This window comes from Populus alba, chromosome 18 (genome assembly GCF_005239225.2).
Source record: "Populus alba chromosome 18, ASM523922v2, whole genome shotgun sequence".
Lineage (NCBI taxonomy): Eukaryota > Viridiplantae > Streptophyta > Magnoliopsida > Malpighiales > Salicaceae > Populus > Populus alba.
Window position 1 is genome coordinate 4,396,391 of NC_133301.1, and position 72,089 is coordinate 4,468,479.

The following is a 72,089-nucleotide window of genomic DNA, read 5'->3' on the forward strand; positions in this document are numbered from 1 at the left end:
TAACATTTCTGAGTTAACCTATCAAACCAGTAAGCCCGAGTCAAGAGATTGAGATAATCTCATGGAAAGAAAATAAAATAAAAAATAACAAAGCCTAATTTTCAACAAATTCAATGTTGAATTATGAAATAAAAAAATTAAATTAAAAGAGGAAAAAATAAACAACCCAAGTCAACCCGGGCTAAACCGTTAAACATGCGATCTAAGTCATGAGACCAAGATAACTTCATAAAATAAAAATTAAGAAATTGAAAAGCTCCTTTCATAACATATCCAATATTAAATATTGAAATCAAGAAAAAAAAAACCTAAATCCATGAGACTAGGATAACTCCACCGAAATAAAATAATAATAAAAAAAAAATCATGAAGTCCAATTTCTCAAACAACCAAATATTGAAGAGTGAAATGAAAAAAACTAAATAAAAAAAGGAAGATTGAGTTGTTGGATGTTGAAATTGAAAAAAAAATCAATTAAAGATGATAAAAAAAAATAAACTGAATCAACTCAGATTAACTTGTCAAACTCATGAATTGTGTTATGAGATTGAGATAATTCTATAGAAAACAAATAAAAAAAAGTTATAAAGACTAATTAAAAACATTCTATTAAAAAGGACCAAAACAAAATGAACAGAGTCAACCGGGTTAACACGCTAAACCTATAACCTAGGTCATGATATCTAGATAACCTTATAAATAAATAAATAACAAAGCTCAATTTTCAACCAACCCAATATTAAAGAAGAAATTGTAAAAGAAATCAATTAGAAAAAAGTAACAAAAAAACAATTCTGGTCAACCAGAGGTAACCTTTTAAATCACGATCTAAATCATAAGATTGAGATAAATTTATATAAATAAATAAATAAACAAAACATCACTTCTTATAAATCTAATATTGAAGGTTGAAGTTGAGAAAAAAAACTAAATTTATGAGACCAATATATAACCCAACAGAAAGGAAATTAAAAAAAAAAAAAAACAAAGCACAATTCTCAAAACAACCTAATATTGAAGGATGAGATTGAAAAGAAAAAAAAATAAAAAAAAATAAGATTGGGTTGGTGAATGGTGAAGTTAAAAAAAAAATATGAAACACTATAGTTGAAATACAAAACACTATTTCAATGAATAATATTTTGTGAGTGTGAAGTTACACCCTTTAGCATTTTGTTAATTTATGGAAAGATCTAATCCTCTAAAAGTTGAGTCCTTTGATGGGCTAGTGGTTCTTGGGAAACTCAATGCTATATATCATCTTCAATTCTTTATAAGAAAGTTGTTATGGATGTCGCATGTAATGTTTGTCCTTTTTTTGCTGTGATCAAGATATTATATCTCCTTTGTTGATTCACTATTAAAAGGTTTGGATTTTATATAGGGAGGGTTTTGGTGTGGACGGATCCTAATTCTATTGATGGAATTATCTAGCAATGGAGTTTCAAAGCTAATGGAAAAATTCAGAGAAGCATATGGCTTAAAAATCAAAATGAAACACACGAAATAAACCCATAATATCTTAGCTATAATTTAGGGGGGAATTTGGAATGATTCGAAATCTTGAGCGAGATTTGTTTTGTTTTTTGAAATGGTACCCTTAAATAGTTCTTAGAGTTACTCAATAAAAAATATGTTTTTTATTTCATGTTTTATAATAAATATTGTTTTCATCCACAATCTTCAAGAAGCTACAAAACAATGACATTATACTAATAATTATTATATTATATAATTATAATTATTAAACAAACCAAAATAACATGGTAAAATAATGTAGCTACAACACTTGACATATATAGTCTTTGTAATTTTAGATTTATCTATTTCAATCCTTAAACATTAATTATTTTTTTTTATCACATTAAAGTCTTCTAGTTCTAAAAAAAAAAAAGAGAGAGAAAAATTGTTAGAAAAGGAAGAGGAGACAAAAAGATCATGGTCCAAAAAGATCTTGGTCCTGCAAGTAAAGGTTTTTTTTTTTTTTTTAAATTTGGTTGATGTTCATGTTTGAGTGATCGAAAAAAGGGTTGGGTTAAAATGAGATTTTTGAGATTCCTATGATGCTTTTTAGAATATTTTCAAGAGAAAGCAAGTTAAAAGTTGAGTTTTGGGAATTAAAAAACTCGGATATCAACTTTTTAGCCATGGAAAATGATCGAAAATTGCATAGAAAACAACACATTGTTTTTTCCAGAAAGACAAAACATCATCTAAAATATTAAAATATATCTAGACTGAACAACTTATTATTCACCCATTAAAAGATAAGAGAAACTTAGGTTCCTTAGATTTTCCTTCCAATCCCATATGCAACTGGGGTTGTTTTTAAGCAAGGCACGTGGGCTCGCCCTTGCATGACTATGGAGGCCTAAACTTTTTATTAGATATCTCTTAAACTTGTTTTTAGAACAAAACTCTCTTTAAATAAATTTATTAAAATAATATTTATATAATTATCCAAATATGCTATAATTTTCAATAAGATTAAAGTGTTTTATGATAATATTAAAAACTTACTAATTTATATTCAATAAGAATAGAATATCAATATTGTTATTTTTATTGTATTTTTTATATAATTTTCTTATATTTATTAATACTAGAGCATAAAAAATAATTGATTCATGATTTTTATTTTTCTTATCTTTCATTCAATAAACCATGTTGTTAATAGAAAAAAAAACATCTTATTGTTAGGAAAAAAAAAACAATTTTCACTAAAAGAATATATTTTTCTTGTAAATTTTTAAACATTATTTTTTTTTTTACAAATATCTATTTTAAATTTCATGTAATTAAATAAAAATAGATTTTGAAAAGTGAGTGATGACTAGAGATTTTTATATCTGATTAGACATAAGCCTTTCCATATGTGGTTGATGGATTGACAAAGTGCTTAGATGCAAACCCCCAAACAAAACTTTCATTTTTAAAAATTATTTTGAAAATACTAAACTAAATATAAATAAGCTTTAAATTAGATAAAATGATTGCGGACTTCTTGGTCTAAAATTAGTAAATTAGTATAATTGGGTGGAAATTCTTAATAGAAGAAAAATAAAATACTAAAAATAAACAAATATACCATAAATTGAGTTGAAGTGTTCCTAAAAGTTTAATTGTTAAATATGGATAAATTTAGTTATTAAGCAGTGTAAAATAATATTGATGGATGAATAACTACTTAAAAATTAAAATGAAGCTCAGAAGAGTGGTATTTTTGTAAATTTTGAAAAAAAATACCCCCTCTCCTCTTTATTAGGGTCGATTGGTGGAATGAAGAAAAAGATAAAGAAGATCATCTTTTTTCTTTAATTTCTTCTTCTTTTCTTTAAAACTAGGGGTGAGATTTGATTTGAGAGTGATTTGAGTGAAGATTAGTGAGGGAAAACTATACATAAACTTGCTTGGGGTTGGGGGAGATTAAGAGATCAATTTTTTAGAGAGAGAGAAACAATACATTTAAAGAGAAAGGAGGAAAGAAGAAGAAAGTTGTAACAAATTCCTTATTTTTATTCCAAATCAATTGTTAAAGTGTTCTAGTAACCCAATTTCTTGTTAATTTGTGTTACCAAGCTTAGAGGAGGAAATCCCTAATTTATCGATGTTAAGGTTTTTAAGTTGTTATGTAACACTCTATTTTATTTATGTCAAATTCGTTAAAAAAATTAGGATTTTTTTTTTGCATATACTTATATATTATTATTATTATTATTATTATTATTATTATTATTATTAAATGGGCTACCAAAAATTCGGCAGAGTCTCCTCTGTAAATTGACCTTCCCAAGTGTCGACATCAACCTAAAACACAATTTATCCTGCATATTTATGATCCAACCATTATAGACTTCTTCAACAGAAATCTGATTTCTCATCACATTATCCACTTTAACTTGTATCTTTAGCATTTTCCCTTCTACCAATAATGTCATATATCTTTTCTCTTCACACATAATATTATTGAAACAAGCATATTATAAAGTTATCTACATGCATACTGAAAATTCTTTAATGCCTACACAAAAGAAATTTAATTAACTAACAAGTGGTATATGACTTAACACTAATTACAAGCCCAAAAGATAACTTTAAAATCCTAGTGAACTAGAAAATTACATAATCCAGATATCCAAAATATACCAAGTAACTATCCACAAAAGAAGAAAATCAAGGTTGTCCTGCGGTATGAGAAGGACCTGCAGCAAATACAACGTAATTTATTTAGTAATACTAATTTAATTTATCTACACACACACACACACATATATAGTTGACAATTTTATTTTATTTTTTATACCTCCTTGGTCCCCATCTTAATGGAAATCCAAGTAATCACACAATTGATCTAGGTCTTCCACAATTCCTGATCAAATTCATTTCCACCTTAGTCATTTTACACATGAATGACTAAGTTTTATAACCACACCTTAGTTTCCATTCTTACGGATGACTAAGTCATTTTTTCCATATCACCTTAACCATGCTTTTGCAAATGGCTAAGTCAAATACTATTCACCTTAGCTTTCCACCACTTTGGAAAACTAAGTAAAAAAATTAATATTCATATCTCCTTAGTTTCTGACCATTTAGACAACTAAGTCATATACATTATCTTTTATATTAATTAATTTATTCAACGAATGATTCTCTTTATTCTTAACCATGTGCCCTCATCATTCTCTTACAACCATGACACAGTTCAGTTTTAATAATTATCAAATGTAAATAACAAAGGCAACCCAATCATATATAAGAAAAACTAAAGAACAACTACAATAATTTTACATAGTTAAAGAGCGAAACACCTACCTGCATCTCCAGGTGTTCGAGCTCGCTCCGCTATGGTTCCTGCCACAAATGCTCCTCCTATAAATATAAGGAAGGTATGCTTGTTACAATATTCATATCCAGAATTTGTAACACGTATATAATTTCATTGTTATGTTACATTTTTCAACACTATATATGAAATTAGAATTAAGGGGTAAAATCAGGGCTGTAATTCTATAGTTGGATACCCTCTTGCACAATTATTCTGTTTGCACAAACACATATTTGTCCATTATTACAGAACTTTGTTGCAAGCTGCAATGATATAAAATGATTTGATAAAATTACCACCACCAGGATAGTACCTCCCAACAATGAATGCAAAATAAAGACACATTTTCAAAATCCTGAATCAAAGCCTCTGCAGTAATATGTTGTCCTAAAATCAGTAAATCAAATAGCTTCACCAATGTAATTCACACAATTATACAAGCTTTATTACATTCCATGCTCCTCCTCTTTTATTTCAAATGTAACCTGCATTGTTGTTTTTTTTTTTTTCTTCCATCCTTCATTATTTTACATCATTATCAACCCATCCTAACACAATGTATCGATTTCAACAATTTCACATTTTCCCCTAAATTCTCTCCTAAGAACCCTAATTCAAGAAATCTAAGAACAATGCATTAATCTATTTCTTTTCACCCAAACTTGTTTAAACAACTTAGAACTCATTACCCAATACTAAAATGAACTTCAAAAGCTAACCTGGTGATGTTTTTTTTTTTCTCCCCTTCAATTTTTCTTCTTTGTCATGGCTTACCACCCCTTTCTCACCCTTCTCCCTCACTTAGTTTTCTTCTTAAATCCTTACTTGAGGAAGTGATTTGGTGATTTACACTTTTTAGATCCTTGATTCTACACAATTTCTACTCTTTCTTTCAAGGTAATTTTTTTTCCGTGTTTTTCCCTCCTTTTCTCTCCCTCTGTTTCATCCCTTTGTTACCTCTGTTTTCGTCCCTCTATTACCTTTGTTTCTGGCGTCAAAATAAGGGAGAATAAGTTGCTGGACATTGCCAGCTCATCAGGTATTTACAAAACTGCCATTGGTAAATTTTATGTTATTTACTATCCGACCATTAGAAATTTTTAAAAATATCTTCCTAAACTCGGATTGCCCTAAAATTTTAATCAAATGTAGAATTATATGTTGTAACATTTCTCCTAAAATTTCAGTTTGATCTAACGGTCGGATTGAGCGTTCTGCTCAAAAGCGCGAAACTATTTAATATGAGAAATATTTATTTATTTATTTATTATTTTTTTCAGGGTTTCACATGTTAAAACCGAATACATATTATATTTTTTATATATATAAAAAATATAACATTTTTTCTTATAAGTTGAAGTAATGGATACCAAGAATTAATATATAGATACTTATAAAATGAGATATACACTAAATTGACATGTATGAGGATTCCATATGGAGAGATCATTGATATCTATAAAAATGTGTTGCCTTAAGTAAAGGTAATAAATAGATAGATATTAGGTATACTATGAACTACATGAATGTATTTAGGCGGTCAAGAGAAAATGTTCTCATGTTTTTTAATAATATTAATTGTGAAATCCATGTACAAGGTGAAATAAAATTTCAAAATAGTTTCAAATAATATTAAAAAAAACTAATGATTATGGTGTTGAAAACAAATATGATTTGATAAAGCAAATACACTCTATGTCCAAATATCCAAATTTGAATATTTTTTTATGAATGGATAATAATTATACTGAGAGACTAATCATTAAAAGTTTAAGTCAAATGATGTATGACTTTTCTAATATTTGAGAGATCATGACATGTTATGGGACAACAATTAATCTTAAAATATAAATCAATCAATTATAGAATTGATAATAAATTAAATTATATACTTTATTAAATCCTATTTTATTTAGAATTGTGATTTATATTTATATCAATATATTAGGAAACTAATGGTCACACACATTAAAACTATTGGTAATAAATTAAACTAAGACTATTAATCAAGTGTAACTTGATTATAAACAAGTTTTTGAAATAGAGGACTACAATGTGCTTTATACAATGAATTATAATTTTAAATCTAGAAAAAACAAGTAGGGATTTGATTGAATAAATTTTTAAATTTATCTTTAAATAATATATGCGATAGTTTTCAAGGGAAAAAGTAATATTTTGCTATTTATAGGGTTATTAGGTTTTCTCTATAAATGTAATGTTATGTCTCATATAATATTTTGCAAGATCTAATATGATCAGACACATTTGTACATACATATATGTAGAGTATAGAAAACAAAGATCTCACTCTTCTAAAATAAGGTTTTAGGAGATTTTTGATCTGGTGATTTGGGTGAATTTTTTTTAAGGGTCAGACAATTGAACAACTTGTGTTTTGCTGACAACTCAAACTTGAAGAGTTGATCAAAACTAAAAAAAGAAGATAGGACCATTAGGTAATCTTTACTCAAATCCTAAACGACTTTAGATTGTTTAACGAGATCCTTTGAACTCTAGAAAAAAATAAATTATTATTTCAGCTCTGTTTATGTGTTTCATAAAACCCTACAATGGCTAAATCTGATAAGAATCAACAAGCATGACCAAAAAAATAAAAGGTTCTAATTGGACCTATTACAAGGTCAAGAGCCTTTAATAATGCTTGATGATTCTCATCAAAATCAAAATGTTGATGCAACTAGAGGGGGAAAAACTTATATCATGCTATAATTTATTTTAATCTTGAAGGTCTAATTCAATTACTGTAGTTTGAGCCTATGGAATGGCCAACGTATTCAACTAAGGTTATTATCTATTTGCCCATATATATACCCAGGTTGACAAAAAATATTTTTTAATTTAATTTTATTTATGTAATTCTGCAGGGTTAAATTTTTGTACATGAATAAAAATGTTTATTGTCAAGCTCATTACAAAGTCAAACAAGTTTTTGTCTCCTGTGAAATGGATCAATAAAGAGCAAATCTTTGTGTATATCCCTCTCTTTATGTCTTTTTCTTTTTTTATTGTCTGGAATCCCCTACAAAAAAAGAAAATATAAAGTGAAAAATAATGTTAGGCAATTATATTGTTTCCTTCTTGACCGTAGATTTATATTAATTAAACTTTTTCTTCTTAATAGGGTAGGACGTCTTTCAATAATTTCCTAAATTTATTTGATCCTTCAATGTATTTTTCTTTTCCTCTTTTGCATATTCTTCATCTATTATTTTTTAGTCCCTACTCTTCTTAGTCATTTGTTGTCCTTTTCTTTTTAGTTCACTTTTTAAAATCTTTTTTTCTTTCTTTTCTTGTTTTTAAATGTCAAAAATTGAATTGAAGTGAAGATATGTTTATTTGAAAACAAATAGAAAAATTAGAGGTAAAAATGGATTATGAAAATTGTCATCTCTTTACAATACAATCTCATAGCAAAATTATTTTCTTTTAAATTTATATAGTAATTTTATAAAGAAAAGAAAAATTACATCAGAAAGATTTTTTTCAAAGTGAAATACTCTCACTGACTACCCTAAAAAAATTAAAAATAAAATCAACTCTTATCAAGAGGCAACTATCCTCAAATCAAATAAAACAAATAGTCTTATAGCAAGACAACTACCCTATAAAAAAAAACATTGTCTCATTAAGAAGTGACTATGTTTCATAATCAAATAAATAATCTTATTGAAAGACGACTATCCTCAAATTAAATAATAAAATAAATAGTCTTATTAGGAAGTGACTACCTTAAAATCAAATGATCAAATAAATAGTCTTAATGAGAGGCAACTACCATCAAAACAAAATAATGGAATAAAAAATATATAGAAAATAAAAAAATAAAATAAAATATAGTCTAATCAAGAGGTGATTACCCTAAAAATAAATGAAATAAAATGCTACCTTGATTGCACAATTTAGTTTAACCTGCCTATCTATGGAATTTGGTTGATGATATCCGATTAAGACTAGGCTTCAACTTCCAAATGATAAGGCTTGAAAATTCCTAATCATAAGGCTTGCATTTTTTATAACAAGGCTGGATTTCTTTATCGTAGGGCTTAAACCTTCTTATTGCATGGCTTAAAATTCTTGATGATTTGTTTGAATTTTCTAATTACATGACTTAAAATTTCCTAATGACAGGGTTTGAATTTTTTTTGTTGTATAGCTTGGACTTCTTGATGGCAAGGCTTGAGCTTTTTGAGTGACAACGCTTCAAACTTTTTAATAATAGGACTTAACATTTTTCATTGTAGGGTCTGTACTTTCTAACGGCAGGGGTTGACCTTCTTGACGGTAGAGCTTGAGATTTCTTGATGACATGGATTAAACCTTTTGATTGTGGAGCTTGGAACTTCTTGATGATAAGACTTGTAACTTTCTGGTATCAGGCTTGAAATTTCATGAGGATGAGGCTTGAAATTTCCTAATGGCACATGGCTAGAACCTTCTGATTACATAGCCTGGAACTTCTTTATGACAAGGCTTGAAATTTTCTATTAATAGGGCTTATAAATCTTGATTGCAAAGTTTGAGAATTTTTTAATGGTAGGGCTTGGACTTCTTAATTATAAGGATTGAAAACTTTTGAATGCTTTTTTTTTTTATTACAATGTATTTTTAAATGAAATTTATTATAATGCATTTTTAAATGAAAAGATATTTTTAAAAATATCTTTTCATTTAAGAATGCATTATAATAATTATGGCTATCTATATATTACAATAAATAAAACAATAATTCAGCACTTGTTTCAAAGAACTACAGATTTCACTATTCTTGTAACTTTTTTAGTGATAGAAGAAAAAGGAAATTATGTTGGTGAATGTTTGGTATTGTATTATATGATTTTTTGAAAAATATCTTTTAATTTAAAAATGCATTATAATTTTTTTTACTATAGGGCCTAAAAACTTTTTGATTGCAGTGGTTGAAATTTTTTTAATTACAGGGACTAATTGTAGCAACAATGCATTCTGATTTATTTGTGAATTGTACCTTTTGAGTTAATAGAAAAACATAACTTATCAATTTTGAAAACTCAATATTCCTTTTTATTTCTTATGCATCTTTGAAGGCCTTTAGAAGTTTAAATAACTAGGTAATGACTTACTTTAACCATTTAAGTGACCTTTAATGTTTACCACAAGTTTATCTTCTCATGTTTTTCTCTTTTAATCATTGAATAAGCATTGCTCATTGTATTAGCTTGGCCCACACTAACTCAGCTTGTATTTGATTCCAAGTGTAATATGACAATATATGTTCTTTTTTTTTTTTTTCCTTTTTTCATCATTCTCATGAAAAATTGTTATCTTTATTTGTGATGGAGTTCATCATATCATTACTTGGATGATGTAATTATCATGGATTTATTTAAATAGAATTGCCCAATTGATCTAGCCATGTTCATCCTTCTTTATGGTTATTATAATGCATACATAAATCATTATAATTTTTATCGTGAACTTTATAAATTTAGTTAATAAGAAAATTTTATAAAATCATTATCTTTTGTGTTTTAAGATCAATCTATAAATTTTAATTATTGTGTTCTTGTAAGTTCTATTGTTAAAATGAAATCATTGTGATGTAAATTTGAGAGTGTATTTACCAAGTGAAAAAATTGATTTTTTGGTCTAAAGTCAAACATCCAAGTATTGAGATATAATTTTGAGTGTTGATATATGATAAAATTAGTATTGGTTAGGATCATGAAAAAAAAATACTCATCCTAAAATTTTAGCTGCTTTAAAAGTGAATAACTTGATATACTATCCAACTGAAAGATTAAACTTAACTAAAAACTTAAAAGGCCGAAAACACATAAATAATACTTTTTTTGTTGAGCGAAACACTTTGTTATCAAGCTTACCAAAAGAAAGAAACACTTTGTTATCAAACTTAGCTTTTTTTTTTTTTTTTTTTTTTTTTTTTTTTTCTATTAATGAATCTTGCTAGCCAACATATAACTGTCGAACTAAAATGACAAAAAAAATTTGTTAAAAATCTTAAACATTTTTTTTTAGAAAAGGCTACTTAATCCCAGATATTCAAATTAAATTAAATTATGAGCCAAAATCCTATTTAAAAGAAAAATTCTTTTACCGAAATAAAAAAAAGCTCCAAGGAACCAAAAAAAAAAATACATTGTACTGTTTCAGTGACTTCCTAGAATAATAACAGACTTCGAAGTTTTATTTAGTGACAAATCTAAATTCTGTCGAGATACATTCAGAATAAAGATCTTTTAAAAGATGAAAAAACAAAACTATAGAAATATTGAAAATTGAGCTGTATTTATAGTAAATCGAGATGTATACGGGCTCCCGAGCTCAGGTTCGGTTATTGTTCAACAAGGGGAGGGAACTGTTTTGGACTGGTCCATAAGTTACTAGGCCTGCTCTCCACGCTTGGGCCGTCTAGTTGAGGTTTCAGGCTAGCAAGTTTAGCGTAGACATCAGCCAAAATTTCTCCTCTGCCTTTTCAAAATAACCCTTTCCCAACAAATTTTTGAAAAGCATCTCAATATCAAAATAATTTCAAAAGTAAGAACAGTTCAAAATATTCTTTTAAATTTATAATTGTTGAAGTTTCACTGCTATCAACAATACAATTAAAAAAACAAAAAGAAATTCAAAGATACATGATAAATTATTAAACTGATCTAGTAGTTGGGATGTTTGTGATCAAGTAAATATTTATTTTTATGTTTTAACTTATTTATAAATTTTTTTTGAAAAATATTAAATTGATATTTTTCAATTGTATTTAAATTATTTTGATATGTTGATATAAAAAATAAAATAAAATGTAATAAAACATAATTTTAAATAAAACATAATTTTAACATATTTTTAATTAAAAAATATTTTTTTAAAAAATACTCTACACCACGTTACAGCGTACACTTATTATCCACTTTGATATGCTTTAAACATTTTTTTAACTTTGACAGGCTTTGGCATTGTTTCAAAAATCAAAGGAATCTTGAATCATGAGACGTTATTAGAAAAGAGAAGAAATATCATTTTAAGCTGGTTTGAAAATGCGGTTGATTGTGTGTTTTTAAATTTTTTTATTTTATAATTTTATTTTATATATTTTTGGAATGTTTTAATATTCTAATATTAAAAATAAATTTTAATAAATAAAAAACATTATTAAATATATTTTTAAGAAAAAAAATACATTAAAAAACAATAAATTACAACAGTGTCAAAAACAGTATATACATCAGCCACTACTTATAGTAAAAGGTGCATGCATCTCCATCACCAATTCCGTTTTCAAGGTTTATTTTCTTATGATATTCAGCTCAATGATAGAGTTTCTGGGGGAAGCTTGCTATTACTAAAAGTAGAACAGGCAGGTTGCATAATCCCATACAAATGATATTCTAGCAGAGACCGGCAGAATCGATGCTCCGACAAGAATTTATGTGAAAATATATATCTGTAAGACAGCAACCTTTGAGTTAAGTACTTTCGGACAATTCAACTTTCCCACAATTATTGATCGTTGGAAAAGAGAATATATATATTTTCGGTTTTATATTCCAATATGTTGAAATATATTGTCCACATGCATGTGGCAAGAAAAAATAATAACATCATATTAATTTGTTGATAGCAATGGACTTGTATACAAAGAATGAATATATAATTTGAAATACATTTTACACAACTTAATGAAAGTTAAATCTTATCCTTGAGTCGTGATTTAAAAATTATTCTTTATAAAACTTAAAAATAATACATATATCTTTTTATAATTAAAGGTGATATATACGAGTTAGAATTTAGAAGTAACAAAATTAATCTTTATGATTTTTGTTGAATAAAACCTTAATATTCTAAGCTTTTTAAACTAAAACACAATGTTCAAATTTGACCCAAATGGCTTATCATAAATAATCAATTCAACTTAATAGTTTAAATTGTTAGATGATATCCAATATATGATTTATATTATTTTTTAAGATATATCCTTAAGTAAAAATCTTTTGTCCTTAAAACTTGCACAATCTCATATTATTTGGTGTTTAATTTTTATCAAATAAATAAAGTGATGAGATTCGAATTCGTGATTGTTTAATTATTAAGGCTTTGATATCATATCAAAGCACTAATACAATCTAATAACCTAGACTGTTAGATGAAGTCTTAATATATGATTTATATTATTTTTTAACACACATCTTCAAGTGAAAATTATTTAGACTTGAAACTTGTAGAAGCTCACATTACTTTATGCTTAATTTTTTATCAAATAAATAGGAATGATAAAATTCAAACTCGTGACCGTTTAATTATCAAGATTCTGATACCATATCATATAACTATCTCAACTCAATAGCTTAAGCTATTAAATAAAATCTAAAAATATAATTTATATTATTTTCTAACATCTATAATACCCAGGCAAGAACATTTTTCATCCCCGGTGATAACCTTAAATTCATCAGGTAAACATGCCACCATTTCTTCTCATTGGTTATTAGGGCAACAAGAATGATGGGGATCGAACAGGGCCACGAGACTAAACTCCAATGGTTCAAAATTTACTCAGAAGAGAACGAACCTTTTGGAGTATTCTTTCTTGAAAGACGATGCATCTTGAGTAGACGGCAAGCCTGATATTTGATGCAGGATAGGTTCATTATCACCATGGGAATCCTTATCACCATGGGAAGAGAGTGAGAGAATATTATTTGCTGCTACCCAATCAAAACTCGAAACGCGTCTGCTCGAATTCTCATTCCATTGTGTCCCTCTTACAAAAAGGAGGAGACGTGACAACCAGCCGAGAGAGACAAAGACAGTGATCAATACTGAGGGTGTTGCCAATCCTCCTTTAAGGGGCAAAGGAATAAAGTGTATGCTCTCTCTCTCTCTCTTCTTGATCTTTAAAGGAAATAACGTTCTTGATACAAGGAGCTTGGATTGCTTTTGTTTCTCTATACACAGAAAACTAATTCCTGTGTGCGGTTCGTTTTCTGGAGAGGAGCCCGATCAGCTCAGAAAATATTCATCAATTGCGTGTAACTTAATTATGGCTCTCTATATATATTACAAGAAGTAAATCAATAATTCAGCACTTGTTTTAAAGAACTAAAGATTTTACTATACTTATAACTTTGGTGTTAGAAGAAAAGGAAATTATGTTGGTGTATGTTTGGAATTGTGATGTAAAAATTGTTTTTTTGTTTGAAAATATATTAAAATAAATGTTTTTTAGATTTTTTTTAATTTTTGACATCAACACATCAAAACTATTAAAAATATTATATTGATTTTTTTTCAAGTCAAATACACTTTTGAAACATACCCAAACACAGTTTCAAATACAAAAAAACAAACAACCTCTTAGTTTGGGCAAATTTTTTCTTATAGATTGCCATTTTTTTTTAATTAGTTTTTACAAATAAAATCAAGTGATCCTACTATTTATAAAAAAATTCACTAGACATTTATATCTTGTAAGTGCAATGATCTCGACAATTAAATGGGAGATAATAAGAGAGAAAAGGGAGCCACGTCAGGAATATGGAAGATATCCATAGTTATTCGTGAGCGAGTGATTTAGATTCCTACATGATTTTTGTAAGAGTTTCTTGCTTGAAGTGGAAGTAGCTATTTTTTATTTAAATATATAAAAAGATCTTTGATAATTTTATGATATATTCAGCTTGTGCTATGTATAAATTAAAAGAAAGATAAAGAAAATTTACATATTTTTATGTAGAAAAAGGGTTAAAAGCCCACAAAATATGTACATAATTACATGAGAATGACAACCTACAATCCATCAAGCAGTAAAGCAATAATAGAGCCTAGAGGTGAATCCAGTAGCCTGTTTAGCAATGATCTGCTTTTGTAATTTTTGATTGGGTGTGTTTTAAGAATATATTTATTTTGAAAATATATTGAATTAATTTTCTTTAGTAATTTTTAATGAGTTTATTGTGTTGATATAAAAAATAAAAAAATTCAAAAAAAAATTACTTTGATATATTTTTAAGTTACTTTTTTTTTTTTAAAAAAAAAAACAACAACAAAAGCTACCACACTCTCAAACAGTTCTTAGAACCCATCAAACTATCAAATACTACCTTTTTTTTTTTTTTTTTTTTTTAATTCGGAGTCACTTTATATATTATATTAAGTTTATTTCATATATTTGTTCCTTACAAAGATTAGAGATCTATATATTTTCTAGACAAAATAACATTAAGAAAATACACCTACCTTTGGATTATGATCTTAAAGTTGCACTTGTAGACATCACTCATCCAATAATTTATATGTATTTTCTAGGAAAAAAATTTCTTATCATATTGCTATTTTGTTTTAGATTTTACAAATAAAATCAAGTGATCCTACTATTTGTAAATAATTTCACTCGACATTTATACCTTGTTAGTGCAATGATCTCGATAATTAAATGCGAGATAATAAAAGAGAAAGGTAGCCATATAGAGAATATGGAAGATATCCACCATAGTTATTAGTGAGCGAGTGAATTAGATTTTTAATGATTTTTTTCAGAGTTTTTTTTTTATTATTATTAATAGGGGTGTTCGGATCATTTTGCTCTCACAAGTTCTGAAGTTAACGACCATGTAAGCCTCTAGTGGCCTTAAGAGAACTTGAACTCGTGACCATTGGGAAGCAAACTCAAAACCTGACCAGTTGAGCTACTCCTCGGGGTTTTTTAAGAGTTTCTTAATTGAAATGGAAGTGGCTGTTTTTATTTAAATATCTAAAACTTCTTTGGTAATTTCATGATATATTCAGCTTGTGCTATAGAGAAATTAAAAGAAAGATAAATAAAATTTACTTATTCCCCCTTAATTGAAGGGGGTTCAAAGCCCACAAAATACAAAATTACATGAGAATGACAACCTACAATCCCTCAAGCAGTAAAGCAATAACAGAGCACAAAGGTGATTCTAGCAGCCTATTTAGTAGTGTTTTTGTAATTGTTTTTAGGTGTATTTTAGAAATGTATTTTCCTTGAAAATACATTGAATTAATTTTTTTTTATTTTTCAATGAGTTTAAATGTGTTGATATATAAAATAAAAAAATTCAAAAAAATTTATTTTAATATATTTTTAAGTGAAAATCATTTTTTAAAAACATAAAAACAGAAGTTGCTGCACAGAAAATAAATTAAAAAGATGAAAAGAATATATTTTTGAGTAAATATATTATTCAATGCTACAACGATTATATATACATGTATATATGCCTAAGAATTTGTACATTAAAAGGTTAATATTTGGTGCTTGTAAATGTGGGATTACATGAGATTGAGATTAACTCAAAATATCTTATCAAAACTGACTCCATAAATTATGGCAAATCAAATCTCAACACTCTCCTTCAAGTTGGAACATGAATATCAAGAATGTTCAACTTGCTTATTAATTTCTTAAAAATGCTTTTTTCTAAGGCTTTAGTGAATATATAAGCCACTTGAAGATTCCTAGGAACAAATTTAATAACAATTTGACATGCTTAGATCTTTTCTCTCCCAACATGACAATCAATTTTGATATGCTTTATACGTTCATGATATATAGGATTTGTAGCAATATGAAGTGCTGCTTGATTATCATAGAATAATGTAATTGGTTTCAAACAAACTTGTAGATCTTTAAACAAGTATCTAAGCTAGGTAATTTCACATGTTGCAGCATCCATAGACCTGTACTCAGCTTCAGCAGATGATTTGGAGACTGTTTTTGTTTTTGTTTTTTTGTCTTCCATAAAATTAGAGAGTCTCCAAGAAATACACAGTAACCTGATGTAAATCTTCTTGTCATAGGACAATTTGCCCAATTTGCATCACAATAAGCTCTTAGTTGTAGAAAGCTATTGGAAGAAAATAATAAATCGAGCCTTGGATTGTTATTTAAATATCTCACAACATGAAGAGCAACATCTTAATGACATTTCCCTGATGCATGTAGACATTGACTTAAGATGTTTACAGAATACATGATATCTGGTCTAGTAATTGTAAGATAGATTAATCATCCCACTAATCTTCTGTAGCATGAAGCATCATTCAATAATTCACCTTGAACATTTATACGCCTCAAATTTTGTTCCATGGGAAAGTCAGCAGGTTTAGCTCCAAGAAATCTAACATCATCAAGAATTTCTGGTGTGTATTTTTGCTGAGATATGACAATCCTAATATTTCATCTTGCCACTTCCACTCTAAGAAAATACTTGAGATTACCAAGGTTTTTTATGTGAAATTGTTTTTGAAGAAAAAAACTTGATATCTTGAATATCTTTATCATTGTTTACAGTAATGATCATATCATCCATGTAAATAAAAACCATGGTTAGAATAAAGCCCTTTTCTTTCATAAAAAGAGAGTGGTCCGAGTGTGATTGAGAGAAACCAACCATTTTAATGGCTTCTAAGAAGTTAGAGAACTAGTTTTTAGACGCTTGTTTAAGTTCATAAAGGGACTTGTGAAGTCGATATACAAACTTCCCTCCCTACTGTCAAAGTCCTAGTGGTGGAATTATGTACACTTCTTCATGCAAGTCACCATGAATAAAAGCATTATTGACATCCATTTGAAAAAGAGGCCAATTTCAAACAACTATCAAGGTAAAAAGGCAACGAACTGTGGTTAACTTAGCAACCATAGCAAAAGTCTTATGATAGTCCAAACCTTCTTTTTGAGTGAATCCCTTGGCTACCAAATGTGTTGTGTATCGTTCCACTGAGTCATTTGATTTATACTTGATTTAAAAAACCTATTTGTTGGTTATGTGATGATAGTTGGGTGAAAACAAAACTAGAGATTATATCTTTTAATTTTCAAGAGTGGTGAGCTCAATTTTCATTGCTTCACACCATTTTGGATCATATAGTGCCTGTTTATATGGTATAGGTTTAAGAGTTCTAGAAATGGTGTTAACAAATAATTGATGGGAAAGAAATAATGACTGATATGAGATAAAGTTGGATAACTAATATTTGGTACCTGATCGGGAAGAGAATGACTTATACGTGGTTGTAAAGGAAGATGACGTACCAACCTAGCCACAATAAAAGTCACGAAGAAGAATAGAGGGTTGTTGAGGTCATTTGTTGTGATGAAGAATAGGGGAAAATGTATTTAGTTTTGGTAAAGAAGAAGATAATGGAGAAAGAGAGTGTGTGTGTCAGGTTTGATGATGATGGTGAGAAATTATGAGAAGATGGAGATAAAGGAGAGGCAGGTGTCTCGGGTGATGAGTGAAAGGTAGAGGATGTAATTGAAATTGGAATATCAATGAAGTTAGGAGATACAATTGGTAAAGAGGTTGAAGGTAAAGAATTGGACAGAGTGGGAGTTAAAAATGGAAATATGTTTTTATGGAAAACAACACCATGGCTAATGAAGAGCTATTGAGCAGTAAGATCATAAACTTGATATTCTTTTTGGCTAGAAGAATATCTAATAAAAATACATTGACGAGCTCTTGGTGAAAATTTGGCTAAAGGTTGCAAGTTGGTGACATAATATAGACACCAAAAAGCGCGTAGATATGTATATTTGGGTGGTTTTCCATATAAGAGTTCATATGGTGATTTATGGTTCTAAACGAGGGTAGGAAGTCAATTTATAAGATAAGTGGCAGTGAGTAAGCTTTCACCTTAAAATTTCAATGGTAAATTGGCTTGGAATCTTAAGGCATGACCAACATTAAAAAGGTGTCTATGTTTTCGTTCAACTACACCATTTTGTTGAGGTGTATGTGGACATGAACTTTAGAAGAGAATGCCAAAAGTATAGAGGAATGACTTTAAAGAGGTCAATTCCTGGCCATTATCACTCTGTATACTTTTTACTTGACAGTTAAATTGAGTGTGAACAAAAGTGATGATCAATTTTTTAAAAAATCCAAGTAAAGCGAGTGTAGTCATCCATAATAGTTAAAAAAAATAATGTGCACTAGAGTGTGTTTTATTTTTTTTTTGGACCCTAAATATCATAGTGTATAAGATAAAAAAAAAACAAATACTTTGTATAATATCATAGGAAAAGATAACCTTGTTTGTTTTGCCAAAGAACAAACGTCATATAAATGTTAAGAATCATAAACAAAAGATGGAATTAGTTTTGATAGAAACTAACAAGGCAATTTGAATGGATGTCTCAATCTTTTATACTAAATAGCTCTAAATGGATGTAACTCTGATAGTGACATAAGATAGTATAATACCTTACTCTACTTCCCCAAGCCAATCATCCTCTTCATAGCTAGGTCCTACAGTATACATAAAGTGGGGAAGAAGTGAATGGAACAATTAAGGCCATATATGAGTTGATTGACGGAAGAAAGATTCATATGAAATGAGCGTGTACAAAGAACACCATAGATACATAGTTTTTGAGTAATATGTACAGAACCAACATTTGTGATTTTTGCATAAAAACCATTTGGTAAGACAACTTGAAAACAACATAAGAACAATGACTTTATCAATAACTGAAGTAGCTATATGATTTGTAGCACCACTATCAATGATTCATTTAAGAGACTCAAAATTTTAAGATGTGGATGATGAACAAAATAAAGTAAAGTTACTTGTATAATTGGCCGAGATAATGGATTTTTCATTTTGAAAAAGAAGGCTTTGATTTGTGAGAACTCTTCAGAAGTGAATTGAAAAAGTTGATCAGAAGGTTGCTTTGGTGTTTGTATGAGATGATTCAACTCCTGTTTGATTTATAGAAACCTTTCGAGCTTGATTTCGAGGTTGAACATCCTTATCATAAAGGTTGTGGCCAATATAGAATCCAATCAAATAAAAGCATCTCTCCACTATATGTGTAATTCCATCACAATAGGTACAATGATGTCGCTTTTTAGATCCTTGTGTCTTTGATGAGCTAAGCATCCAAGTCCGCGATAAATTTTGTGGTTGTGAACGCAAAGTCTGATCACTTGACATTCATGGTATAAAATTGTTCAGTAATCTTGTGCTCAACTAGTCCTCTTTGTGTTTCTTCCTCACATAAAAGCGAATATGCTTTCTTAACAGTTAGTAAAGGATGCATAAGCATGATTTGCCCTTTAACAGCTGAATAGATATTACTCAAACCCATAAAAAACTGCGCAAGTCTCACCCTTTCTTCGTTTTTTGACAGTTGCTTGAGTTCGCCACAAGTGCATTGAATAGCTTGACTGCATATTTTCAACTCATCCCACAATGTTTTTATCTTGGTGTAATATGTGAAGATGAAAACTTGATTTTGCTTTAACTTTACAATGAAACACTATATTTGATAGTGATGAGAAAAATCACCCTGTGAGAATCGTTCTCGTGGATCTAACCAGATTTCAGAGGGAGTTTCCATATAAAAGACACTATTATCAAGATCTTGATTTAAAGAGTTAATAATCCAAGAGAAAACCATATCATTGCATTGTTGCCATAATGAATATTTAGGATCAGATTCACCTCGTGTAGGTATAGTTCCATTTATGAATCCTAGTTTGTTTTTAGCACTGAGACTTATCAGCATCGAATGTCTCCTCATAGCATAGTTGGTTCTATCAAGGATTTTTGGCATAAAAATCATAATGGGATTATTTGAGGCATGGATAAAATAGGATAAGATGGATCAATGGTTAAAAAAGAAGAAAAAGAAGAAGAAGAAGAAGAAGAAGACATGTTCTGATGAGTAGTGTTTTAGGTAACACCTATTGAATCAGTACTATCCTCCATGAAAATTAAAAATTATGGATGCTTTGTAGAGATGTTAGGATTAATACTCTGATACTAAGAAAATAAACTAAAAGGATGAAAAAAATATATTTTTTGAATAAATATATTATTCAATGTTACAACGATTATATATACATGTATATGCCTATGAAACCATACATTAAAGGATTAATATTTTGTACCTGTAAAGGTGGGATTACAAGAGATGGAGATCAACTCAAAATATTAACTCTATGAAGGTGGGATTACAAGAGATTGTGATCAACTCAAAATATCTTATTAAAATTGAATCCATAAATTATGGCAAATCAAATCTTAACATGCACTCCAAAAAATGTTTTCAAACCTGTAAAACTATCAAGTACTCCCAAATTAGCAAGATGTTTAACCCTTTTTTTTTATTTGGAGTTTTGTTTGGATACAATTTTTTTTTAGATATTTAATTTATCCGAGTGTTTTTTTTTACCTTTATATTTTTATGGATGATATTGTTATTTTTTTTCTTTATCTCTTACAAGGGTTCTTTATGGAAGTTTATTTCAGTGAATCATAATGGGTTGAATTTGACTTAAACATTGTTTGAGAACATGGTTGAAACTACATTTTCTAAAAAAATTGAATTCTTTTTGCTTAAAATTAATTTTTTTTTTAAAAAAAATTCAGATCGTTTTGATGTGCTAATGTCAAAAAATAATTTTTTTAAAAAATTAAAAATATTATTTTAATGTATTTTCAAGTGAAAAATATTTTGAACCACAACCGCTACCGTACTTTCAAACACCCCCTTAGTGAATTACAACACTTAGCAATGAGAAAAAAAAAAACAAAATAACAAAGCTACTAATTGCCATTTAAATCTATAACTAATTTTTATGATATTATTTATTAGTTAAGATTCGTCTTGGATACAATTATTTGAGTTTATAAAATATTTATTTATTCAATACAAATTTCTATTTTTAGAAGAAAATATGTTAGAAAATTGATATAAAACATCATAGACATCTAAGTTAATAATTTAAGTTTTTTTATTGAGATAATTATTTAATATGATATTAAATATTTAATAACCATATAATCATGAATTCAAATTTTATTATCTTCATTATTTTTAATTAAATCAAATTGCAAATGAATTCAATCAAGCCTTTGCATGTTTAGGTTTAATATAAGTATTAATAAATTTGTTTTGTTGGAGACATTTAAATATGTTAGATTCATGAGAAATGACATGCAAGAAATTTCTTTATAAAAACAAACTAGATAATAGACTAAAATCTTAACATCCAATTTTTTTTTTCAATCAAGTGATTTTTCAATGAAAATGACTCGATTCATGTAAAAATCCAAATTGCAAAAAAGAAAAAAAATTAACAAAAGAAAAGTTTGCTATCAAATATATAATTTCTATGTATTGGTAAAATAAAGCTAAGTTAAAATGCTATGACAATCAAATTAATAAAATATATTTTGCAGGTATTATAAAAAAATTAAAATATTTTTGGTGGAAAACATTGTTTATACAATTAATGAATCACCTAAATATTTTTTTTCATTTATGCTGAGTCTGATGAATTTGAGAAGTAGAAGAATCATAAACCTCATCATATCACTGAGAACAACTGGAAGAGATATCTAAAGTTCTTCACGTCAAAGGATTTTATGAGGCGTTCATAGAGTGGGTCCTCGAACAGAAACAAGGTGACTCATGATTCCATTAAAAAGCATATCAACAAGTCACTTCCTTTTACTAACCATTTAAGGCACCTATTAAGAGAGCCTGTTTTATTTTTAAATATTTTTCTTAAAATGATAGTTATTATTTGTGATAACATTTAACTAATCATTTTTTTTAGGTTATATAGCTTGGATGTAAGCCAACTCAGATAGAGTCAAACATGGAAACACATATATGGAGGGAGGATAGACAGAATGAGGTGCAATAGTTTGTGGACAGCCGAACTAAAACATTTATTATAAGTGAACTTTTAAACATTTTCTATATTGTTTGGACTAATGTTTTTGTATCCATATCTTTGACTTGTTTATTTTGTTGTGTAGAAACAATATAATGTTAGTATGCATGTCAAACATAGGAAGGACCTTTCAACTCGTCTGAAATACGATTTGGAATTGGAGTTGCAGGCTGTAGCAACTAGAGGACTCAATAAGATTAATTTTAGGGTATCTCTATGACTAGAACCTGAGATATAAGGTTAGGTTGTAGTGTCTCTATCATAGACACCTTATAATTTGGTACAAGTTAACCATCACTTGCCATTGAGGAGTTTGTTGAACAATAAATTGGTGCTTTAAGGGTCAAAATGGAGATAAAATATGAAGAATAAAAAAAAACAGCAATGAGAGTAGATGATTGTATACATGTCCAATCATTATCCCACATTTACAAACCTTCACAAGATTTTCCTTTTCATATAACTAATTGTTACTAAACATCTACAACATCTTCTTAATGTTTATAAACATTTATAATTGATTTTTACGGTTAAATTAATTACATTAAATAAAATTTTCAAATTAAATAATTTTTAATGTTGTTTAATGTCAAATTGTTTAGATAGTACAAAAAAAAAAACAAATTAATACACCACCGATGGAATCACCTATGAACATAAAAACTTTATCGGTGCAACATGTCATTTTTCATAAGAGAAGTATAGAGAGTTATTAATTGTTTTGATATATACCAATAAAATTACTAATAAAACATGATTGTCAATGATTTTGTCAATTATCCGTCAAAAATACATGTTATATTACTTATGATTTATTTATTGGTGATTATGTAGGTAATTTTTCCTAACCAATAGACTAACAAAAATTGATTGTTGCATATTTTTATAACCGATAATAATATTATATTGGCCTATCTGGTTAAAAGAACAAGAAAATTATCGACAAATATAAAATCATAAACACGATACTAGTTGACACCACGGTTCTTTTGATAAATTCATAAAAACATAGCTTTGACACGAATAAAATATTTCATCGGGGTAATTCAGTTTTGTGTTGGTGTATTAACTGTAGTTTGGAGGCTCTTTTTGGGAGACCCTCGTAAGCAGACGGGATGAGCACACGGTAACAAAACTTGTGCGAATGATGCTCTTTTAAGGACATTCGAACACCTTCATAAGATCGAATTAAAATTTGCTAATGCTGGACTCCACACCAGGACCTGGTTGCTTTGTCTGCTGATTAAGGGTTGATATGAGAATATTCTCATGTTGATATCTATATATATTAGACCTTATATAGTAAAATGAAAAAAAGATATAAAATTTGTTGATGTATAAGAACTTTTTAATTAGCCTAACTTTTAGCACTAAGTGTAAAAAAGGTGGCAACTTAATTCAAATAATTAAGGTGTTAAACAGCGTAATAATAATTGTTTTTTAAAAGTATATTTTACTTGGAAATGTATCAAAATATTTTTTTTATTAAAATATTAAAATGATATAAAAATTTATAAAAAAATTAAAATAAAAAAAAATAAAAAAATATATATTTGAAGTAAAAAAGAAAATTGAAGTGAAAGACCTATCGCATCTACAATTTCCATTATCCCTTGACGAGATAGTTCGGAATCCGAGCATGGATATAGGGGGGACGATAATATATACAAGTTCCAAAGTACAAAATAGCAAAAGGAAAAGGAAAAGGCATGACAAAAGCACAAGTGGATCGACCAATCATCTTGAGAGATTTGTGACCATTTTGGATCCACTCTTTCCAGCATGACACGTGGATCTGATATTATTCTACCCATTCACCATCACGTGATCTCTCTTTCCTCCATGAACTATATAAGTAGCTCCTCTTCCCTTGCCATGGCATCGAGTAGCAGACACAGTCCCTCCCTGCTACTGTTTTTGTCTTTTCTCCACTTCCTGCTTCAAAGATGGACAGGAAACAATTGCAACACCAGCTCGCCTACATGAGGAAGTCCCTGTTTGATCAGGTTCTGTCCTCTCTTCCTTCTACAAACTGTTGTCATTCTTACATGGAGTATTTTGTTTTTTGTTTTTATTTTTTTTCTCTCAAAGATAAAAACTACGTACAGCTTGATGTGGGAACCTCGTCTTCCCTTAACTTTTGTTTCAAGGTAGGTTTGCTTCGATAAAACAAATTTTCTATAGAAAATAGTTTTATAAAAAATAAATTATTTTTTTAATAATAATAAAATACATATAAAAAACAAATATTTATCATATAAATAATGATGATAATGGTAGCTCTGATAATAATATTTTTAATAATGATAGAGATCTAACAGTAATAACTATTATGATAGTGGTTATGTTGATGGTGTCAATAATAAGTAGTGATGATGGTATAATGATAATAGTAGAATGTTAGTGATTATGCAAGTAGTGTTAGTTTAAGACATTAATTGATGGTATCAGTGAAAATTGTAAATTGATAGTGTCTAGGCAATTTTTTTTAAAATATATATATTTTTTTAATTGATTAAAAAATATATTTTTTGACAAAATAAATAAAACTCTAGCTACAAATATCATTCTAGGGAAACTATAAATGCCTTATAAAGATCAAAATATACGAAAAATGCGCAAACTGACTTTTAATAGATTTACCGATCATGAATCACGAACGCTACTTCGTGCTTTGCCATCTTTTAAATAGATCTCTCTTTCCTCCATGAACTATGATCAATATTTGGGCTTGTTCTTGTTCGAGCTATGCTTGGTCCAAACTTAGATGGGGCCCCCAGTTCGCAACTATATCAATAAGTAGAGGATTTATAGTTTAAACTTCTGAATTCGGACTAGAAAAGAAAGATAAAGAGAGAGAAGCCATGTTGTTAAAGTAGAACAGACAGGTCTGGCGGCGTAAGGTGATTTTAATAATCGATGATTGCAGGGATACCTTGATGATCAATTCAATCAACTCGAGGATTTGCAAGATGAAGCAAACCCTAATTTTGTTGAGGAAGTTGTGACACTGTTCTACAGTGACTCTGCTAGATTCATTCAGAACATTGAGCAGGCAATGTAAGTATACAGTAATCAACATTACTACAGCATAACGGCGGTGATAAAAGCTGTAAGAGCGACTCTTTTGCTTTTTGATTCTTCTTACAGGATCAAGAAGCCTAATATTGATTTTGGTAAGCTGGATGATTACATGCATCAGTTCAAGGGTAGCAGCTCAAGGTAATTAGCTGTTGTAAACTGTACAGAAATATCTTGATTTACAAATAAGGGAATTAAAATGAAGATGGTCGTTTAGCACTTTGCTTGATTTATGTTTATCTGTTGAAAATTCTTAATAACTTGCAGCTTTGGAGCCAAGAAGGTGAAAAAGGAATGCTCACAGTTCAGGGAATGCTGCTCTGCTGGAAACATCGAAGGGTAACATATATATATATATATATATATATATATATATCCTATGAATTGCTTCGAATTCTCGGCCCTTTTTAATGGCATGTCAATTTTGCAGATGCATCAAGACATTTCAACAACTCAAGCAAGAGCATGCCACTTTGAGGAGGAAGCTAGAAACTTACTTTCAGGTCTGAGCGGCAGTGTAAAATGCAAGCAGAAACTAATTCTAATGTCTGTTTTAATCAACCCACCTCGTAACATATGACCTAAATTGTTTCTTCTATGTGTTGTTTGTAAATATTTTCAGTTGGTAAAACAAGCTGGAATAGCTGGGAGAACATGAAGTTCCAATCCATATATAATACACGAGCCCAGTAATCCTAACCAGCATTTGGTGGGTTATTTCTAGACGGAGGAAACAGAGTTACTATCCATGGCTGCCCTGGGAGTAATGTTATAGATATTTAGATCTTATTCCAACACTTTCCCATGGTTTTGATTGCAAGGTGCAGAGACAGAGCGTCCCAAGGCCAGGCTCATATGCATAGCAGAGACTAATGTAATGTCAACTTAAGAGTCAAAATGTATTTTATGCACTTCAATTACAAGTTAATCACAACTTTTAAACAAGAATTCGAATCTTTGGTAGTGTTTTAGGAGAGGAATCTCCCGTGTTGTTCTGGGCAATCCAAGCCTTTACACCTGGATTTGTGGTTATTGCCCTGCATCCACTTCGTCATTCAGAGTGAAGTATTTACCACCTCGACCAGCCATTCAAATGGATGGCCGGATTATCTTTTCGGTTATGTATTTAAATGAATAAAAAATGAACTAATTTAAAAGAAAATGGATCATCTAATCTTTTACAATGTGTGTGGTTAAAAAAGGAGGAAAATTAGTTATGTTCACGAAAGCAATTTGAAAGAACAAAGACTCTGCTCAGGGCGTGGCACTCTGTACATTTGCGTGGAGATCACTGTTTCCTTCTTAACTTTGACTTGCTGCGTGTTGGTGCAAAAAGATTTTGATTCCCAGGTATTTGTGGAGCAATCAGTCAGTACTGGTGTCGAACAGGGGTGGCCTCGAGAGTGTGTTGAGCATTGAACCATACAAGGGTGACATGGATTGTTGTTCATTCTTTAATTCTTATAGCAATCAAACTCAATTCTATATTTCTGTACATAACTAGAACAACAAAGCCAATTTCCCATTATCCAAAAATCAAATCTTTACAAGCAAAACAAATAATAAACATTGCCCACTAGTGAGCAATTAGATGGATTGGGATTTATCAGTATTTTTGAAATAAATTTTTATTAATCCAAGCTTGTTTTAAGAATAACCCATGTCTTGGCGGATGTAAAAATAGGTTTGAATCCAGGCATCATGCTTAAGTCAAGACTCTAGGTGTACAGCCTGGTGCCCTGTGCCTAGAAAAAGCGTTTGGGCCCAATGGCTCTAAGAGCATGTCGTAATGCGACTTAGGCCCTGTTGCCCAGCTTGAACCTAATGTTTTGAGTCCAGACTTGTGGTCTGGAACTAATGCATACCCCACTAGGATTTTTTACTTAGCTAGGCTTTTTAGCCTAGATCCTACTCCATTTACACTTGTAGGTATACAAGTATTATATGACCTACCATATTTTCAACTCATTAATATAAGTGTAAGATATATTTTTTCCTCGTCAATGGTAGTGTTAAAGATATTTGTGTTTGTGTAAGGGATATATATTTCTTATTAATGCATATGTAAGGGATATTTATCCCTCATTAATGTTATCAAGGTGAAATAACTTTTTAGTCACCTTATTCAAGCAAGGGGACAAGGTTTACGATGTATAAATATCCCCTGAACCACTGAGATAAAAGGGTTTATAATTGGTTCATTCTCAACATATCCATACAGCACCATTTTCTTAGAGAGCATTTATTTCATACTAAAACAAGAACAAAAAACCTTGAACTCAACCCAAGATTAGATGATCCATTCTCAGCTCCTATAATTGGATATTTACTATTGGGTATTTTTATATGTCTCAGAAGATAGTCAAGCATATGAAACCATTCATATGATCTAGTGGATGGCGTCATGATGTATCCTTCCGATGGTGAAGCTTGAAAGTAGTTTACAAAATGTGCATCCTTAATTTTTGATGGAACCATATAGCATGCGCCTTTGTTTGTGTATCGATGGGTTTAATCTGTTTAGGTCATATTAACAATTTACAACTTGCTTCTAAGGATGTTTATGAGGTTAGAATTCATGTTTTTATCCACAGTCATACCCGGTCCTTACAGTCCAAGTATGCATATTAATGTCTATTTTTAATCGTTGATTGATAAGTTGAATCATCTATGTTCATCCAAGGCTTTGGCGTATGATGTATTAAGGAAACAAAATTTTTAAATGAAGAAAGCTTTGATGTGGACTATAAATGATTTTCTTGAATGAGATGTATTTCAAATGGAGCACACATGAAAAATTAACATATCCATACTATATGGAAAACAATAAGGTCTTCACCTTAACGAATGGGGGTAAAGATTTTTTTATTTTTATTTTTTATTGCCATCGAAGGTTCTTATCAAGTCATCATTGATATAGAAATAACATAAACGACTTCTCAAAAGATAAACCGAAAATGTATGTTGCACCACTATTACTGTAAGGTGAAGAATTATATGATATAGTCTCGCAGTTCGAGGACATTATATTTGGTTTTCAATCTGGTAAGCAAAAGTTTTCTTTTTTTGGTGTGACTTATAATTGGGTAAATCATAATATTTTTTTAGAGCTTACTTCTTGGAAGACTAATTTCATTCATCATGATTTGAATGTCATGCATATTGAGAAGAATGTGTTTGAAATATTTTTAACACAATCATGGATGTCAAAGGGGGAAAAAACAACAATATAAAAGCTAGAATGGATATAGCTTTGTTCTGTGACCAATAGAATATAAAGCTACTTAATGATAGGGTATGTGTTGCAAAGCCCAAAGCCAAATTCATCTTAGAAAAAAAAACATAGTTTCTTGTGTATGAATGGTTTAAGAGCCTATGATTTCTTGATGAATATACCTTGAAAATAACTAGATTGATGAATTTAGAGGAATGCAAATTGTATAGAATGAAGAGTTATAATTTTCATGTGTTTATATAAACATTCATTTCAATTGCTTATCAGGATTTATCATCAAAAGAGATATGGGATGCACTCATGAATATTAGTTATTTTTTAGAGATGTTTGCTTGAACAAGTTGCATTCCCAACATATTAAGGAACTTGAAATGAACATCATTGAGAAAATTTGCAAGTTTGAAATGATCTTCCTGGTCGGTTGTCGGAACTACCAAAATATAATTATTACTAACAAAATAAATTTGTAATATGATCATGAAAACCAAGTCGAACCTAAGGGAAATTTCGTTAATCTTCTTATAGTATACTAAAATGAGAAAAAACAGGGGTTTTGAATGAAAAATTCAAGAAATAATAATTATAAAAATAATAAATTGATATGTTGTTAAATCAGTTCAAGAGTTCACACATCTATTCCTATAAATATATTGATCATCGAAGTAAAATAAATATCCTTTCATGTCAAGCAAATAAATTCGATATCCTTTAAAACTGAGGGAAATAAATAAGATTACGAATACATTAATTAGGAAAAGCACTCTAATCAATTTCTTACCCTCAAGCAAATGTAATATCGAAAGCAATTTTTATTCACTAGGCAATAGTCTTATGAATAAAATATGTGCATTTATTCTAAGCAAATGTTCAAAAGTTAGACAATTTTAATTTAGTTTATTCTTCCCTAATAAATCAAGATGAGAGTTGCAGCAATTAAATTAATTCTTTTGCCTTTTACTCTAGTCCCTAACAGCAATTACGGATTGAAAAAAACTAGAAAGCATACATGTCATCTCAAAACAATTCAATAAGCTTGAATAACAATCAATAGCATAATTCTGAACAAAAAAAAAATACTTAAATATAAAAGAATTACAATGATAATGTTACTTCTCACAACGTGCTAATGAAGATGGTGTGTATCCCTCTTAAACCGAATTCAGGAGTTTAGTTCATAGTTGCTGGAAAATTGATAAAAGCAGAGAAGAAAGGTATGTTTTTCCAACCCTATTTCTGCTGTGTTCTGCTCTCTTTATCCTCCCCATTTGCTGTCAAAATCTTCAGGATTCTTAGGCTAATTATGTTTCTTCATTATGCTAAATTCATATCTTTTTTATCTGGTCTTTAAGGTTGGATAAGTCTCTCATAATTTGTGATGAAAACTGATTCTACTGCTGTCACAAACTAACTATTGCAATTTAGACTTTGATTTTGACTTGGTTTCTTAAAATATCCGACAATTCCAACTATATTCTTTCATTCATGACATGTTAAAAAATTGATTTTCACCTTTATTAGGTCCTAAGGCCCGCTGTTCTTATGTTAGAATATCAGTCGTATTGGGATGCTCGGTATTGCCAAATTTCGAATCAGATCAAGAGACCCATTTCGACCAACATGATTGAGTCTGGATTTCTACCCTTCAAAACAAGTTTATCTGACTTTAAATCCTTCATGAAAGTTGTAGTCTTGTATGTGTAGATGAATTTGGGTTTTTAATCCCTCATTTCGATATCAAAAGCTCAAGATATTCATGTTTAAATATTTAGTGTGAGAGTAGGGAATCCTACTGCGAGAAGGATTCTAGCCCGAGTTTGCAAGTCTAATTCGAGGTCCAAATAAGATCATATTTTTTCCCAAAATACCTTCCTAGAAAGCTTGATATATGTACTTCAACTTAGATTGAGCCCACATTCTCATTAACTTGGCAAAAAACTTAACATAAAAAGCTAGATCCAAAATGTAAAATGCAAAATTTCTTATCTTTTAGGGATTGATTCACGAAGTCTCTTTTGCATGCCAAACTCATAAAAATAACTTCCAATCAAGTCAAATAAGTTCAAAATACCTTAAAAAGCATGATGTAAAAGGAATAAAAACATATGTATATTTTGCACTTATCACTTCCCTTCCTCATTCTTTGACTCAATAGAGTTAGACTATAGGTTATCCAGAATGGATGCCTGTAGTTGAGGCTTGGTGGGGGAAGTTTAAGGTTAATGTGTGTGTGTGTGTGTAATCATAACTTTTAGTTAATGTACATGTTTTTTATATTTAAAAACTAATTATTTTATTCAAATGATTATAAGGAAAATGTTTGGTTAGATGCTTCAAACTATAGGGTTGCTAGGCGAGTCTAGAAAAATCACAATGCAACTCGGTAAGTTTTAATGTGTAAAGTTTTTTATATATATAAAATTGTATATTTCTTATCATTATTTTTTTTAGTTTAATGAACTTCTGAACTAGGTTGTGTGATTCTTGGTATGATGCACACACTTATGCTTAAAAAAAAAAGTCGAGTTAGTTAACTTTGAGGTGTGGAAGAATTTTAGACCTCCTCACATCATTGGGAGTAATTGGGAGAGATATCTAAGCTCTAGATGTTGGAGGGTTTTAGAAGGCGTTCAAAGAGCAGGTCCTCAAATAAAAACACGAAGACTCAAAGTTCTATCAGCAAGCATATGGGTGGGTCACTTTTATTAACTATGCAAAACACATTGTAAGACCATGTTTTATTATTAAGTAATTTTCTTAAAATGGTAGTGATTATGATTATTTGTGGTAATGTTTAACTAATAATTTATTTTGTAGGCTACACAGTTTAAGCACGAGCTAACTTTGATGGAGTTATATTTGGAAACACATAAAGGGAGGGAGGATAGATAGAAAAAAGTGTAACAGTTCATGGACAACTGAGTTGAGGTATTTTTTGTTAATAAACTTTCAAACCTTTTGTATATTTTTTGAACTAATGTTTTTTTTTTCGACATCTTTGACTTGTTTTTTTTTTTGTAAGAACAATATAATGTTGTCATGCATACCAAACCTGGAGAGGATCCTTCAACCCATCCAAAATATGATTTAGAGTTATGGTTGAAGGTTAAAGCAACCAGTGGACCCAATAAAAATCGGATTTATAATATCTCTATAACTATGGCCCAAGATTTAATGTCAGGTTTTAGTGTCTCAACTATAGGCACCTCACAATCTTGCTCGAGACATCCATCATTAGCCGTTAAGGAGTTGGTTGAAGAACAAGTTGGTGCTTTGAAGGTCGAAATAAAGGCAAAGTATGAAGAAGAAAGTAGGAAGCAAATGGAGAAGATGATGGCATACTTATACAGTTATTATCATTACCCTTATTTACCTCAACGAGATTATTTTTTTCCTCCACCTCCCCCTCTACCTGTATCTCCAGCTACTTTTTAATGTATATAGATATTTGTAAATGATTTTTATAGTTAAATTAATAATAGAAAACATGTTCTTCAATTTAATTTAGTTGTTTAATGATATTTATTATGAAATTGTTTAATAGTGTTTTAAAAAAAACAAACTACTGAAATAATGACGGACATAAAAATCATTTTGGTGATTCCATCGATATAATAGGCTAAATTTCCTCAAAAAATTAGAAAGAATTGTGAATCGTTTTGATATAGGCCGATGAATTCACTGATATAGCATGTTTGTCAGTGACTTTGTAGGTGAATCTGTTTGTGATACATGATATTTACTGACAATTAGTTCGTTGGGGAGCCATTAATAATATTTACTGATGGATAGGCCTGCAGGTTTCCATCGAGAAATTCATCAGTTAATTTTATACCGATAAAAATACAACTTTTACACCAATATTTATGATTTCTACAATACTGTGAAATCTCAATCCCATATTGAGTAGAACTCAATTAAAAACCCTATAAAAAATGTTTCCATGAAGCAAAGATGGCACATTACTCGTTAACATGGTCTCAACAATAATAAATCAATTCAACAACAAATATTTTTCCAACCTTGAAGCAAGGCAAGCCTACCTTGAATTGATGGATAATTGTTTTCAACTCTTACTGTTGTAACCCATTTTTAGGTCCCCACATAAAAAAAAAAAAAAAAAAACCCGAAACAATGCCATTTTGACAGCACTGTGGGTCTTTTTCCCTTGGGCATGCAGCGAAGCAGGGGAAGAAGAATTATTTTTCTTCTTCTGTTCACCGCCACGTTCGCCTTCAATAAGACGCCACCTCCCTTCAAAAAGATGCCGAAAGGGGACACCCACTTGCCCCGCTTTCCATGTATTAAGGCATGTATTAAGGGATAGTGGAGGGGCGGCCAACAATGGTCGCCCCCCCTGTTTTTGCCTACAAAAACAGGGGAGGGGGAGGCCGAGAGAGAGGGAACAGGAAGAGGGAACAGAAGGGAGAAGAGGGAGAAGACCGAGAGAAGAGAAGAGAGAAGGCAGAGAAGAGAAAGGAAGAAGCAGAGAAGAAAACGGAAAAATACAGAGGAGAGAGAGAGAAGGAAAACCGCTAGCCACCGCGAACCTCCAGCGCCGCCGCCACCACCCCTTCCGCATCAGCTGCTGCCAGCATCAACACCGTTTCAGGTAACTTTCTCCACTGTCATTTTTTTTTTGCTTCGGCTTTGGCTTCATCTGCATGCAGAACGTTTACGTTCTACAGCAGATGAAGATTAATTAGCTAGTTACTGTGCTGTGCACAGTAACTGGCTAATTAATTCACGGGTTACTATACACGCTAATTAATTCTCTGGTTACTGTGCACACAGTACCCCCGGTTACTATGTGCACAGTAACCAGCCCATGCATTTGGGCCAGGTTCGGCCCAACCCATGTATTTGGGCTTGACCTAGCCCATTTCAAAGAAAAAAATCAAAAACATTTTTTTCAGCATTTTATAATTTTTCCGCATAATTTTTATGTCATTTTGATTAATATTGGGTGGTATTTTATGTTGTTAAAAATACAAAAATCTAATATTAAAATACCCGGTTTTCGTAAAAAAAACTTCCAAAAATACAAAAAAATTGAGAAAAGAAAAAAAAAATATTTTTGTGCATACGGCCAAGTGTCTCAAAGCTAAAAAATCATATTGTATTTTTCATACACCAAAAAAAAACCATGTTTTAGCATACATTTTGGCTTTAATAACCAGTTTATTAAAGTCAAGAGAATATTGGCCAAAATTTCAAAAACAACAAAAATTTTATTTTGTTTGTCTCTTAGTATCCGGGATATGACATTACACGTAATGCATATTCCGGATATTTAATTCTTTTTTTTTTGGACAATAGAACCTGGGGTATGACATTACATGTAATGCGTATTCCAAACAATAAGAAATCACAACACGATCTTAGATTTTATCAGACAAAACAATGCAGCTTACCTTAGGTAGGGCGTAGTTGGGGTGCTAATACCTTCCCTTTACGCAACCAGTCTCCGTACCTCATCTCTGAGACCAGTTAGGGTTCCTAGTAACCAGAATACTAGGTGGCGACTCCCAGTCCATATTTTCACTTGTAGAGACAAGAATTCCTTGTCTCTCCCGATTTGTCAGGAATAAATATTCCGTTTTTTTTTCCATTGAGGGTGGACGATCGCCGCGCCGCCGCACACGTGCGACACTTACGATGAAGAGTATTTGATGCAGGCGAAAGTTTAAGATAACAACAAACAAAGATAATGGAATTTTTTATGAGCGAAAGGAGCTGCAAATGTGAACCTAAAACTTATAGTTTATTCTCTCTAAAATAATAATAATAATAATAATAATAATAATGGAGTTTGCTTCCTTAAATAAACTAGGAACCCTACTTCAACCAGGAATAATTAAAAAAACAATCCCAGAAATAACATGGAAACAACCATAAAATCCGAAAGAATGCATGAAATCTAAAAATACCAAGGAAAATCACAAAACTACCAAAATCGAGGCCTCGAGATAAGATTTTTTATATCTAAATCTCCTAGTGATTCCATATAGTTTGAACACAATCCAACGATTGAATAAAACATTATGGCTCTTTTGAGTCATCATTCTGGTTTGGTGGGACAAGATCTTTTCTTGAGCCTAGACTTATCCTACTGGTCCATAAATATTTTTATTAGGCAATTTATGTAATTTATCTGGAGTAGGTACTCATCTAGTTATGATAAATCCATACATGACTATTAAAAATCATCCATTATTACAAGCGTGGCCACATTAGGATCTGGTCAGCCTTTTCAGAGCCAACTAGATAAATTTCTTTGAAAGCTTCCCAACTTAGAATCATATATGTTGTAACAGAGATACAGGGACAAGTGAGGATTCATTTCGGGAAAAGGAATAATGTTTAAGCCGAAGGAATCATATACTTCGGCTTTTTTCTCATTGTATAATTTGTATTCATTTTCATGACTATTTTGCGCAAGTAGGAAACAACACATTATATTCTTTTAGAACACGCTAATTGTTAGTTTTAAAAAATCCATCTTCATCTTCTCTATCATTCGCTCTGCACCTCTCGTTAGCATCTGATTCTAAGTTTATAAGCTAAAAAATAAAATAAATAAGCAAAGAAAATCCTTATTCATTGCAACAAGCCATTACAGTAAAATTGAGATCTATCATTTTTTCTTTACTTATTAGTTGTTGTTTTGAGGCCCTTTCTTGGGAGACCCTCATAAGAAGGATAGGAACAAAACTTGGACTTGATTCTATTTGTAAACTTGTTTTGAAATAGTTACACTAATTAAAAAAAAAATGAATAATGATTAAGCTTTTCTCCAAGCATGGATCTGCTAGCTACCCCTATTGACAATATTGTAGCAAACCTGTTAATGAGTGCATCTACATCTTCAAATGGCGCAGGAAGTTGAAGATTTGCTTCAGTCTGGTTAGTCATTTTTATTCCATCTCTTCTTCCGAGCAAGAAGTTACGTAAATTACTTCTTTTTAACTAACTTATATATATATATATATATATATATATATATAGGCATAGAAGTTCAAGCTAGCTTTGATATTTCTCTTTGAAACTGAGTGGTGTGTCAATATTCTTGAAGCAAACCAATATGGCCATTCCATTCTTCTTCTTCTTCTTCTTCTTCTTCTTTCACGAGAGTAGTACGTACTGTCGAGTAGCTTATTACTAGCTTATACAAGAAAACAAGTTCGAACCTTGAACAAAATCTACGATCAGAGCTTGAGAAAATGGTGATAGACGACGATCATGGAGTTGCGACATCTATTCTTTGTCTTTACTTTCTTGACTGTTCTGCACAAGAAAGAAACAAAATGTTATATTCTTATAGAACAAGTTAAATGATAGTTACTTTTAGAAAAAAACCCATCTTCATCTTCTCTATCATTTACTCTAGCTATCTCGTAAAACCTCTAATTCTAAGTTTAGAAGCTGTAAGAGAGAGAGAAAAAATGAAAATCCTAATTCATCATCATAAACCCCTACAATAAAATTTATATCCATCGTTTTTTCTTTATTTTTTTATTATTGTAATCAGGAGACCCTCCTCGGGAGATCCTCATAGGATGAAGGATGGTCGCCCAACTAACATAACTTGTGTGAATAATGACCTTCGAAGTCCATTTAAACACCTTCACAAGATCAAAAAAATAATAATGCTAGTGTTGGACTAGACACTAGGGACCTAGTTGTTTTGTATGATAATATCATATGTATATATGTATGTACGGACGTATGTATGTACATGTATTTGCGACCTAAATGAATTTAATTATTTGGGCTTAAAAGAGTTTAATTTGAACTTTTCTTTATGCCCATTCATTTTCCCAGGCTCGATGCCTGTTCTTATGACCTTGGCTTTATGATTTCAATAACACCGAGAAGCTCGATCCCATATTGAGCATAACTTGGCTCAAAGTGTCATGCGTGAAAATAAAGAAGGATGGAGGGAAAAAAAGCCACTAGCGCAAAACTGAAGTTTTGATTTAGCTGTTGTGTGATGCTGCACAGATCATCCAAACACTGTGATTATCACTGATATGTTGATGCATTTAATGCATTTGCTAGTTATTTTTTTAATAATACTTATATTTTTATAATTATAAATCGCTCTTTACTAACCTAATAATAATGAAAAAGCTCGAATGAAAAGAAAAAAAATGCCCCTCTAGATGTAAGTTAAAGAAAATTATAATTCTAAGAGTGTTTAAGTTATTTTAGTGGTAAAAATATAAATTACAAAAACACACATCTACACCAGCTTTAAAACACTGAATTTAAGGGTATAATAGATATTATACTGTGCAATATACAAATGAAAAGACTTAATTGCCCTCTTTAATTTGGCAATGATTAATGGATCCTTGTAAAATTATAAAACTACCCCTAATAATTAGTTTTAAAGTTTTGTTCGTAAATGGTAAATTGGGTTTAGCAATGTGGATTAATACAGTGAAGTGCTCATATGTTTTTAGTGTTATGTTAATGTGCTGACATATAGTAGGTTACTATATTTGATTGGATTAAATAAGCTCGATTAATTTAGTATGAGTTAAGAAAAAAAAAATCAAGAGTAAATAGAGTGAAAAAAAAGGATAAAAAAAAAATCATGTTAGAGACTAACTATTACTCTGTTGTGGATACCGCTTATTATAAAAAGTTCACCAGGATAGTTCTAAAATCACTGCAAAACATTGTACGACAACACTGAAAGAGGTTGTATGTGCTGTCAGAGCAACGATCCAAAAGGCAAACCAAATAAAATATCATAAAGTGAGCATTTCATGCTTATATTTAATAAATTTATTTAATTTAATTAAAAAATAAAATTATTTAAGAAAAGCTAAATTGAACAAAAAAATAACAAATAAAAAGATACGAGGTAACTCTATTTATTTTTAAAATTAGTGAAAAATCATATACAAAGAAAATAAATGACATAACAAAGTTCAATCTTCAATTAAATAAATATTAAAAGATGAAACTGATAAATTATGAGTTTTAAAAAAAATAAAAACAAAAAACAAAAAACAAAGCATGAGTATTTCAATAATGACTTGCTTGCTTAAAAATAGGTTAATAGCTGTTAGTGTTCTAATTCTTAGAGATAACTCCATTGATTTTCAATAATGCAAGATTGGCTTGTTGCCAATAGCTATTAGCGTTCTAATTCTTAGAGATATGATGTTATTTTTATTCTTGTATTTCAACCCTTTCAAAATCTATAATGTCAAATTTATTCCAATTAAAACTTTGGGTAGAATATAATATGCACTATAGCATTTCATAACCTGATTGAGACATATCAAATTATTTTGATCTCATAGACTAATTAGCAAACTTTACAGATTTGTTATATTAACTCGAGTTATTTCATTATTATTTTTTTTTTTTTGTACTCAACTCCATCCCTTATCTTCATGCATATTCAACATCTTCATCTTTAATGCCAGGGCATGATTAAAGTTTTGATTTTCTCAATCATCCCAAATCTCAAAACCCTTCAGGTCAATGTCAGAAACTTACTTCTATATGAACACTATTTCTATGTAAGACATATAGTCACAACCAAAACTGTTCTTCGATGTAGTAGAATTGTCATGATGAATAAAGAATCCATCATCTTGTCTCTTTCCATGATCAAACAAAGAATAAACAAGGGTTGCACAAAGAATAAACAAGTTTAAAATAAAGATTTAAAAATTAGAGTTCAATGATCAATAATCCGCAGGCTTTAATTGGGCAAATTTGGGTTCAGCTAATTAAACAAATCAATTAAAAATTAGAATTTGTGTTCGTGGAGAAAGGGAAAAGTCAATGTATAGACCAAATTGTTGAATTAATATTTTTTTTTTGTTATATTATATTTGAGGATAATTTATTTTTTTCATCTAAACTTAAATATTGCATTGACCCAATTTAATTTTGCATTGACCCAGTCAGTATATAAATTGTAATTTATAAAATTATAAAAGTAAAGTGTAATTGTGAGCATAGTTTTTAGACCCAGTATGATGGCCAGCCCGATCCAAGATCAGGGTTCTAGGTTTTAACCGAGTTATCGGGTCGTTCAAGTCAATTCTGTTTTTTTTTTAAAAAAAACAAAATAACATTGTTTTAATAAATAAAAAAAGTCGACAGATTGTAACCGATTTTTTGACCAGGTTAATTTACTTGGTCACACCGGATTTTTTCTTTCCTTGTTTTTTCTTCAACCTGACTTGATTCTAGCCCCGAATCGGCCGGGTCTCAGGTCAACCTGTCAGAACAGACCGGGTTTTAAATTATGATTGTGAATAACCCTTGGATGCCTAAGAGTAATTTTCCATAGATTAAATAAATTATATTGGACAATTCATGCTTAGAAATACTTCCTTAAAACAGATTAATGTAAAATGCAACTGCTAGAGAACGTAATATTTGAAAGGCATACGTAGACCGTAAAGTACATATATACAACTCCACAAAAAAATATACAAAATGTGTCCTGCTGCTACTCACACTAATTATCTTCATGAGTTGCCGCTTATTATTGGCTATCACGATTATAGTTGGTTTGGAAGGAAGATAAAAGTTACTTTTCAAACATATTAAAATATATTTTTTATTTTTTAATATTAGTATGTTAAAACGATTTAAGGACATTGAGAAGATAATTTAAAATTAAAAAGTTTTTTTAATATATATATATATAAAGAGGAAGTGACGGCTGAAAAGAGGGCAGCAAAAAATGAATTTGATCACGTAATCAAATCATCCCCGAAGAGGTAGAGAATTCTCTCAACAGCCCAACTAGGCTCAGTCCTGGTCCAAGCCAGACTTTGTGAGGTTGTCGGCAACGGTGCCCTGCATAGCGGGCAAGTATTGTGATTCTCATCATGATCGTGATCATGATCTACCCATCTATCTATGCACTCCTTATGGAACACGTGGCCGCAGTTCCTCAACTCTCTGACCTCGTCTTGATCCCTCAACTGGCTCAAGCAGACAGCACATGTGTCACAAACCCCTGGCACCCTCTCTATGACGTCGTTGAAAGTGGTCGAAATCAGACCGTCCATAACTTGATGGGGAGAAGGAACAGGATGAGATTGCTGTAGAGAATCATTGCTTGAGGAGGATAAATGGGCTCTGTTCTTAAATCTCAGAGCCCAGTCCCAGGCCCATCTCAAGACTGCTAAAGCAAGAGCTGCCTTGTAGATAAGATGGGTTACTATTAACCCTGACTCTTCTGCAAAAACGCCCATTATATATAAATCAATGCAAACAATACAGTAGTTAAGCAAGAAAAAGAAAAAAGAAAAAAGAAAAAGAGAAAAAGAGAAGAAGGAAACCCTAGAGGAGGGGAAGAGAGAGAGAGAAAACTAATAAGCAAGAGGGGTAAGAAGGAGGAGGAGGAAAGGCACAAGTTCCAGTGAGCATCTTGGGTGCTTTATAAAGGCAAAGGTGAGAGGTGATAACGGTGGGAGCCTTTTGCTTACTTTTTTTTTTTTTTTTCGTGTAATTATTTATTTATTGTTAGGTGTCCGTGTCTGCTAGGAATATAGGGTCACTGCCGACTGGTCACTATCATTTGCATTCGTGCAGGTCACACCACACAAAGATGATGGCTTCTTATCTCTAGTTACTTTTATTTTAATAACTACTTTAGTTATATATATATATATATATATATATATAAAGTTTTTCTTGGATGAATTGGAAAATTAGAACATAAAATTAAAATAAATAGAGAAATAATATAAAAATAATTTTTTTTATAAAATAATATATATTTAGAAGTCATAGATAAAAACCATGACATCAATTAATTTTTTATGAGAAACTTTATTTTTTTTAATATTATTTTCTTAATGATTAGAAAGGAGCAGAAATAATTGATTGTGAACAAGATATATTTTCATGTTAAATTATACACTTCTCTTTTTATATTGATAGCATACAGCTAAAAAAAAATGACTTTGTTGCAAAATTGGAATCAAGAAATCAATGGGGCTAAAAATTGAGTAATTATTTATCATCACATAATATAATTCTATGTCTCTCGTGGAAAATTAATTGATCTCGAGGTTTCTAATTGCAACAAATGTATGCTATTTTGCTACAACTTTTTATTTTTGTTAGAGAATAATATAAATCATATCTTAGAACCTCACCTAACAGCTTAACCTTTTGGGTTGAGATGGTTCTTTGATATAGTATCAGAGCTTTAATGATCAAGCGGTCACAAGTTCAAATCTCATTATCCCCATTTATTTGATAAAAAAAAAATTAAGCACAAGATAATGTGGGTTTGTGCAAGTTTCAAACCCAAATGACTTTCACCTGAGCAGGTGTGTTAGAGAATAATATAAATCATATCCTTGGACCTCACCTAATAGTTTAAGCTTTTGGGTTAAGATGATTCTTTGATAGTTTTTGTATTATTTCAGCATTTACTTTAATTTTATGTGCTAATTTCTCAATTTATCTATAGTCCCCGTCTCCTTCATTATTTATATGAATAGTGAAGGAGAGGAGCTTTTTACTTATTCTTCTTATTTTCTGAAATTCTATCTTTTAATTTATTTTCTTTCCATATAATGTTTTTTTACTCTTTTTTTTTTTTCAATTGCATCATCGGTTTGCTTTTCATGAGATTATCATTGTCTTAAACAAATATACTTGCATTTGGTTAGTACATAATTTTACAAGAGTCTATTTTTGTTATCATCATCAAATAAAAATAGTTTTAAAAAATAATTTTTTTAAACCCGGTAGATTTTATGATTCGGTTTGCGAGATGGGCAAGTTAAGTCATAAAGCCCAAGTCAATTTAATATATCATAGTCTTAATATTTTTTTTTCAAAATGTCAACTTGAAATTTTTTTTAAAGTCAAACCATGATTTTACTGGGTTGTTTGTTTTATCTTTAGATCCATCAAATTGATTAGATCACATTGAGAAAACTCTCATGCGAGTTAGTTTTAAACTTGTGCTAGATAAAGAGTTGGATCAAGAGGTTTCGAGATTGATTTGCAAGGACGGATTTAAAACAATGCCAAATAGTTTCTTTTTAAAAATCCCATCTTTAAATTTTATTTCTTTTGATTGATTTTTTTTGGATTTTTTATTTGATTTCATCCTTCAGTATTTGTGATGCGAACCTCGTGATCACGTGGTCACGCAACCCACAATCAATATTGAGATCTGATCCCGGAAAGCCGAAATAGGTCTGATATGAGTGTGACACAATGGAAACCTATCCCAAGGCACCAACACTATTGGAATGAGTAGAATGACGCCACAAAGCCAGTTAATCTTCGATAAGTCATATTCAGTTCGTTCAAGAACTGAAGAATGCAAGAATCACTCTCACACGTTAAAACTGAAAAAAATCAGAATAATAATCATCAAAAGCTGCTGAAATTTTGGCCTCCATAAGTTTAAATAATTCTTGAAAAGTTAACCCTAATGGACCCCTTATGTGGACTTATTAGGAGGTCCACTCAAAACTGGCCCAAAACCCTAAACTGAAAAGCCCATAACCTGATCCAAACAAGTCTTGGACCTTAGCTCAAAACAAAGTTTTAATTAAGCCCAAACATGAAAGAAAATAATAAAAATAACTAATATGTCATTAAATACCACCAGCCCTTCTTTCCTTGTGTAGCTAGGATGAATAAGGAATCCTTATAAGAAAAGGATTCCGAAACATTAATGAATGACTATCATACTTGTAGATTATATTGTAGCTCATTAAAGATCCTTGTGGAACTAGGAAATTCCCAAAACCAGCTGCCACATCCTTGTAGGAAAAGAATCTTAACCAAATAGGAAATCCACAAGTCAAATGGAAGTAAATAACAAAATCCGTACAGCCTCCGTTGACCAGTATTGCAGTTCCTTCCCGAACTCCGATTGACCTGAAGTTTTAACCCAAGGTAGTAAGGTATGTCTGGAGAGTCCACATAAAATATTATCCCAATCCAACGGTCAGATTGAGAATTATGATTGTTGCCGTAAACCTGGATTGTTGCGCTTTTTATGCCAAAATCCGAATCTGACCTTACTTGGGTCGTATCACATAGCTGAACCGTATCATTCCCTCCCTCTTCAAGAAGATTTGCCCTCGAATCTTGAATAAGATTAATAGTGACTGTAGTAGCCTCTTGTTTAAGCCTTCGGAATCCCCTTCTTGCTAACACATTTCTCCAATAACACTGTATAGAAGTAGTGACTAACAAGAATTTCAAATAAGCACGCCGTACTAACCACTTGCGTACATACTTTTGAATGATAACCACAGCGACTCTCCTTCGTCTTTCATCCTTTTGGCGTTGTACCATTTTTTCCCATGAAGCTTGAAGATCATAGACTAATCTTCTACACTTATCAACTTGTCGTTCTAGAACCCTCAAACCATGGCTTAGTTTTTCACATCGTTGATCTACAATCCTTCTCTGTTCCCTCTCCCTTAGTGAATACATTACACAGATAGGGAAAAAAAAAGCAAGAAGATGACGAAAAGAATAGAGTTTATAACTGGAAGAACACTAATTTAGATTTGAGATTACGAATCTGACTTTTGTTTGGACCAGAACTTATCGGAAAAAAACAAACAAACAAATGCGAAAGTGATGAAAATGACTCAAACAACAGCCAAATATCGAAATATGATGATAGTATAATGGCAGGAACGAAATCAACAGAAATAAACAAGTTTTGAAAGATAACACCAAACAGACCCGTTACGACAAAACAAGACCCAATTGAGGAACCTAAAGAAATCGATATCCAAATGACCTTGAATTTAATATCTAGTATTAAAATACTATGAAAACACCAAAACTCAATTTATAGGTTGTTCTCTTATTTCTAGGTACCCAAACTTCTTGTATGATCAGTTTGCGGCAGAATTGAACCTTCAATTAAAACCTCCAGAAGCCGATATCAAAATAAGCCCAAATTTAATATATGGTGCTATCTCATCCCCAATACACATAATATGAAGTTTCAATTGATTATAAGGTGGTTTGCTTATGGTTCACTAATAGTAGTGTTTCTACGGCAAAATTGAACCTCAAATTAAAACCTCAAGCAACTAATATCAGAATAAGCCCAAATTTGATAAATGATGCTATCCCACCCCCAATAGACTGAATATGAAGTTTAAATTGATTCGGAGGTGGTTTGCTTATGGTTCACCAAGATTTGTGTTTCTGCGGCAAAAAAATTGAATGATCCTTCAAAATTTCAACTAATCACTCTTTTTCTCTATTTCTTTCTTTCTTTCTTTTTTCTTTTTAATAAACTGATATGATTAGAGACAGTAACCAAATGAAATATAAACTTTTTTTTTTTTGCTTAGATGACGCAGACTCGAAGAATAAGAAGATGGACGCAAACACTGAAAAACTTAAGGGAACACTAAAGAAAAAAAAAACAAAATAACATAATGATATGACCTTGTTTCGGAGCCTAGCTCTGATACCAACTGATGTGAACCTCATGATCACGTGGTCACGCAACCCACAATCAAGATTGAGATCTAATCCCGGAAAGCCGAAATAGGTCTGATATGAGTGTGACACAATGGAAACCTGCCCCAAGGCACCAACACTATTGGAATGAGTAGAATGACACCACGAAGCCAGTTAATCTTCGATAAGTCAGATTCAGTTCGTTCAAGAACTGAAGAATGCAAGAATCACTCTCACACGTTAAAACTGAAAAAAAATCAGAATAATAATCATCAAAAGCTGCCAAAATTTTGGCCTCCATGAGTTTAAATAGTTCTTGAAAAGTTAACCCTAATGGACCCCTTATGTGCACTTATTAGGAGGTCCACTCAAAACTGGCCCAAAACCCTAAACTGAAAAGCCTATAACCTGATCCAAACAAGCCTTGGACCTTAGCTCAAAACAAAGTTTTAATTAAGCCCAAACATGAAAGAAAATAATAAAAATAACTAATATGTCATTAAATACCACCAGCCCTTCTTTCCTTGTGTAGCTAGGATGAATAAGGAATCCTTATAAGAAAAGGATTCCGAAACATTAACGAATGACTGCCATACTTGTAGATTATATTGTAGCTCATTAAAGATCCTTGTGGAACTAGAAAATTCTCAAAACCAGCTGCCACATCCTTGTAGGAAAAGAATCCTAACCAAATAGGAAATCCACAAGTCAAATGGAAGTAAATAACAAAATCCGTACAGCCTCCGTTGACTAGTATTGCAGTTCCTTCCCGAACTCCGATTGACCTGAATTTTTAACCCAAGGTAGTAAGATATGTCTGGAGAGTCCACATAAAATATTATCCCGATCCAACGGTCAGATTGAGAATTATGATTGTTGCCGTAAACCTGGATTGTTGCGCTTTTTATGCCAAAATCCGAATCTGACCTTACTTGGGTCTATCACATGGCTGAACCGTATCAATTTGGTTGATTTTGAATTAATCATTATAATTTGTTTCGGTTTGTTTTCTCTGAAATTATCACAATCTTAAACAAACATCTCGATATTTTGATGGAGATTGATTTTACAAGCTTCTATTTTTATTATCATATCAATAAAGTAAAAATAGTTTTTAAAAAAAATTGTTAAACTTATTGAAATCCATGGTTTTGGACACGGGTTTGGTGGGTTTAGTCACGAACCTTAAGTCCATCTAATACGTTATTTTTTTTTAATATTAAAAAAAAATATCATCTTTAAAATTCAAATTACGTTTTTTTACTAGTCGTTCAGGTTAGTTTTGGCCTTGCTAAGTTGGTTGGTCACATCGGGACAACTTCCATATAGGTTAATTTTAAACATAGTCTAGGTAAGGATTTGATTAACCTAATATATGCATTTGATTAAAAAAAAAAAGGAAAAATATATTGGCAATAAATATTAAAAAGATTTGCTAACACTAACTAAAGATTAAGCTAAAAAATTGAAAGATAAATTGGTATTTTGATATTTTGGTCTCGTGCCATAGGAGCCATTAAAAATATTATTTAATTTTATAGTAAAGAATTTATTTTTTTTTGTTAAAAAGAGTAATAATTTAAATTTTATAAAAACAAAATAATTTACTGATAAGACTCCTTCTTTTCTTATTAATATTTTCACAATTTTTTTATGTTTTTTATTTAGTAAAAATTCAAAAGCAATAATAACAAAATATACAAAATAATTTGGACAATTTGAAATAATAATAAAAATATCTCTCAAATTAAAACATTTTGATCTTATTAACTCATTCCATTTTTTTTTTTTTTGACATTTTGTTCCATAGTTATTTTCAACAATATCTTATCATAATCATAAAATGAAGTTTTAATTAAAAAATATTATTCTAGTAACTTTAACTTGAATGTATTACATAATATAGAATAACACATCAATCTTGCATTTTTGTGAGAAACTTTTTGACTATGTTATTAAACCTAGCCTAGAAAGTCAACCTAACCCTAACTTAACCTCTTGTTTGGTCTAGGTTTAAAATCAAATGAGGTTAAAGTTATCCTGATATGACTCAATTGACATCACAAGACCCAATTGCAACCTATTCAACACTTGGTTTTGACTTTTAAAATCTTAATATGGTATCATTATAATTTTTTAAAAATATTAAGATAAAAGTGTTTTGAATTGATCTAGATCAATTTAAGTTAACCTGCGAAACTCATTATTCAGGTTATTAACCTTGAGTTTAATAATTTTCTTTACATGAAAATTTTTTCATTGAATTATATGAAAATAAAAATTGTTATTCTTAAATAAAGCCACTTTACTAAAATTTGAGGGGAAAAAAAGAAGTTTTTGTAAAAAAAAAAAAAAAAAAAAAAGCTTACTAATTTTATAAAAAAAAAATGACATAAGTTTTTAACATATTTTTTTATTAATAAATTATGATAAAATTTAATTGAAATAGAAGGGGAAAAAATGATTTCCTTTACTTGGGGCGTGTTTGATTGCAGAAAAGTGAATTCCTGGAATTCACTTTCCTTGTTTTCCCATGTGTTTGGCAACAATATGAAAAGTAGTCAAAGGAAAACTGAATTCCAGTCAAACTGAAAAAAGCAATGTTACCAAAGGAAAGTGTTTTCCTTCTGTTAAAGAAAGGAAAACACTTTCCTCTTTTTTTCAGCTCCGTTCATTTTCCCATACACAGTGAGAACTTTTTCTTCAAAATCACAGTCTCTTTTTCTTCAAAATCAATTGGAAGCTGAGCAAGAACAAGAGTATTTTTCTGGACCAATTAATTTCAGGTATTTTTTTCCTCTTTATTTCCTTTATGTTTTTATCTTCTTCTGCGTAGATCTGTAAAAATGATGGCATAAATCCTTTGATATTCTTGATAAATCTGCTACTGCTACTGAAATATTTTTTCCATAACATTTTCGTAACTCTTCATCTTATGTCGTCACATTCCACAATTAAAACTAATCAAGCAACCTAAAAAAACACATTTTTTTGTTACTGTTTTCTTCTTCATGAATCACAATTGGCAACTCACTAACAAAACAGAGAGACAAAACCGGGGGGGAGATAACTGTGAACAGAGAGAGGCAAACGGTGGGGGGGCAATTTCTGTGAACAAGTAAGCAAAACAGGGGGGCAATTTCTGTTAACATGGAGAGGCAACGCGGTGGGGGGGATCGATTTATGTGAACAGAGAGAGGCCAAAACAGGGGGGGCGATCGATTTCTGTGAGAGAGACCAAAACCGAGGAGGGGGCGATTGATTTCTGTGAAGGGGGGTGATCGATTTCTATGAGATCAAAAACGGGGGGCGATCGATGATCGATTTCTATGAGATCAAAAACGAACGGGGGGGATTGATTTATGTGAGGGGGGTGATTTCTGTTAGGGGGCGATCAATCTGTTAGCAAAGAGAGACAAAATAGGGGGGGCGATCGATCTGTTAGCAAAAAGAGACAAAATGGGGGGGAGATTTCTGTGAACTTTTACAGTGAACCCTTGCTCTCTTTTACAGTGATTTCTGTGAACTTTACAAACAAAATAGGAACAGGGGAAATGGGGAATGGAACAATGTAATTGGGGATGTTAATGGAGAATTATAAAACCGGTTATAACAGGGGAAATGGGGAATGAATATAACAGGGAAAATAGGGAATTATAGAAACCGATAGGTTGTGGGGAATGGGTGGGGAATGGGAGAATGAGATGGGAACAACGAAATTATAACAAAACCCTAATAAATATAAATTCATGTTTTCTTTTGCTTTGATTAATTTATGATTAATGTTTGATTATATTTCTTATATATGGATAAATTTGTGTGACTATGCTGGTAATTATATGGATTTCATTGCGCGATGTCTATTGATCGTTGTGAACTTATGAAATGTATAATTTTCAAAACGGTTTTATCATCGAGAAATTGAATGTTATGGTCTTAAATAATATATTTTAAGACCTTGTTTGTTTAGGGAATCAGATATCATTTCCATAACTGTTATACATTGTCCGCTTCTTTCAGCATAATTTATTGTATTAATTGTGTAAGTATTTTATATGCCTTTTTAATATTTATTTCCCTAAATTTTTAGGTTTTGTTATTAGAAAACTTCACTGTCATGATATGGATAGTAAGATAATTCATGCAGCATGTATAGGAGCAGTTGTAACTGTGATAGCTACAGAGGTAGCTATTATTGAACAAGAAAGAAATACAATTTATATACTAAGAGAATCATGTATAAATGCAATTGCTCAATGAGAATTCTATATTGACAGCATTTTAAATCGAGGTGATAGGCATTGCGTTGAACAAATTCGTATGAAACATGTTATCTTATATAGATTGTGTGATGTTCTTACAAGTCATGACCTATTACAATCAACTCAAAATATGTCGATTAGGGAGCAAGTAATATTGTGTTCTAACAAATTGTAGGCCAAAACCAAAGATTTTATTTTATTAGTGGTATATACTATAGGTCTGTTGAAACTATTCATTGTTAATTTAGAATTGTTTTAAAAGCAATTCTTAAGTTATACAAACACCTTATTAAAGATCCAGATGATACAGTTCCAGCTGAGATAATGAATAATCGAAGATTCTATCCTTATTTTAAGGTATGAGAACAATACCAATATTTTTATACATTAATTAATTACATTTAGAAGTAAAGTTTATAAATTATTTTTTCATGTTTATATAGGATTGTGTGGGAGCAATTGATGGTACCCATGTTCCTGCAAATGTTCCTGTTGAGATTCAAGGAAAGTTTCGAGGTCGAAAAGAAGGAACAACACAAAATGTTTTAGCAGCTATAACTTTTGATTTGAAGTTTATATATGTTTTAGCTGGCTGGGAAGGAAGTGCACATGATTCACGGGTTTTAGGTGATGCATTATCAAGACCTAGTGGTCTAAAAATTCCAGAAGTTATATAATAAAGTATTGTATTATATGCAATAAACATATAAAATGTCTTATCAGATAAAGATAGTAATAGGTTTTATTTTTTTTAATTTGTAGGGAAATATTATCTTGGTGATGCTGGTTACGGTATTCTAAAAGGAATCATTTCTCCTTTTCGTGGAGTTCGATATCACTTGAATAAGTTTACAGAACGTTCTCCAGAAAATGAAAAGGAGCTATTTAATCTTCGACACTCTTCATTGAGAACCGCTATTGAGTGCGGGTTTGATATTTTAAAGAGTCGTTTTAGATCAATTGATGGAAAATCTTTTTGGTCTTATGAAACACAAGTAGATGTTGTGCTTGCATGTTGTATTATTCATAATCACATAATGGGGGTTGATCCTTATAACTTTATTATGGAAGAAATATGTTCGGATAGTGAACCAATTAGACGAATAATTAACTTAAGTCAACGGGAAGAAAGGGAAGAGAATAGAGAGTGGATAATAAAAAGAGAAATGATTGCATCAATCATGTGGAATGACTATAACACTAAAAGAAACTAGTAATTAAGTGTTGATTATGTGTTTGTTTTTATTATATCTTGCTTGAGTTTGTATTATCTTTGTTATGTATTTTAGAGTAAATGTTGACTTATTATAATTTCTTTTTTAATTATTAATTGTAGTTTTTATATGAAATTTATTAAATCTAAATATTATATGATTTTATTTTGTATAAATTTGTAATTTCTTTTTTGTAGAAATGAGTTCCACGCATAATGAAAAATGCAAGGGCAAGCACTTCACATGGTCTAAGCCTATATCTCACATGTTGCTTGAGATATTAGCTAAGGAGGCATTTAAAGGAAGCAAACCTTTTTTCCACCTTTAAAGCAGAATCTTTTGTTAAGGTGGCTACAGAAATCAGTCAAAAGTTCAACGTCCAATGCGAGCCTAAGCATGTGGACAATCATCTCAAGACTGTGAAAAAAAAAAGGGAAATAATAACCAAACTTAAAAATAAAAGTGGCTTTGGCTGGGATGATTGTTTGAAGATGATTACAGTTTCGAAATATGTATATGATGAAGAAGTAAAGGTATAATAAATATTATACTCTTTGTAATTTTTATATTTACTTTTGTTTCTAAAATGTTATACAATGAACTAAAAAATTGCATATTCTAAACTTTATGAACAAGCATATCCCAATCATGACAAGTTTCTCAACAAAAAACTTGATATGTACGAGGCAATAGCAATTATTGTTAGAAAAGACATGGCAACCAGAAATTATGCCAAATTATATGATGATGTCAACTTGGAAGAGAACACTGAAGAGCAATCAATTTCAATTGAAAATAAAGGTGAATATGAAGAAAGTTATAAGGGAAAATAAACATCTTCCTTTAGTACACAAAAGAGGCAACATAGGAAAAGAAATCGCATGTATGAAGATGATGGTATTGAAAAGTTGTCTAAACAGATTAGAGATGTAGTATTTGCAATTCAAAACCTCAGCAAAAATCAACTTGATGTTAATGTGCTGTATACAGAAGTGATGAAAATTGAAGGCTTTGATGAGATCACTCTTGGGGATGCATTGATCATTTGGTCCAAAATGAAATGTTGGCAAAAGCATTTATGGCAAAAAATACTAATTTGAGGAAAATTTAGGTTCAAAATTTTGTGAACCAACACTACTACAAGCCTGCTTGCTAAGATGATTTGACTATGTTCAAAATTTAGGTTCATATTATGTTTGCTATTTGACGAGTATGTTTACTTGTTTAATTCGGTCTAGCATGTTTATGTTTATAATTTGAACTAATATGTATGTATATGACATCGAAACTTAATATTTATGCATGGCTATGTTTGATGTTAGATATTTATATTTATTTCTTGATGTTTATTTGATATATATTAAAGGGATATTAAATAGATAATTGCCTTTACCCGTACAAAAAAATATTTATCCAAAAAACCTATAAAAATATTTTTGTATGTATTTATCTTTTAAAAAATTCTTCATACCAAAAAAAAAAAAAAAACCCAAATATATAACTCTTACCATAAACTAATTTGGCTTTCTTCATATGATAAAAAACTTATTTTAAGCTTTTTAAAATTTTGAAAAAATATATATTAATAAGTTTTATGTAAAAAATATTTCACAAGCTTATTTCTTTATAATATGATATGATATATTTAGTTATATTTTATAAAATAAGCTATGTATGAATATAGAATATAACAAAAAAAAATTCATCATTATACTTTTTAGATTTTATTTTTTTATTGTGAGTGATTAAATATTTTATATATATTAGATAAACTTGAAAAAAAAATTTAATTCATTAATAAATTATTTTCCATTTTATTTTCATAACATAACCAAACACTAAAAAATATTTTCCAGTTTATTTTTTATTACACTATAAAACATTAAAAAATACTTTTTCTAAAATTCACTTTTCAGAAATTTATTTTTCTAAAATTTATTTTTTTAAAAAAATAAATTTTCTACAAACAAAAGAACCTAGTATGGGGTTCGTTAAGGGCCTCTCTTATTCCGAAAAGAGGACAGATACATGTTCTAGGGGGGGCCACTGCGCGTGCGACGTAAAAAGGGAGGTCATGGTGCCTGGACATTTTTCCTTGTTTTCGGCATGTTTACTGGCCGTCTCCTTAAACTAAAAAACCTTTTTTTTTTCCCCCTCTAAAAATGCATAGAAAACCCCCCCTCACGTTAAAATAAAAAAACTTCAATATCTCAAATTAAAGGCTCAAAAATTAAAAAAACCACTCCATTTATTTTTTAAAATCTAAACATTAACTACTTTTTTCCATGAAAGATTAAAAATATTTTAATAAAACTCATCATATTAAATAAAAATAATTAACACCAAGATTAATTTTTTTATTATTAAATTATAATCAACTGAACTATTTTCTTTTCTTTATTTGCTTTTCAATAAAAAAAAAATTTCATGGACTCAAACATAAACAAAATAAAATTTTAAATAAAAATTAAAATACTAAAACTTAAACTTATTTAATAGTGTGATTGTGATTGCTTTGCTTTTCAAATAATTTTTCATACCAAAATATATGCCAATAATTTTTTTTAATTTTTTTAAAAATTATTTTTGACATCAACATATCAAAATAATTTGAAAATACTAAAAAATATTTTAATTTAAAGTTAATAAAAAAAATAAAAAAAATTTCAATTTTTTTCAAAAACACTTTTAAACATAGAAACAGCCTAAAAGTTCAAAATAAAAAATGCTCAGAAAATAAGAAAAAACACTGTTTCAATTATCAATATTTTCTTTCATAGTGTAGTGTGAATGTTGGAGTTTATTTTCTTGATCTTCATTTGAGCAGCGTAGGCCTTCAAGTCCACGGATAGGGGGCAGAGTCATCATGTCTTTCAATTTCAACATTGATGTTTCAATCAGAATATTATGTATTTTGCTAGACAAAGTTCAAACACAAAAAGACGACTTTTTATTACCTTGCAAGAGGAGCTGTATCGGACAGTCCATGAGTTGATGACTGGAAGCTCATCTGCTAGAATGCACAACATACATAGCATACAGACCAAATAAAAAACTTAATCAATGCAATTTATTAGGGAAACAGACAACTTGCACATGCAGATTTAAGGATATAAACAATGTGCGAGCTCTCAAACACTGGTATGTGGCCCCTGCTGTCCACATTCCTCCATTTTCTGTTTCATCTTGTACTGCAAAGTTGCAGGAGCGCAGTCCAATGGCGTTTCCCCTATAAAAGAAGCAATGCGTTCGTATGAAGTAGAATACTGGGGACCAACATCACTCACAACCAATCACAAGTAAGTTTATCTTGGTTGATTTTAAGAAATTATAGTCCTTGGCCATCCAATCAACATCATCATTCCCTACAACCACATTTAACCTAACTTGCAGAGTGCAGTTTAACTTTCTTTGTTGCCCAAGATAACTAAGAACATGTACTAGAATATAAATCTTCAATAACAAAATGATTACTCCGTAATTCTCCTATGACCACTTTGTGTGCAACCTGAAAGAGCTATTAAGCACATTTCAAAATTTCAGAACCTTAAAAGTATGTCTGGTTGCTTTCTGCATTCAAATTCATTGAGAATTTCAGTGATTTTAAAACCGTTGCACCATAATGTCTACACATGCCTTGCAAATCTTATGTGATTCCCTTATCTAATCGAACAGTATAATGAAACTGGGCACCATAGCAAGACATGATGCTGGATATAAGACTAATTACCTTGCGCATTCTTATAGTTCATGCTTGCCCCGGAGTCCATAAGGATGAACGCTATGTCAGTTCGATTAAATAGTGCAGCCTAAGCACAATCGATCCTTTCATTAGTGTAATACTTTTTACGGAGATACAAAATATGCAATGCAGATAAAGTGAGAGATTGTTACCAGATGTAGCAAAGACATTCCTTGCTTATCACGATAATTTGCATCCACACCCTGCCAAGATATCAGAGTTTAGTTTCGTTTCTCATATCTGTTTTGCATTAAAGATGGTGAATACCTCACTCAAAAGCTTCTTGACTGCAACAGTATCACCATTCTTTATGGCTTCCCTTAAACCCTAAGCAGAACACATAAATGGGCACAGATAACTGATCCATGAAACTCTTATGAAAAAGTAACACCCCTTATGACTATCATAAGTCGATTATACCTCTCCATTGACTTCATAATCCATCTGAGGTTTATCTACACCACCATTTGTAATTTGGCCATGATTGAAAACCGAACTGCAAGGTTTTCACAAGATAATGAAAGACCTTAGTAGAACACAATTTCCCACTAACTTTAGATAAAACGAGAAAAATGATGCAAAAATTAGATTCTAAACAAAGTAGTCATCCCCTTTCTGTCTGTCTAGTAAATTAACTCTGGTCCTAAAATGTAATTTACATTCCCTGCAACACACAACATGCATCTATTTTAGCTCCCAGTGCCCATGCAGAGGATCATGTTTCATCAGATTTATGAGTCTGGAGTTGGAGTGGATGCAGCAGGTTTAGTTTATGCAAGTAAGAAACCCAATAGTCATTTATGAACTTATATTTCAATGTGGGACACTGTTAGATGACCAAAGGTCAAGGGTTGTAAGAAGATGACAGATGGGGAGAGGCTAGAATCTTATTTGAATTCATTTAACAAAAGATAATGCCCAAAAAGAATGCAAACCTTCACATAGTTAACTTCCATGATCTTGCAACTCCACCTGCCAACTTGAATCTCGCAAACCACATGTCTGCAAGACCAACAGTGGCTGACCAGTATGCAGCTAGTTTCTTTCACCACAAAGTAGTGGTATGGTGACGTATTTTCATCCAAAGTAATTTAATTCTTACTGAGTTTTAGGAAAGTTTCATTACAATTTACAAGATATCTAATACATGGCTCCTAATTTAACTATTTATTGATTCCACAGTATCATATTATGTGAATCTTGATATTTGAGTTAGATCTTTAAAAATGGCATCATTTGTTGCACTACTAGCATGTCACCAAGATATAAGCTCCATGCTCAATGAAGAGAACAGATATTTGCCAGGTAATAGCACCTCATTTGGATTTGCATACTAAGTCATTTTTGCTTACAACAAATCATGCGTAATGTTCTTTCACGTTTGGACTTCGACAGTGAACATACCTAGGCTTGCTGCTTGAAGTGGAGCCTCTGTTCTTCGGAACAGCATCTGTTTTCTTTGGTTTTGAATTCGACTGGGATGTGAAGGTGGACGAAAGTTTTATCTGTTACGTGATGGATTAAATAAATTACCTCCATTTATGACAGAAGGATCTAAAATCATTATAGAAAAATCATACCTGCATGGGAACCGGATCTGTTTTTGCTGCTGGTGCTTCACAGATGCATAAAGGCATCCCACACTTACACTCTATAACACCTGCAGCAGATTGATTCTGTGTTGTTGGTTCTGGTTTTGGATGTTTTTCTGTATCAATGTCTAATCTAGAAACTTTATCTGTTACGGAATCAACTCCATCAACTTTCTCTGATCTGTGTCCAAACAAAATTTATGATAACTGAATAAATATTCCACGTAAAGAAGCAAGATTTTCATTAAGGTGAGAAAGGAAGGACAAGAGAAAAAAAAAACCTTCAGTGCCCTGAGCTACATGAAGATAATCAATGTCTACAAACCACTGACAACTAAAGAAAAGAAAACATGAAGTAAAAGCATATTTTAGTGTTTTCTTCTCATTTTAAGCTTTGGTTTTCCTTTCAAATCTAGAGTTTAGGTTCATCTTATTGTAAAATATTTGAATTTCATATTCTTTGGTTCAGATACTTTGTTTAGAAGTGAATCTAAACTAAATTGATAGTATAGGAATCTTGGGAGGCATATTGCAAAAATCCTAGTTGCACAATTGAGAAGCAATAAGACCTTAAAGACAAATGATTTATCATTGACAATAACAAAAATTTTATTACTTTAAAGTATTTCAACAAGTAAGTATCCTTTTTTGTTTTAATTTAAATATAAATATTTTTTTATTGCCAGTATACATGAATTAATATCAATTACAAGTTTGATTATATGTTTAGTATGCATGTTAGAATTCTATTATTATTTTTGTATTGAAAACATGTTTACTATTAATTATGCTTTTATATGCTTATAGTTTTTAAACTCTAGGTTTTTGTTGGACATTTTTAGTTTAACATGCTCATTAGTCTAATATATATTTACAAACTTCGACTACATTTTCGCATAAATGGGCATACTCTTCGATAGTTTCTAATGCAATTTATGAATGGCATGACATGCTAGAACAGTTAAATTTAAGAATAAAAATAAGATCAAGTTGAGTGAATTACCGGGTAGAATTGTTAAAACAATCAGCACAAACTCTAGCATTCGAGAGTATCCCAAACTGAGGCAAAGCCTGAATTAATTAATGAACACACAATTCATGCATTAAGGAATCCGCAAAAATCGACTGTCAGAAACACACACACGAGGGGGGAAAAGGCAGACCATTTGATTTGACGAGTGTTCATGGCATAATGTCCTTCCGCAACAACGGCAATGATGCTACCAAAAAACATGAAAAATAAGTTAAAACAGAAGATGATAAAAATCGTGAGCAATTCTATATCAATCCATGATCGCAGCAGCAGACTAGCTTTGATCAAATCAATCCGTTCTTTTATTATCATTAGTTTTAGTTATGATGATTCAATTGATGATTATTAAAAAAAAAAAAAAAAAAGAACAAGGAGAGGAGTTTACACGACGACGGAAAGTGTTGAAGCTGCATTTGCAGACATCACAGCGAGCTGCTTCTTGAAAAGCTGGAGGCTCCGTTGACATTATTTACTCCGTCTCCGATCTCTTTTCTTTTTTCTCTTTTATCGGTCTCCGATTCCGATTTGGTTTCAGTTTCCAGTTTCAACTTTCAACTTTCAATCTTCTGTTTGATTTTCTTCTCCTCGGATATTTTCTGTATCGGGTTGTCCGATGGGATATGACCCGAATGCCCTGTTTCCTCATACGATGTCGTGTAAGGACTCGGAACCGTTTTGTGGTGAGCGGACAATTTTTTTTCTCGAAGCACTCCAAACCGCCTTTGGTTCAACTTTTTTTTATCACAAATTATAGGATACCTTGAAACGTATGGAAAAATTATTATGCTGATACTGTGTATCTAAAATATTTATATTATAAATTATATTGTAGATATTTAGAGAGTAGGCGTGTATAGGCTATTAACCTCAAGGATATTTGATTTAGTTTCATAATCAAATTTAATGTTATTGAGTTTAGCTTAATCACTAGAGATACACACATATATTAGGTTTAATATTGCCGTCAAGCCCAAGAACTATTTAAGGCTATTTGAGTCTGATATAATTACTAGACTCAAGGTTATTTGGGTTTGGTATAGTGGTCAGACCCATTGTTTTTTGGTATAGTTGATCTGACTTGGTCGTTATATTCAAAGCACTTAAAATATTCTCTATATTTATCATATTTTTCTATATTTAAGAAAACTTATTATTAGCCCACTACAAAGCGCGGGATAATATGCAAGTTAAAATATTATTTCTTGTAGGCAATTATAATTGGCTGATCATTATTGATTTTTTTTTTAATCATTTTTCATCCTTGTATTTTTGTTACGATCCTCTACTCCTTTTTCGACTAATTGAGTCCCTGTGTTTATGCGATATCACGAAAATATCCATGACCTTGTCAATAGTTTGTTTGACAAAATTATCTCAATAAACAATTAATAGACATCGCTTCGTGTTAAGAACATAATAGATAATTTAAAAATATTTTTCCATAAATTATTGTAGAAAATAAATTTTAATTTAATATTCTTGACTTTAAAATTTTTTATTTTTTTATTTAAATTTTAAAATTATATTTGCTATAAATTATAAGAAACATTATTTAATTTTTTTATATTGAAAAATATGAAAGGACACTTGTCATTTTCTATTGGATTAGTTTCGTTAGCCACATTCATAAAGTTGCATGAAGTACATGGAATTTGATCAATCCAAAAAACAAGAAAGGGTCTTAAGAAAAAACAAATTACAAGAACATATAGTAGGTAAACCAATGTAAATCTCTTGATCACATGATTAAATAATTCTCAATGAATTAGATAATAACTCAGAAAATTAAAAATTAAGTTTGATAAAACCTTAACCCAGAGGTAACCCTATACTTAAGAACCTTGATTTAGAGGTAACCCTATAGTTGAAATCTAGTGTGACAGATTTGACAAGATTTATCTAATAACTTTGACCCTATAAAATAATATGTTCTTGAACTCCATTTGACCTGAAAATTTACTAAAATATATTTCCATGTGTTTATTATCTTTATGTAAAATTTTAGCTTTTTTTGATGTGCGGTTTAAGAGATATGTTCATTTTTGTAAAACTAGTCAACAAACATTTTAAGATCAAATTCGAACCTGAATTGGTTCGTATTGCCCTCTCCTTTTTAAAAAGATTTGACCTTGAATATGTATCATGAGAAACATCTTCTAATTTCAACAAATCATTACCAAGCCAAAGAATAACATCATAATCAAAACCAAGAAGAACCTTGTTAGCAAAGAAGCTCCCTTTAATATACAAGCTCTCATTTTCAACTATTTTCTCGTTCTTTAATTTCAATTGCTCCTCATTTATTTGCTTAGGTTTTAAAAATACAAGTGTTATAGGTCTTTCATTCATCTCAAAGAAATACATATTTGTCACTCCATCATATATAACCCTTTTGTCATATTGTCATGGTCTACCAAGTAACAAGTGATTATAGCTTGCATTAGCACAACATCACATAACACCTCATCGCAATATTTAACAATAGAAAACGTAATCAAAACCTTCTTATTCACTTTCACTTCACCACCATTTTCCCATGTGGTATGAGTCGATATCGCGTAGTTGTTTGATTCAGGGTCGCTAAAAGACCTAGGTGGACTTAACGCATTTTACTTAAGGTAAGGTGCATTGTTTAGTATAGATGTGGCTTAAAGGTATTGATGGGTTCCTAACCGATGGTCCATTTATGGCTTAAAACAAAGATTTATGCTTATGAATAAATCTATTATTTTGAATTTGTTATGGACTTGTAAAACTAAATAAGTTCTTAAGGGAAAAAAATTCATATAGGTGCTCTAACAGAGTTCATCTATCTAGAAAGGCAAAAGAATTTTCCACAACTCTTATATCATTATGAAAAATACTCCCAATTAAAATTGATGAATATCCAAAATAATTTTAAAATTTTTGTAATAAACTTTTGATATTTAAACACCAATCTACTTGTAAGTCCAATATTTATATTAGAATGTTGACCATTAATTCTCATAAATTTATTTTTAGGATTTTTGAAATATTGGCCAAATTCTAATGGATTCAATAAACTAATTATTAAATCCCAAAAATACATCTAAAGATATTTTTTGAATTTTTATGTATATAAAAAAAAATAAAAAATCATACAATGTATTTTTTTATTATTATTTTTAAGCCAAAATATGATTTTTATTTTTTAAGAGACTTGGTCGTATGCACACCAAATAAAACAATTTTTTTTAAACGAGAATTTTTTTAGAAATTTTGAATATTTTTAAGATTTCGATGAAAAATAGGTATTTTAATAACAAGTCAGTATCTTATAGTATAAATTTATAGTCTCGATATTAAATAAAATTGCTAAAAAAACATGCAAAGGAACTATAAATTTTTAAATTGGCCATTGAGAGTTTTTAGATTTTTTTTGGAATTTATACAGGGCTTGTTTGGAAAAAAACTCATTTTTATTGAAAACAAGTTTAAAAGCGTGCTTAACAAACATGTTCTTAAGCCTAAATTCCTTTTATTAAAACAGTGGCAAACCATAAAAAGCCTTAGCCATTAACCCGACTAGGTTAACTTGAAATTTTTTATTCGACTATAAACCGAACTAAAAATCCTGATTTGACCTGAAAAACAATCCAAAACAAAACCAAAGCCAAAAGATTAAACATAAAAAAACTAAAACTAAAAAATTCTTGAGCAAAATGGATCAAACACTGAATAAATAAAGAACATGAACATTCACAACAAACCTAGCCATATGACTCTCAAATCAAACTGGATGTGGACAAACCAAGGACACAAACATGTTGGAAATCAAGCAAAGATCATTAATCTATCATCTATTCACTTCGATTATCATTAAAAAATCATGAATTTGTCAAAATAAATTTTGGTTGAAAACTAAAATTCTAGGATTAAAACCCCTAAAACAACATGTTATTCATACAAACAAACCCTAGATTATTAATTAATTAAGTTTAAATAAAGATTTTGTGCAAAGAAATTGACCAAAAGTGGTTTAAGTCTAGGGGTTAAGGCAATTTTCTTCTTAAGAACACAAAGACCATTGCCTAAAAACCCAACAAAAACCTAGTCATTGCCCAACACTGCCAAGCCTAAGAAATAAGCATTTTATGACCTTAAACACACTACTCTTGATCCTCACAACCCACATTGTCAATATCAAGTATAGTTGAATAAAAAAACTAACAAAAGACATCATATCAGCACAAACATGCATTAAATTCCAACTTCATAACTATAGCATCAATAACAATCAACATAAATATCAAATTTTGATTCAAAACTAAATCTTTAAACACTTGGAACCCAACCCATGTTCAGGAACCAAGAACATACATTAACAAAACAAAAAAGACATCAAACATCCATTGCCATCTTTAGGAAAAATCCAAAACTATCCTATTTTATCAAAATCAGTCACAAACATATTTCCTGGACACTCAGCATGCAAAACCTCTCGGTGAAATTATAAATTGACTAGTTCATGTAAAACAAAAAGAAAAAAGTTTGTGAATCTTGATCGGGTTATCATAAAATTCTAAAAATTTTCATGGAGCTTTCTAATATGATTCCTTAGCTTTGGTTAAAATTTTAGAATTTTTAGAGAAATTAAAAAATTTGACGAAAAAACACAATTTGACTAGTTTTACGTTATTGGACATAAGTTTAAATCCGACCATCAGATTGAGCTGAAATTTTATGAGGAATATTAAAATATATTGAATAAAATTTGGTTAAAATTTTAGGATGAACGGAACTTGGTAGTGCTAGCAAAGAATAAGGACCGTCAAATGGAAGCAAAAGGACTCATTAAAGGTAAAATGGTAATTTTTCATCAAAAAATAAAACAAGTCAGCCTCTTTTCTGTTATGAACTGCCGATTGGACAGTAATAAATTTGAACAAGAAAATAAGAGAAGAACGTGAGAAATTAAGAGAAAAACAAGAAAAAGTGAGAGAGAGCTTTGAAACTTGTAAGATTGAAAGACTTGGAACATTAAATTAAGGAAAAATCAAGTGAAGAAAGGTGAGGAGGGCTGGCCACACCAGGAGGAGGAGAAAAATTAGGAGAACTTGGATTGGTAAGCATATGAAAAGTTTAGATTCTTACTTGAATGAATTGTTTTTGGGTTTATTTAAGTAAGTTATCAAACAATGACAATTAAATTTGATTTAATTTCTTATAATTTTGATTTTTTTTAAAAGAAGGGTTTTTATGAGAATTTGAGGATTTTGAGAAAATTAGCAAACATGATGGAATTGAGGTAGAATAGTATAGAAATAGTGAATGTAAGCAGTAATTAAGAAAGAAATTGAATAATTTTAAAGAAAAGAACTTGTAATTAAGGATGAGGAAATATAGGAATGAGGTTTTGATTGTGTTTATGTTTGAAAAATGATGTTCTTTATCTTATTTGAAGTATTCAAAAAATAAACAAGTGAAGAAACATCATAAGAATGTGAAAAGAAGGAATAAATAAATGGTAGGAAAAGTTCATGGGAGAAATTTTTAAGTGAGTTAAAAGAACAAAATTGATTAAAACTATATGTTGAAAATGAGGTGACAAATGAATGAAAATTTTGATGTAAACCCCAATTAAATAAAAGATATTACGTGCTTTAAAATTTAGACATGTAGGAGAAATAATAATGGATTAATATTGTGCAATTTGATTGATTCAGGAGTTGTACCGGGAGCAGGGCATCAGGCAGGAGGAGCTGGGCCATCGCAAACAGACTGTAGGTGATTCATCACTTTCTTTTAAAATTCAAAGTTTCATTATTAGTTATGAGTTGTTTTATGACATGTTGATATGGAAGAATCACAAGAAGAAACTATTGGTATTATAATTGGGATGTCAGGTAATTAGTATAGAATTACTGGTTAGTATGGAATTACCGGTATGATTTACCGGTTAGTATGAATTACCGGTTAGTATAAAATTACCGGTTGGTATGGAATTACTGGTTATATTGGCTATTTATAGAGAATAGCCAAATGTTGGGTAATTCGTATGGAATTACCGGTTATATTGGCTATATATAGAGAATAGCCAGATGTTGGGCAATTCGTATGGAATTACCGATTAGATTTGTTATTGATAGAGAATAGCTGGATGTTAAGTAATTCGTATGAAATTACTGGTTTAATTGTTGGCTATTGAAGAAGGTTAACCGGGTTTTAGGTAAAATTAGGAATTACCAAATTAAAAATTAAGCAAAGAGTGTTGGTTACAGAGATCCTATAAGTATAGGATTACTAAATTATGAAAGGGTTATTAATCTTGATATATAGTAAGTTGGTGATGAAAGATAATTTAATATATTTGAAGACTTGTTAACATAATAGCTTTATCATCTTTAATGTGTTATCTTCCTTATTTCTTGTTAATGTTATGTATACAGGTTTTTCACGAGGTGATGTGGAACGTTAAATATGAGCTTTGTGTTTTAATCTGTTTATTTTATGGGATGTAATATATTTGCTTTATATGTGTTGTAACCAAATTTTGACCCACTTATTGTTAAATTAATTTTAAGGAGGGTAAATCTTGAAAATTAAAAGACCAGGGGTTTGAATGCAAGGATTTAGAAACTTCAAGGACTAGATTGGAAATAACCATTCTCAGCCCAAAACAACACCGTTTCAATCAGGTGTTGTCCGTCATCTTCGTCTCCAAAACACCGAATGTCCGCCTGCAAAGAAGGAAACAAAAGCGTGAAACACCAATATCCTAGCCCATTCAAAATACAGAAAAGCAATAATTATCTTCATGATAATTACAACCCGGCGAGATAAAGATTGCACTTCGAATTCGAGTCATAGCAGGAACCGTCTCCCTCAGTCGTGCTTATCAAGAGGAGAGACGTGAGGCTAAGGGAGATAAAAATTGATCCCTATAAATACCCAACAATTGACAACGCCAGATAGGAGGAAAAACCCAGAATTTACCTAGAAAAACAGAGATAAGAACAGGAAACCGAACAAAAAAAAAGAACCCAAAAACAGAGCAATTAACCAAAAAAAAAAAACAGAGCAAACAAAACACAAAAAAAGAAGAAGAAGAAGAGACAGAGAAGAACAGTATCACCAGCTAGATTTCATCCCTTCTAGAAATCGGTTTTCGTCCGAACCCAATTGATCACCGCTACAGAAACCCAATTGATCACCGAACCGTTTTCACCCCTACAGAAACCCAATTGATCACCGAACCGTAGATCATTGACATAGAGCAGTCGAGCCACACCGTCACTTCAACCTGCCTCAGCATCGCCAGAAATAGAAAGCAGTCGATTCAAAGCAGCCAGACCAGCGTTGCAATCTTCTTCAATCTCCAGAAACAGGTTCGCTTCCTTTTTCATTTTTTCTCTGCTCTTCGTGTTCAAATAATTGTTTGAACAGTGCGAAGGTAATTTAATTACCTTCGCACTGTTGATGCACGCGTGATCTGTTTCACGCATGCATCTTGTGTAGTCGGGTCACTGGCTTGGGCCAGTGACCCGGGCCGGGCTGGCTGGGTTCAGCCTAGCCCTTGTGGGGCCGAGCTAAGCCCAGCCACCAATATGTATACCTGTTGGGCTGGATTTATCCCAGCCTAGCCCAAAAATTAAAAAAAAAAGTAAAAAAAAATATAAAATATAAAAAATATATATAATAAAAATTGTGTATGTAAAAAATATATACATAAATGAAATTTTTTTTTATTCATTGACAAAAAAAAAACACATAAATAAAATAGGATAAATTTATTTAGTATATTCACCGACGCCAGAGTCGGGAATAAAAAAATACTAGGGTAAATTTATTTTATTTTATTTTGTTTCGCATGCATAAAAAATAATTTGATAAAGAAATGAATTGATTTTTATTTGTTTATTCACATAAGATAAAATAGGATAAATTTATTTAGTATATTCACCGACACCAGAGTCGGGAATAAAAAATACTAGGGTAAATTTATTTTATTTTATTTTGTTTCGCATGCATAAAAAAATAATTTGATAAAGAAATGAATTGATTTTTATTTGTTTATTCACATAAGATAAAATAGGATAAATTTATTTAGTATATTCACTGACGCCAGAGTCAGGAATAAAAAATACTAATGTAAATTTATTTTATTTTATTTTTGTTATTGGTGTTTTATTTAGTTACATAAAAAATAAAAAAAATGCGTATGTGTAAAAAAAATAAATTGATTTCTACTTGTTTATTCACTGACGGCAGAGTCAGGAATATAATAAAATGATGATATGAATTTACTTATTTTGATACCTACGTAATATTTACCAACGCCAGAGTTGGAAATATCCGTAGTTGAATATTCACTGGCGCCAGAGTCAGGAATATTGTACACAAGAAATCATAGTATAAAACAATAAAAATTTTAGCAATTAATAACAAAGACCAGCAATGCAGCCTACCTTAGGTAGGACGTTTAAGGGGTGATAATATCTTCCCTTTTACGTAACCAGTCTCGGATCATAGAATCTCTGTTGACCAGTTAGGGTTCCTAGTGACCATAATACTAGGTGGTGACTCCTTAAACAAAGACCATTCACCATTAAAGAACATGATGCCAGAAATCCGTTCTTTCCAAAGAATCTATTAATTTTTAAGGCCGCCGCGATGTCGGGTGCGACAATATGTAATTTGTATTATATGTAGATTGTAATATATGTATCATGAAGATGTTTGTTTTTGGTACTGATACATTTAAAATGTATGAGTAAGGAACTAATATTATTAAAATATTTGAAAAGAATATTTAGTAATTATAATCATGCATGTTTAAAAGATGGATGCATATTAATGTAATAATTAGTTCAATATGAATCTTTTGAGTTTATAATTGTTTGTAGTTAATGTGTTATTTGTTGATGATGTAAGGTTGAGAAAATACAACGAAGTATAATTATGTAAAATATTGTTTGATGAAATGTTGTATGACCTAGGATGATTGGATCAAAGTGGAAGTTTTGAGTATTGTGATTGAATGAAGTCTAGTCGATAACTTAGTAACATCATAAACCAAAGGAAACTCTGCCGAAATTTAAAAAAAAAAAATCTCATAATCTTAGACATACTCTTCAATACTTGACATTAATAAAGAAATGTTTGAGATTTCATGACATTATAATTTGAGGGTGTTACACAGTAACATCAACAACAACTTCAAACAATATTTTTATATATTAAAAAAAAAAAAAAACTAAAAAGCATCATAACACTAAAACAAGTTCAAAAAACATCAAAATAGGTTTAAACATTAAAAACACATGAATGGGCAAACCACATAGACTTCACCTTTGAGTTTTTACATTGTTACACCTTCTCCAAGCTTGCGGACTATAGGCTGCTGGTTTTTTCTTCTCTTTTCCTGTATTCTTTCCCTTTTACTCTTCTTCTTTCCAAAGCTTATTAGACCTTCTATGTTAGGCTCTTAAACCTTTACAATAAGGTCAATTAACAGAGTATTTTCCTTATATTTTTCCTCTCTTTTTTCCCTTTTCTCCTCTTTTTTAGTTTTGATTTTCAGGGGTATTTATAGGAATGTTCTAGGTTTTATGGTGGATTCTTTAAAAATTTAATCAAAACTTAGCCTTTTAATCAAAGTGAGAGGGTTATGGACAAAAGCTAATAGATGGAAGCATTTGTACTAAACTTGTTTTGTAATGGTTGTTTTGGTTTAGGGATACTTGGTAGTTTTGTTAGACTTAGAGGACAATGAGCTATTTATGACCTTTTGATATTGATAGGGAAGTGTTAAAGTCATTGATAAGAATTCTTTGAGAAGCTTTAAGTGTGAACACATGAAAAAAATGGATAGTTTTTTAAAAATAAGTGTCATAGTCAAGGCTGACTGGGTTAACCAAATTCGAGGCTTTGCTAGAGCAACTTTGATGTAAATGTCATCATAAACCACCTGAAATTGGTATATGAGGTGCACACCTTTCGTTTGGATCCAACCTTGCTCAATTTGGAGGTCTGTACCTTAACATTCATTCGTTCAAAAATGTCAACACGATCAATACAAAATCTGAAAATGCAGAGAAAGCTAATTAGGGGCAAGAAGTTAGAGACTTTTATCGAAAAATTAGGGTGTGAATGTCCAATTTCATAGGTATAGGGTTGTAGAAGGGGCTTTTCTCAGTTAAATGATGGCGGTTACAGCTCTTGAGATGATTAGAGACACCACATTCATTTGATTAAACATGCTCACTTAATAATCCAAAATTGCCAATGAAAGAGATGAACAGTGGGTGAACGACACTTCATGTAGGTTAAACCTTAAAAAATTAGGGTTTTCTTAATTTTGAATTTGGCCAATTTCAATTTGATCCATTCTCTTTCAATTACTTTTAATTGCGCTCGTAATTATCTCCTAACTTTTAATTATATGCAATTGCACCCCTACCAAATTCAAATATCATCTTTAGAGTTCAACGCCTCTTACAGACGAGTCCTTAGTTTTCAATTTATTCAATTTCATCCTTAATTGACCATCAAAATTTCAATTCCTTTTAATTGGGCCCTTGATTTGACTAATTTTTACTCCTGAAATTGTGCGCCACTTATAAGTTAGTCCTTTGTCTTGGGGATATGCAATTAAGTCCTTAATTGGCCTATAAACTTTTTTTTTTCACAATTAAGCCTTTAATTTGACAAATTAAACCTTTCAAAGTCTAATTTCAATCCCCAAACTTCAATTTCTTTCATTTAATACGTAAATTAATTCTAAAAATTGATTTTCCTTGCAAATAAGTCCTCAATAAAATGAATTAAGCCTACTAAAATTCTCATTGAGTCCTTAATCATCCAAATTTATATTTCATTACCCAAAATAAAAATATTTTTACCAATAGGGCTTTTCTAGTCAAAATTAGGTTGCTAATTTTTTTAATTTTATATATTTTGGTCATCCAACTTTTTCACTTATCGTTTTAGTCCTCTACCACCAACTTGAGAGATCTTCTAGGATGTTTTCTTGTATTTTTGGGCTTTCTTTTTCTTTTATTGGGTAAAAAAATGAGTAACAACAACCATCATTCAACTATTGTAATTTATAAGGTATGAGATGTTTGGTAGTGTGCAAGTTCAACTTTCTCACCAATTCAAGTAGCTATATTAGTGCAACTAACATCATCTATAATTAAGGTACATACCTTATTATAAACACGACATGTCGTGTGAAATATTTTCTCCCTTTAAATTTTTCAAATATCCACATTGACATGTATATTCAGTACTCTCCTCACCATAAGTGTTTCTCTTTCAACTGGATACTTAGCACAAACATCATCAACATCCTTTAATGACGACATCTTCTCCTATTAATCTACATGAATTATTTCTTAACTTTTCAATGTGAGATAACTATACTACACTTCATGCCTCATATTTTTTTTATATAGCATACAACCGCATTGATTATTTTGTAACTTTTTTTATATAAGATAACTATATTACATTTTATGCTTCATATTTTTTTTTATAGTTTATATTCAGATGAATTGTTTCTTGATTTTTTTTTTATGTTGGATAACTATATATAGCCTACATGGATTATTTTTTAACTTTTTGATGTGGGATAATTATACAACACTTCATGTCTCATAATTTTTTTATAACTTACATCCACATAGATTGTTTTTTAATTTTTTGATGTGAGATAATTATATATAACTTATATTCATATGAATTATTTTTTAATTTTTCAATGTGGGATAACTATATTACACTTCACTTTTTTTTTTATAGCTCACATTCATTATTTTTTTTTATTTTTCAATGTGAAATAACTATATATATCATACATCAACATAAATTGTTTTTAAAATTTTAATGTGGGATAACCATATTATATATTTTTTTATATTTTACATCCATATGAATTGTATTATAACTTTTTAATGTAAGATAGCTATACTACACTTTATGCCTTTATATATATATATATATATATTGAGATGTATTGTATTAAAATGTTTTTATATGAAATATTAAAATTTTAAACATATATTTTTTTTATTTTTTAAAATTGATTTAAAACTCGTTCTGTTAGCTATCTTTGTCCCATACCAATTTTAATAGCTAAGAAAATCACACAAGATGATTAAATTAAATTTGTTCCATGTGCGATGATGAATTTCTCTAGCATTTTTTGTGAATAAAAATCCTAACAAGTGGTGGTGAGCTGTACATGTGTGTAGGAAGGAGGACAGAACCATTAATGGGCACACAAAAAAGGCAATAAAACAGACAAAGGGTGTGAAATTAGAATTGCCACGTTTTAAATTCCTCAAACCACATAACCACTATATGATCGACAGATATTTTATTTAAACCTGGGTCGGTTTCAGGTGGAGGACAAGGAGGCCGGAGCTGGTTTCTTTCTTTCTTTCTTTCCATTTTCACATGAAATTTCCCTGTACAAGAACAAGAGATTGAATTTCTTTTGTTGTCTCCGATCTGGTTTTAATGGAGGCTCAACAACCTGATTCTCGTGAGGAAATGAAGCCACGAGAAGATATGGAAGTGAAGAAGGAGCAAGAGGTTATGGGATCTTGCAAGCAAGGTGCTGGCTTGTTGGAGAAAAATGGGGTTCATCATCTTTGGACACCAAGTTACTGGTATGAATCTACTCTTACAAACTAGAAAAAAGTTTCAATTTTTTTTTCCTGTTTTAGGTTGGAAAAAATCTTAGTTTTTTTGTTGGCTTATAGAGGAAACAAAGGGGAAATGGAAGATAGGATCTGTTTTATTTGTGAAAAAAATGTCGGTTATGGAAATTGAAAGCGAGCTAGTGAGTGCCTGAAAAAGCACTTAAATAACTTGAGAGATTTCTTGTTTATTGTTTTTAGATTTTAAGAAAAAGGAAAGAACTTGTGTTCATGGTGCTCTTGTTTTCAATTCTAAATTTGAATTTAATTAATAATTTATATATTTTGAATGAAATATTAAATTATATAATTGAATTTAATTATATTATTTAAAATACATGTGAAGTTAAATTGATTTAATAATTTTAACTATTTTTTTTAATTTAAAATTACTTGGTATGTTTTTTTAATGAATAATTTGTTTATAAATAAAATATTACATTAAGCTCCCTAACCTCCCTCGTGCTAGCCTTCAACATGGAGTTTTTTTCAAGGCATGCCATTGGCTTATATTTAACAGGATTGGAAAGTTATTTGATTATATTTTGTGATGCAAAGGATGTGTTTAGCTGGCTACTTTCTCTCTTAATAAAATTTTCTTCCTTTAATATAAAAAGAGAAACATTATGGAATAATCAAATAAAATATAAAAAAATAAAAGAAAACAGCTCAACTTGCAATTATCCATGTTAGTTATCAAACAAAGTAGAGAGAAGTACTTTGAAACCCATCGAACCATGATCATGTCGATTGTCATGCTCTGAGCAACAAGAAGCATCTCATTTTGTTAAGTTCTCAAACATTATACATTAAGTGAAAATAATAAAATAAAATTATTTGAAAGTTTCTAAAAATCTATTAGACAAATTTAGAATGACTTAAGAAATTATTATCTGAAGATTTGATGATATCTAGCTTTAAGTAATTATTTAAATGTTGAGTTGTAATAAACCACAAGTTGTTTAATTATTCGGTCTTCAATAATAATTTGTATGAACCATCAGTAAGAAATTTTTTAAATCCATGTTTAAAAGAGAGAGATTAGAATGCCTAGAGTGCCAGCTTTTTATTTTATGAATTACGTTGATTTTTTTATCTAATAAACAATCTCTTAAAAAATAAGATGCGTAACTCTATATTTATAAAATATTCTATAAACATTATAAAATAGAGAGCTAGCACTCTATTATTTAAATAATATTTGCCTCTTAAATAATATACATGTATTATTTGAAGATAATTTTAGAAATGTAATCAATAAAGTCCTTACTTGATTATTTTAAGACTAAAATTACAATATTTGAATTAAATACATTTTAGTGCTTAATTTCTAAAATTATTTTCAATCAAGTCACACTTAATTAATTATCTCTATTTAATTTTTGACTAATGATTTTTAATGTATGTGACTCATTAAATTTCGAATATGGTGGCCCGAATATAAATTATAATTTTAAATAAATACAATTAATAAATCAAACAATTTAATTTATTATCAATTTAATAATTGATTAATTTATATTTTAAGATTAAGTGCATTGTAATGCAATATGTTATTAGAAAAGTCATAAGTAGTTTCACTTTAACCTTTTATTATTTGGTTTCTCAATGTAATTATTATTCCTTCATCAACAATGTTTTGATTAGATATTTTAGCATGAAGTGTGTGTTATGTCAAATCATATTTGTTTATAACATTATAGTCATTGATCTTTTTTTCTAATTCACCTAGGGTGATGAATTCTCTCTTGATCACTAAAATATTTTTATATAGTTTATGTTATATTCAATGTCTATCAATTTGTTACATTTACTAAGATAACGAGTAACAAGATCAAAACATAACATTCTCTATTTAAGACATCTTAGTGATTTTAAGTCTAATGATAACTTACACAACCATCATGTGAGCCTTTCCACAGACATATGTAATATATTTATATGGAATTCTCATGCGAGCTAGTTTAATATATATGTCTTATGACAAGAACCTACATATTAGTTCCAGATATCCTTTATACCTCTGCTTATGAGAACATCTGCTTCATTTCATAAAAAAAAAAAATACTATATATATCAGTCTCAATGGATTTAATAAATATCATATTGACCATGAACATTAGTGAAATCATTATTATTGGCATAAAATTCTTTTACAGATTTAAATCCAACAATTTCGCATTTAGAGTAACAAAAAACAAAACATACCTTCTAGGTGGTGCATCAAACACTACATTTTCCTTACCTTGTTAGTATTTGATCATATATAAAAAGATCTTAATAAATTCTATACAGTTGATATGTCATTGATTTAACTTATTTTATCTTTTTAAATGTTTCAGTGACTTATGATTTGAATAAATCATAAATTTTTTTAGTTATAAGTGTTGTTAAGTCTCTAAAATCTCCTTGCTAATTTGACCTTGTTCCCTCTATCACAAACATGCATTAACTTTTGCACAAAAAATATGTTTGGATAGCTCAAAGTGTCGATAATTAACTCTTCATCTTCTAGTTAAAAAAAGCAATATTGGTGAAGATGTGTTATACACCATTTCACGTGTCACGTGTGGTTTGTAATTTTCCATGAATTTCTCATTTATTACTCAACGACGAAACTTTGTTTTTTAGACACCGATGAAATTTTTAAATTAAATAAAAAAACTAAACTATCCTCTTATAAAATATAACACGCACCGATAACATATATACAAAATTTCTGAATGTATTATGGTTTTATCAAATCCACAAATTAGATTCCTTTCTCTCCCTAGAAAACAAATTCCCATCTCTCCCGATTGAAACAAATTAGGTTTATCCAAATCCATAAATTTTTGCAGTAGTAACCATGGCTCAATCAACGCCTCAATTCCTTCTGTCCCGAAAGATTTCGGCAAGAAGAAGAGGGTATGTAGAGGAAGTAGACGCTGTTTCTCATCATTCCGGGGAGGTCAGTTCTTGAATGAGATGACAAGAAACTGGCAACAAGTGCCATGCCATCGAGGGTTTTCATCTCTCGTCAGACCATCTTTGGCTGATCTAGCTTAAATATGCATAAATAACTACAATGTCTCTGTTATGCTCTAACATAAACTTTCCCTTCAATTTTCGCAACAAAATTCTCAGGGCATTTAGGGGGAGGCACAGCAAGAACTTTCCATGTACGCTCCGGTGGGTCAAAAACACCAAGCCAGCCAGTGAGACTTTTAGACAGTAGAAGAATCAATTGCAGAAAACGATCTT

The 72,089-nt window shown here is 30.3% G+C and overlaps 4 protein-coding genes across 9 annotated transcripts in view; 2 read left to right on the plus strand and 2 right to left on the minus strand.

Moving 5' to 3' along the window:
* The first annotated feature begins 24,459 nt into the window (after positions 1-24,459).
* LOC118053690 (histidine-containing phosphotransfer protein 4) lies at positions 24,460-26,595 on the plus strand. Its single transcript, XM_035065017.2, has 6 exons — positions 24,460-24,572; positions 25,496-25,626; positions 25,717-25,788; positions 25,915-25,986; positions 26,078-26,150; positions 26,270-26,595. Exons 1-6 carry the CDS (start codon positions 24,513-24,515, stop codon positions 26,303-26,305), a joined length of 444 nt encoding a protein of 147 aa, XP_034920908.1. The 5' UTR covers positions 24,460-24,512; the 3' UTR covers positions 26,306-26,595.
* Positions 26,596-39,263: 12,668 nt separating this feature from the next.
* LOC118053691 (RING-H2 finger protein ATL5) lies at positions 39,264-40,267 on the minus strand. The gene has a single exon (XM_035065018.2). It carries the CDS (start codon positions 40,117-40,119, stop codon positions 39,613-39,615), a length of 507 nt encoding a protein of 168 aa, XP_034920909.1. The 5' UTR covers positions 40,120-40,267; the 3' UTR covers positions 39,264-39,612.
* A 12,471-nt stretch (positions 40,268-52,738) lies between these two features.
* On the minus strand, positions 52,739-56,934 carry LOC118053692 (uncharacterized). Of its 2 annotated transcripts, none has more exons than XM_035065020.2 (10): positions 56,564-56,934; positions 56,309-56,365; positions 56,149-56,216; positions 55,134-55,326; positions 54,958-55,028; positions 53,974-54,049; positions 53,821-53,880; positions 53,706-53,756; positions 53,542-53,620; positions 52,739-53,040 (listed from the first exon to the last, which is right to left on the minus strand). In XM_035065020.2, exons 1-10 carry the CDS (start codon positions 56,642-56,644, stop codon positions 52,943-52,945), a joined length of 834 nt encoding a protein of 277 aa, XP_034920911.1. In that variant the 5' UTR covers positions 56,645-56,934; the 3' UTR covers positions 52,739-52,942. The 2 variants fall into 2 exon arrangements, with proteins under 2 accessions (XP_034920911.1, XP_034920910.1); XM_035065019.2 differs by having other exon boundaries at positions 54,958-55,058; positions 56,564-56,929.
* An 11,486-nt stretch (positions 56,935-68,420) lies between these two features.
* Positions 68,421-72,089, plus strand: part of LOC118053693 (protein TIFY 3B) — a 5,536-nt gene continuing 1,867 nt past the window's right edge. Inside the window, exons 1-3 of one of the 5 annotated variants that reach the window (XM_073406127.1) lie at positions 68,422-68,571; positions 68,671-68,816; positions 71,973-72,017. In XM_073406127.1, the coding sequence (XP_073262228.1) occupies positions 68,698-68,816; positions 71,973-72,017 (164 nt within the window). In that variant the 5' untranslated portion in view covers positions 68,422-68,571; positions 68,671-68,697. Of the gene's footprint in view, positions 68,817-71,562; positions 71,754-71,972; positions 72,018-72,089 lie in introns of those variants that run through there. The other 4 variants (XM_073406126.1, XM_073406125.1, XM_073406128.1 and 1 more) reach the window with 4 other exon arrangements.

Coding starts and splice junctions, on each gene's coding strand:
- LOC118053690 (XM_035065017.2), top strand. CDS start 24,513: ATGGACAGGAAACAATTGCAACACCAGCTCGCCTACATGAGGAAGTCC. Junction 24,573..25,495: donor GGAAGTCCCTGTTTGATCAG/GTTCTGTCCTCT, acceptor CGATGATTGCAG/GGATACCTTGATGATCAATT. Junction 25,987..26,077: donor TCTGCTGGAAACATCGAAGG/GTAACATATATA, acceptor TCAATTTTGCAG/ATGCATCAAGACATTTCAAC.
- LOC118053691 (XM_035065018.2), bottom strand. CDS start 40,119: ATGGGCGTTTTTGCAGAAGAGTCAGGGTTAATAGTAACCCATCTTATC.
- LOC118053692 (XM_035065019.2), bottom strand. CDS start 56,644: ATGTCAACGGAGCCTCCAGCTTTTCAAGAAGCAGCTCGCTGTGATGTC. Junction 55,059..55,133: donor CAGATCCGGTTCCCATGCAG/GTATGATTTTTC, acceptor ATCACGTAACAG/ATAAAACTTTCGTCCACCTT. Junction 53,041..53,541: donor GAACTATAAGAATGCGCAAG/GTAATTAGTCTT, acceptor CTTCTTTTATAG/GGGAAACGCCATTGGACTGC.